General features: G+C 40.0%; 1 protein-coding gene across 1 annotated transcript; it reads right to left on the bottom strand.

The window, feature by feature from the left end:
- Positions 1-22,306: 22,306 nt before the first annotated feature.
- Positions 22,307-30,873, bottom strand: DYNLRB2 (dynein light chain roadblock-type 2). Its single transcript, XM_039503612.1, has 4 exons — positions 30,722-30,873; positions 30,119-30,194; positions 24,432-24,599; positions 22,307-22,644 (listed from the first exon to the last, which is right to left on the bottom strand). The coding sequence occupies exons 1-4, from the start codon at positions 30,722-30,724 to the stop codon at positions 22,601-22,603; spliced, it is 291 nt and encodes a 96-aa protein (XP_039359546.1). The 5' UTR covers positions 30,725-30,873; the 3' UTR covers positions 22,307-22,600.
- Between the last annotated feature and the right edge of the window lie 41,216 nt (positions 30,874-72,089).

The following is a 72,089-nucleotide window of genomic DNA, read 5'->3' as shown; positions in this document are numbered from 1 at the left end:
GAAACTTATAGATCACTTAGTTTTGCACTGCCATCCTGGTGGAGCTCTGTTGAACTAATTGGGCAGCACGCTAAAGGATCAGTTTGTGTTTGTACATGCGAAAGTACCACAAAGGCGTCTCATCATCTGGTATTTCTGGCCAGAACCAAAGCACCAAACTTTTCACAAGGGAGGCTGTTCTCCCAAAATATCCACTCTTTCTTCTCTTTGCTAATTTACATGAACTAAATCCAAACCCGGATCTTTAGAGGTTCACTCATTAGTAATTTCTGTATAACAAGAATCAAATCTATCAGACACACACTCAATTAGAAATATTTACAAAAACGTGTTACACAAGCTTCACATAACTAAGTGGTTTTCCAGGAACAAATGAGCAATTACAATAAAAAGACTGTTGTAGTCCACCACAAATCATGACAAAATAGCTCAAAATACTATAAATAAAAAGGAAGTCGTATGCGATTAGATTAATAGCAAAGAAGGAATGCTGGCTATATAGAAGACAGAGCTAACATCTCAATACAAAGGTTTCTTCCTTTGAGCCTCATTCATACAACAGCTAGAAGTCATGATCAATAACAGAGCTATCAACATAGATTCTGATGCTGCAGTTGGAAGCAGGCAACCAGACTTGGAAGAGGGTGTAAACCAGTCCGTCTGGTTTTCCAATTTGCCTTCACCGTGATATTTTATGGGAGATGACATCACTTGCTTTTTAAGGGATGTACTTTCTAATAAGCACATTGCAAAGTGTGGCCAATAGCATTGCCTGTGTAAATTCCTTTTGAATTTCTTGCAAGCTGTCTCATCATTTAGCTACTATACTCCATCATTTATAGTATTAAATATGGAGATAGTCTTGTTTCCCAAGCTGTAACACACTTAAATGTAAGTGTAATTTTGTGTTTGTGCCTGACATATGAGAGCTCACTTATATGGCTGGCAAATTTCTACCTTCATTCTATTTAATACCCGCTTATTACATGATGCCAAACATCTGAAAGGTAGTGCTTTGCAGAGGATGCATCCATTTGGGTCCATGGAATGTTTCATATGTGAAAGGAAACCAAAAATATGCAACCTTTTATTAAAGTTCTTGAATGACAACATGATTGTAATAACTGGTATTAAAAATAAAATTTTGGCAACTGTTCCTCATTTTAAAAAACTCGATGGACTTCTGATATTATTCAGATTGGGGTCACTGACAGAGCTGGACATTTTTTCTGCATATTTAAATTATTTAAGACCTGGCTATTTAAAATCATTTAGAAAGCAACTCTATATTTTTATTTAACCATTTTTTGTTATATTCATGGCATACAAACAGAGAAAATAGCTCAAAACATAAAATACTCTTGCTGGAAGGTTGCAACATAACACTACTCTAGTTCCTAAAATCTGGAAGCGTAACACACATGAACCAAAACAGAGAGAGAGAGAAAGCAGGCTGCTCCCTCAAGAAGAGAAGCACAACTCACCCCACCTTGCTATAGGCTGGTTCCTTGCAGACTGACTGTACAGGACCAGAAATCACATGCTTCCCACTACAGAGCTCCCTCCTCACCTGTAAGCAAGGCCAGGAAGCCCCTTATAATAACTTAATGGTAACTTGTAATTTTAACACTCAGTGAGAGCTGGACAAATACTATAAAATATGTAAATATTGATTCCGATTTTTAAATTCATTTGCATAGGCAATGTTTGTGTCTCCTCTGTGTTCACTTTCCATGACTATTCCTGCAATTGAATTGGACAGTCTATTAAGAGAGACATGGAAAGAGCTCACACACTCAAGTACTTGTGGAAAGGGAATGCTAAATTTGCATGCTTGGATGTTTATACAAATTTAGCATTCCCTTGCAAATTTGCTTGTGCAAATATTAAGCATGCACCCTTGAAAACTTGTGGGAAATTTTAAATTTGCTTTCTGTGAATATTTGCACCTGAAAATTAATTGTAAAGCTGAGCAAGATATTTTAGGTAGCCTTCCACAGCTGAGTGGTATAATATCACATTAGTTCTGCTGTTGTAAATGTACACAGTTAATAACGATGATGTGTGTATGTGTTTTAAGTGTTAAAGGAATTACAAAATGACTCATAGTGATCCACTTAGATTGATCCGTCTTTGGTTATTTGCAACTAATGAAAATAAATGAATTGCACTGAGTGAGAGAAATCCTGGTTATTTTGGGAATTATGAAGTGTCACAATTCAAGTCACATTAGATTCAATTTACACTGTCTGTCTTGAAACTGTTATGTAACTGAGTCAGAGGTAAGTCACTATGCTCTGTTCTGCATACAAAGAGCTCCTAGACTGCACAGGACAGTGAGCCTTGTTGCCTATAAATAAAGTTCCGGTAAAACTGGACAAGCAGCTTGAGTCTAATATTGGGAAGATCATCTCATGCTAGTTTCTTCCAGATAGTTACAGAGGAGTCAAAGCAAGAGAAGTGAACACTGTCATCCAGGGTGTATGCTCATTAAAATAATCAGAGACCTCTCTTTTTACATTAGTATAGGCATTAATAAATAATCATTCATACTCTTAATTAACTATAGTATAGTATGAGCATTGGGGAATTGATGATTTTTATTTACCTAGCCATGTACCTACAATATTTTTTGAGGTAACATAAGAGGACAAAATATCTTTGCATTGTTCATTTGCATGAACCTATTAACTTGCAACTAAGCCTCACATTCAGAGGCTAGGTCTACGGGGTGTGTGTGTGGGGAGACGACCTAAGATACGCAACTTCGCGTAGCTGAAGTTGGCATATGTTAGGTTGATTTACCTGGCCGTGAGGACGGCGGCGAGTCGACCACTGCTGCTCCCGCGTCGACTCCGCTTCCGCCTCTCGTGTGCAGTGGAGTTCCGGAGTTGATGGCAGAGTGATCGGGGATTAATTTTATCGCATCTACACTAGATGCGATAAATCGATTCCCCAATAGATCGATCACTACCCGCCAACCCGGCAGGTAGTGTAGACATACCCAGAGTTAAGGTTGAAATTGTGGACTCATTCATTCATTGCCCTGAACTCTAGTTGCAGTGTGTGGGGAGGTGAAGGCATAAAAGTACAGGATAAACCTGGTCTGTTAGTGCAATTTCAGTTTTAAGTTGGACTGTCCTTGCTTGGTGGAGTCAGGCCATTAATATTGCATAGATGTATGGTGGGCATTCATACCACCAGGGTGGCAGGGTTTGTCCTGAGAATGGCAGCAGTGCTGATGGAAGAGGTTTTTCTTTAGAGTCAGTTATTCAAAACAGAGAGAGGAAATTAAAGGAAAGGTAATGGTCCTTCTCTAGGCAGCTCATATGGGACTGAATCTGGAATAATATATTAATTATCTGGGGACTCCTTTATTAGGAACATGTGGGCAAACTAGAGGGATGTCAGAGAACATGAACAAAAGACAAGAATGGTTTGGAGGAATTGGTTTCACTTTGTTCAGTGTACTAGAACAAGATGTATAGCTTGGCCGAGGGATGACTAAGAGGAGATACTGTAACTATTTATGAACAGGTGAATGGGTCAGTACTGAGGAGGGAGATGAACTGGTGGATAGCACTGTTGACTGGGACTTGAGACATAGGTGCAGTTCTCTGCTGTGCTACGGACTTCCTGTGTGACCTTGGGCAAGTCACTTAATCTTTCAGTGCCTCAGTTCCCCAACTGTAACATGGGGAAAACACTTCCTTACCTCAGAGGGGCATTGCAAGGATAAAATCCATTCGCAATCCCCAGGTGCTCAGATATGATGGTGATGAGGGCCAGATAAGTACATAGTGAGAGAGACAGAATTTTTCATAACCAGGGATAATGGGATTAAATTAAAGCCACTAATACAGTTAGCTTTTACCCTACTTTTCCATATGCTGGTTTTAAGTGTGGTAGCTGATTTATTTGCAGGGGACTGTTTGCAGATTGGTATGAGTGGGGGTTGTGAAAGGAGGTGAGCAAACTGGCCAGCCTGCTTGCGTTCCAGATTTACTTTTTGTCAATGCCCCTCCTGAGCAAATTTTCTGAGTTCACACATCAAGATAAGCTTTTCCCAAGTGCCACTCCTGCAAGTGTAACCTGGAATCTGATCATTAAATCATGTTCTGCTTAATTTCTAATTTTAATTTAGGATTTTGCTCTCCCATTTTCTTGTTTTTGTTCCCTTTCTCTCACAGCCAAGAGGCGCCTTCTGCCCTCTGTAACAGATCTATGATTTACAGTGGTTTAGGCATACAAATACATGCTATTTGCATGCCTAATTTGCTGTTATCAGATTTTCACACACAATTACAGTAATTAGACATGCAAATGACCAGTTATGCATTTAACTGGGTATTTACATGTGCATTCACAGCAATTGTGCACATAAGAACTCATTTTTGAATGTGTATTTTAAAAATCAGGATTCTAAAAGACTTCTGCAAATTACTCTTTTATTCTCTTGTCTTACATCCTATATCCCCGTTCTTCTTGTCTGTTTCTACAGACTTTGTTGTAAGTAATGATAATCTCACCACAAGGGTTTCCCCTCCTTTAAACAAGCATTTTCAATCAACACAAGTGAATCAAATATAGCCTTGAGTTCCACACTTCTTACACCACCCAGTAATCTGTCCATTCTAATTTAAATCAATATAATGGCTCAAAAGAGGTCACCAAAGAAACATGATGGGCCAAATTTATCCCTGATATAACTTAATAGAAGTCAGTAGTTCTGATCCTCAGACCAGACTCTAAATCACCTTTACCACTTACGACCCATGGGGACAGCCCTTGACATAAATATAGCAGCTAGAGGAATGCACTAACCAATGCACGTAGGTGCCTAGCAGTCTTTCTGCTGGTCCAAGATTGCCAACATGCAATATGCTCCAGCCTCATATCCTCATTCTTCATCACACCACCTCCCTGCCCTAGAGCGTGGTGTGTGTGTGTGTGTGTGTGTGTGTGTGTGTGTGTGTGTGAGGAGACGGGTGGTGGTGGTAAAGAGAGTAAAGATAAAGCTATGCTTGCTTTATGTCACATGGGGATTCCTCTCTATCGCTATTGCTAGAGTGGCACAAAGAGGACTTAGCTTGGGCTGAGGATCTGGCCAGTGTATTTACACATAAGAGAATTCGGCCCCATATGACCTTCTTTTTTATGCGTCACAAGTTGATATCTAAATTGTTCAGCATCTGACTTCTGTATCATCAAGGGTAGAAAGGTGTTGCAGCCCACCCTCCAATCTTCCAGTTATGTTCTCCTCCACCATGTTTGACTGTCCACATCACTGCCCTGCAGTCACACTGTGAAGATTGGACTAAACCAAATTTTTGCATTGTGGCAGTCCCTCTGGCCATTTCAGTGAGCAGCCTGTTCAACCTAGTTAAGGATCAGCATCCCAGGTTGAGAACAGGTGAATGTAAATTAGGGCTTCTGAAATTCATTAGCATGCCTGCTTCTCTTCCCCAGAATTGCTGCCACTTTGACGAACAAGGCATATTAGGGCCAATAGTTGTTCATCTGAGATTGGCATTGGGCCGGCAGTACTGGACATGAATGGTTGCTGCAAAAGGATGTCATGAATCAGTTAGGCCCAGTATGATTAATTTAACATACTGCTAAACAAATTCTGCAGGCAATTACCATCCAGAGAATTTATAACTCTTGGAGATGGTGCCTAAGCAAATCCCAGATGAGAACACTCTTAAACTCTGGGCAATTTAAACTTTGAAAGTTGAATCCCCAAACACACATCATCTTTGCAACTCAGGCTCATCAGTGCCACACCTCTATTAAATACAGTGTAAAAATGCATGTCAAATGACAATGACCATAAATATATGGTCATTAATATGAATATGAACAGAACCATCTCAAATGTAATAAGTTATATAGGGTTTTCATTTAATGAATACTGAAGAATTAAAATATTTGCTATTTTATTTACTAAAGGGAAACACAATTGTTGACGAATTTGTTATTTTCTTCCCTTAGGGCTGGTCTTTACTACAGGGAGATAGATGCTGCTGCAATTGATGCAGCTGCAATTGATGCAGCAGGGATCGATTTAGCAGGTTTAGTGAAGACCTGCTAAATGGATGGTGGAGAGCTCTCTGGTTCACCCTGGTACTCCAGTTCTCCAAGAAGAGTAAGGTAAATCAACAGGAGACCGTTTCCCGTTGATGCAGCGCAGTGAAGACACCGGGGTAAGTTGACCTAAGCTACATTGACTCCAGCTTCGTTATTCACTTAGTAGTGTAAGTTAGGTCGCCTTCCCCCCATAACGAAGACAAGCCCTAAGAAGCGTTAAATGGAGGAAGAGATAATATGCTGTTCAAGACAAGAGAATGTTGGTGCAGTGTTGTTGTAGCTGTGTTAGTCCCAGGATATGAGAGAAACAAGGCGGGTGAGGTAGCATCTTTTATTAGACCAACTTCTGTTGGTGGAAGGCATGAGCTTTGAGCTTCACAGATCTCTTCTTCGGGTTTGAGGAATCAGAGTGCCTAAGCTAAATACAAGTTGGGACAGATTAAGCATAAGGGATTCACACATAAGATATATGTACAAGAGAATGTAACAGAGCTCAGAGTTGTCTTAAAGTGGGGCAAATGCAACAACAGACCTACCACGTCTTGGAGACTACTTTAAGGTCTGGCTGCTGCCTGGCACCAAGGCCAGACAAGGTGGGTGAGGTAATGTTTGTTCAGGACTTGAAGAGCTATGTGTAAGCTGAAAAGCTTGTCTCTTTTGCCAAAAGTTTGTCCAATAAAAATTATTACTTCACCCACCTTATCTCTCTAATATCCTGGGACCAGCATGGCTACAACAACACTACAGACAACCAAAGACAGAGCAATTTATCTGTGCCACGGGTTTTGCCCTGTGCTTTATTTTGATTGCGCACAGTTTCTTCAACAGAAAATAAATGTGAGTAACATGCCGGCCTCTGCAAAGAAAATCTAAGGTTAATTTGCTTCTTCCATACTAGCTGGTCACGCTCTGTCAATGAAAAATATCTTCCCTATACTGTGTTTAAACAGCACGTCCTGAACAGGTGGAACACCACCCACGTTAAGCTTGAATGAATGTCTGAACAATATGAAGCCACTTACTGCTTTGCAGTGCTGCTGAAGGTCAATGAGGAAGGACAGTCTGTAGCTATCATCTGTCTTGCAGAAAGTTTTCAGCATTCCAGGACCTTTGGTAGAGGCCACAGTATTGCCGAGCTGCAAGGAGGAATCACAGTTTTGTACCACCGCTACTACTGTGGTGAAACAAACATCATTATGACAAATGATGTCAAAAGAAGTTAGCTTCAGGACAGCACATGCTATTGCTAGCAAAATGAAAGAAATGTACACATCAAAGACAGATGTTTTCTGTACTGGGATTCATGCTAAGTTCCAGTTAGGGTCTCATGGACCTAAGTGCAAATGCTGCTCAGGACTTATTTTACTCAAGGTTCCTAACTCTTGAACTACAGCTGTAGCAGTATTAGGGCTTTTGGCACACATTTCTGCAAGTCTTACATGACTTCCAGTAGAGAGCAGTGATAAGAAATAAACTACAATGGGTGAACTCCTAGCCCCATTGAAGTCAATGCACCATACGATAGCCTATAATATAGAAATGTTCATTTCTCTGTCTCTGGCAGTTATAGCAATATGATTTTTCCTAAGATGCTGGTCTGGACTGAGAGCAGGCTTTTTACAGTCAGAGCAGTAAAAGGGTGATTTAGGAATCTGTTTGATTTCTAACATATGTGATAAGGTGGTTATAGCTTTAAGTATAATAATTCTGGAACATATGTCCCCCCCAGGCTACAAGCCCTGCTCCCCTGAAATCTCACTGAGGAGTAAAAGTCACTGGGTCAGGAACACTCTAAATACAGAGTTACTCCATTGACTTCAGTGGAATTGCTCTGAAATTACAAGTGAGATTAGAATCAGGCACTCTGAATACTCATAGCTCTCGGGATATTGGGAGCATGTCTGGGTAAACAAAGAGTTTCTGACAGGACCACCTCTGGAGTGAACCTGTTTTTTGTCAGCCTGGCTGTATATCTTCCTAAGGACTTCATGACTGGCATCTCAGTATTTAAAATGCCAGCTGTCAATTTGTCTTTTTATTTTGATCACCTGGTTTACTGTTTCACATGAGACTGGAATTCAGCAATTTCTCTTCCATCCTCATTTTCTTTTCATATTCTAAAAACTTGTTTTGGTTTCCAAAACTACTGTCATTGGATGCGAAAAGTCATTATATTATTTCTGTATCCTCTCAGCCATCATCTGTCGTTCTCTTCCTAGGGGACTTTCTTTACTCTTTCAAATGTACATAGGCCGGAAAGTCTTGATTCATAGGAGGAAAAAGCAGAGAATGTTTAATGATACATCTAGCAGCCATTGCTGAATGTTTATAGCAGCGGCTCATGAGTGGTCCAGTTTAGTCTCATAAATTGCAGATGCTCTAGGATCCTGTATTTTTGATTTTCCCTTTGCTTTGTATAAATTTCTCTTCTTAGTAGCACTCTACTGAATGATGCCAGATGTGAGTTTTCACATTCCCTCATCCAGTTTCCAGCTCTCTCACTATCAAAAAATGAAACCAGATCCTGGTCATTACAATCAAACTATTATAATTTTTTTTTAATTCAGCATTTTTAAAAAAACATTTGTGATTTTTAACATCTGGATTCAGGTTTAAACTTCCTTTCTCTTTTCCTTTTATTTGCATGCAGACACATGCATGATAATTGCATACGCAAATAACTGGTTAGATATCATTTGACCAAGTGTCCAGTCAAAATAACTCACATTTTGAATGTCAAATACTTGTAACAAACTGCTCACAAACCAACTACAGAGCAAGCACCATAAGAAGGAATTATTTGGTGAACAATATGAATAATGAACAAATATAAAAAAGATTATAATCTGTTTGCAGAAAGGTCACAAATAGATGAAAATGCAATATTAATAGAATACAATAATTGCTATAATTTATTCAGATAACTCTAGTCTGAATTATCATTTTATTTTTCTAGAACTACCATTCTGATCACAATATAAAATATGAAACTCAGCTAATAAACATCCAGTTTAGTGCTGGTGCATGAGGTGATAACTTGCCTTGGTTTATGACATGCTGGATCTTTGAAAGCTGTGGACTTTGTTTTAGAGTAGTTGCTTGCTATGTTTACAGATAGCTATTTTATGCTTCCTGTTTACTGAATTTACTTAATTATAGCATAAGCTACACATGATTATCTTAATAGGATGCTAAGCTGACAATGGTCAAGTTTAAAAGTCTGCGTAGCTGCTATTAGTCAGTAAAATGATCAAGAGGCGCATTCATTGGCATAGTGGCAAATCAGTGCTTTAAACAAAAAAAGCTTGTGAAAATGTTTAAACAGATTTTTGGATAACTCCATCTAAATCAGTAATGAGATGGTTTTAATCGTTAAAGGCTAATGTGTGGAGTGGGAGAGTGGAAGGCCCAGGGGAAACGTACAATTGGTGGTTATGATATTTATCAGAGTACTGTCAGCTAAACAAGGAAAAAATCTGATGTTTGTAACCTTGTTTGTTCACTGCAGCAGTGCCACCAGAGTTTAAAGCATCGGCCATTTGCATTAGAAACTTCATTTCCCCAGGGTTTATGACGTTGCCATTTTAAACTGTATCAAACTGAAATTGCCTTATATGTCCTTGGCTCTGACCCAAATTTAATATTCCTTTAAGTTGAGCTTTCCATTTTTTATGCAGAACTGCTCTAAATACAAATCCTTGCGTGTTTCAGATGTTTGTCTTTCTAGTGTGGTGCTGGAGAAACAAATAGCTGGAACTTGAAAACTGCTTTTCAAGCCTCTGTGGCCTGAGGCTGCTGAAGTCAATGGCCAAACCTTCTTTGACTTCACTGAGAACACAGTCGAGCCTTCACCCTTGAGTTTAATAGCTTTGCTTGCGAACAGAAACAATAGAATGGCAATGGTACTTAATTTTGAAGAGTGGTTGCTCTCCGTGGCCTTTGGACGTCTGCTCAGCCACCCACATGATGCACAATTCTCATGGTGCACAAGCTATACAAAATACTGTTACCTTTGAATTGCATAGTAGGATTACTTTAAAGCTGCACCAAAGGTGCCCCCATTTATCTGGGATTTTGTGGATTGAAAACATTCTGCACTGATTAGCTATTTAGATTTTTAAAAGGGAACAGATGAGTCTGGATAGAAAGTGCTCTCCTTTCTTTCACTTTCACTTTTTAAAATTGATTTGACAGTGACAAAGACCTCAGAAATAACTAGTTTGTGAAAAATTATATGCAAAATAAAATTTACTTGTTGCCATGACTCCTGGAGTAAAGTACTACACAGGAATGGATAAGGGTGACAGAATCAGACATTTAATGCTGATTCTACTACCTTTCATCATAATGGGTAGCACTTGACTCTACAATAGTCCCATTGACTTCCATAAGGGACTACAGTCAACATCAGCAAGGGGATCAGAATCTGGTCCTTGGATTTTCAACTCTTTTGGTCAGGGACTGTGTCACTTTACTACTGGAATGCACCAGGCCCAGATATGATGCTATACAAAGATAGAATAATAACAATGTTGTTGTTCAGATCTTGGTTTCTAAGTGGAGATTGTTGAAAGGGATTGTTTGTGGCCTGAGAATTACCTGTCCTCTTTTATTTTATATCTTGTCTTCCTGCTTTTTTGTTTGCTGCTCTGCTGTCTGAACAAGATTGTAAACAGATAATAGCAAAACACTCCAATAAAGACAGAAAGGAAAGTCTGAAACAAACCTGATGAAATGAACAAGTGACACAGGAAGTGAGCATGTTAATGAAAACAGAACCACACTTGTGAGCAACCAACTGCTGTAGTTTCAGAGGTAGAAATGACCACAAGCCCAGGGGCTATAAGAAGGAAAGTTGTGAACTTAGCATTCACCACAGAATGTTAATAATTAATGTAACAATCCAAAATGGGGGGAAATGAACACTTAAACCCTGCTACTATGGCCTGCGTTTGTTTGTGTATGAGATAGAGATGTGGGTCCTCAGCACGTCATGAGCCATTCAGGTATACTCTGGGAATAATGATTGCATATTGATTTTCACATATTGTATTCGTGGATTGGAAAAATCAGCAAAAAATTAATTTATAGCGATTATTTCTAATAACAGGCCAGGGCAAATGTTCCTCAGCAGAGACTGTCTGGGAGTGTGAAAATAATTGAATATAAATACGCAGTTGGGCTCTTTGGAGCTAACATAAACAGATACTAAAACAAACAGTTCTATAATATATAGGTCACACAATTCATATGAGTACTTAGCCATCTCATTGGCCTAAACAGTGCATGCAAACTAGTATCCACAAATATTTTTGCTTACCAATTGCAGTTTCAAATTCTAAGTTCAGGCTTTCAAAATCTGGGCTAAAATTTTCAAAATTACATAAATGACTTAGTCTCCTTAATAGAGATATAGGAGTCAATGTGACTTAGGCTACTAAGTGATTTAGGCACCTTTGAAAATTTCCTTCTGTCCCATAATGTCAGTGTCCACAGGGTCTTGCTGGGCTGATCTTTATAGTTTACATTGCAGTAATGCTCAGTGGTTCTGACCAAACCTCATTGTCCTGAGCAAACACACATTAAACGGCAATCCCTGTCCTGAAAAGTTTACAATCCAAATAGATGAGGGGAAACAGGCACAGAGAAGGGAAGTGACTGGTACAAGGGGCCACAGCAGGTCCTTGGCAGAGTTAGGAATAGGACCCAGGTCTCCTGAGTCTGTCTGTGGAGTCCACTGGACCATGCTGCTTTTAGCCATCCTCCCAGGCTCTGACTGCTTTGGAAGCAAGTGATGCCTACACAGCTACATCTCAAGCTGTTAGTGGAACTCCATTCTTGATACATATTACACTTGTTTGTATTGGTTTTGGTTTGGAAAGATACTTGACATAGGGATGATCACATTTACCCAGACCTTTTGACCCATGTTTAGTCATTTTTTTAATGAACAATACCAATACCCTGCACTGTTATCTTGTTATGAGGTGACTTAAAAGGGCAGATATGCTGGAGCGTATTCTTGGACTCCTAGCATTAGTTGGCTTTATCCTGTAGACATGGGAACTCTGATTCATTGTTCAAGGTCTGTAATGAATAATGCATTATAAGCCTATTCACTAAGATTTCCTGTGTGCTATAGTATTAAAAATGTCCTATGCACAGGATTCATAATTGTCCTTTACTATATTTAACAACATAAGTAGATAATGTCTATTGCTCAGCCAGCACACACACATTCTGATGTTGGATCTGTTTGTTTAACATTTTCAGAGCATGCTGAGCAGAGAGAACTTCATAATCTATTAAAAATTATTAATGAAATTAAACACAATACCATGCATTTCCCAAGAGAGAGATTCCAAAATAAGCTCTGTATTTAAATGCAGATACATAACTGCAATACATAAACCTATGTATTCTGAGGCTGATGGGAATGCTGCTCAGAAATGGCCAGGCTGTATTGTGGGTTGGTGGAGAATATGGTGTTAAGACTTTAAGCTGTAGATAGGTCTGGTAATATTATGCAACACATTAATACATAGTCAGCTTTATGCTGTGTTTTTGTTGGGCAAAAATTAAATCTTGGCATGTCACAGTATCAACTTCTGATCAAGATAATGTAGTATGTAGCTCTTGAGTTTAATATGCAGAAGTAATTGTTTTTACAGTAGATGAATGAATCACCAGATAATTGATTTAGTGGATATGTAAGTGGGCAAGGTTTATGCTTTACATGGTTCAAAGTGTTGAATCAGTTACTGAATCTTGGATGGCTAATTGCAAATCCATACTCAAACAGCATTGGATCGTGGATAGTGTCTGTTCATTGCATATCTACTGGTGCACTTACAAAGTAAGACAGAAATACAGTTGAAGTTAAACCTTGAAAGATTTTTATATCAGAAGGAACCTGATTCTGATCTCACTTACACCAGTATAAAGCAGAGGTAACTCCAATGAAGACAAGATCAAAATCAGGCCCAGAGTCTCTACAAAAGGTGCCCAGGTTTGCAGTGATGTTAGAGCTTTGTGTTTCGTGATGTAATCTTTTACAATACTTGGCACTTGTTGGCACCTTTTGTTTAGGGTTTCAGTGGAGGCACCAGAGATTGAACTGGCAAGGAAACCAAACTGTGTACGTACACACACACACACACACTCCCTGCATGTTTGTGGGTCAATGTAGGGCACGGTGGCTGCCCTTACTGAACCTATTGTATGGACTAAGGAGGATTCTTCAGACTCCAGTGTTATCAGTGTGGCACCTTTCAGTAGCAATGGAGTAATTTAAAATAATTGTAAAGAAATTGGATAATGAACTTGGAGAAATAGCTTTTTTGTTACTCCAAAAGAGAACAGGGTTTTGGGTTTTAGCTCTGATAATAAAGAGACTCAGTGTGAAATCATGAACACTATGCTAGGGTTTCTGTATTTGTGTGTGGGTGTGGATGTGTGTATAGCCCCACCACAAACACCCCTTGTGGACCGGACCAAGAGTCTGATCCAAAGCCCACTGAAGACAATGGAAGGACTCCCATTAAATGGAAAGAGTCCTATGATCTTTAATCAGGCCCTCAATCCTGTAGTCCTTATTCAGGCAAAACTCCTCTTGAAGTAAATTGGTCTTGACCATCTGTATTATACCACTGTTATCACTGCAGTCTCTGAGCACCTTCCAGTAGTGCATCAAGCAGAGTGACTACACATCTGTCACTTGCTTGTTCACTCATCCTCTCTCCAGGGGGAGAAGCATTGCAGTGGAATGTCTTTATTTGGTGGGTTGATTTGCTTGTTTAATACAAATTTACCTGTTGCTATGTGTTTGTTAGAGAAGGCAAGGTCAAAGAAATTCACCTTGCACTTGGAGTGGAAGGAGGTGAGATTTGCGGTGGTCCTTGGTTCATGGGGGAAATCTTTCCACTGTCTCAGGCTGCCCCCAGAGAAAGTTCTTTCTCTCTTCCCCCCCGCCCCAAGCTTTACTTTTAATGTTGAATTTCACATGTAGTGTAGACATGATAAATCGATCCCCGATTGCTCTCCCATCAACTGCTGAACTCCAGTACCATTTTCCTGCTTATCTGGTAAACTAAGGGTTAACTATTTGTTCTTTCTGTTATCTGCCATCTAGTGGCCAGACTCTAAAGTGCAGTAACTAAACACGTGCTTATTAACATGTTTTCTTCTTAAATTGTGTATTTTAATGCAAAAATCGATCTTCATGTAAATGAAATTTGAGATTTCCCCTTAAAACCAAGATTATTTCTTGAGTTAAAAAGCAAACAAAACAAAAACAGAAATCCCTCTCCTTCCCCCAGAAAAAAAACTAACAAAATTCAACAACATCCTTTCTTCATTCTCTCATGCTGGATTATAAAGTGCAGTAATACAGATTCCTCACTGACAGTAGCATGTCAGCTCTCATCTCTGGGTCTTCCTCTTGGGCAGCCCACAGTGCCATCTGCAATAACTGACACTCACTCCACAGGGCTGAGAAAGTGCTTGAGGTAGATTTCTGCTAGAAATTACAAGAGAAGGATGTGGAGACATTCCGGTTTAATATCCGCTCTTTCTTATCTATATTAGAAATGGCTATCACTGAGCATGCCTCAGCAGAGCTGGAATTATGAAGAACAGCACTCTTTCAGGTGCTTAAATTTTCTGAAGCCACAGTAATACTCATGAGCGATAAAGGACCATAGCTGGGCTATTGTAGTGCATTTCGTGGTTTACACATAATAAGTGAAAGGAGGAGAATCAGGCCCTTAGGTAGTCAGGTCTTCAGGTCAGGGACTGTGTCTTCTTGTGTGTATAGAGAATGCTCATTTCAGAATATTCTCCAAGGCAGATTGTACAATCTGATTTTGCTATTATTCCAGTAGCACCTACAATGTACTAGGCAATCTGGCATTGGAAAGAGGCTAGACTAAATTCTCCTCTGCCTCTGAATTATGCTTTAGTGCTAAACATCCTTTTAACAACATGCACAGCAAATGAAATCCTTGCTTAACCAGGGATGGCAATGGTGCCGGAACAGTCTTCTAGTGGGGGGTGCTGAGAGCCATTGAGACAACCTTTAAGCCTTGTATATAATGGAAACCACTTCAAACCAGGGGGTGCAACAGCACCCCTAGTTCCAGCACCTATTAGGGATAGTCTGCATTTTTTCAGTCCGTTCCCTTAAAGGAGCTGATACCATTTACAATTTCCTCTTCCTTGTGCAATCACATGTGCTTGAAACATTGTTGCTTTCAAAGGTCCGCTTAGCTTGCCAGTTTAGTTCCACAGTTTTACGCTGAAATCCATGCTGCTTGGCAGACAAGCAGCTAATTCAGGTGGTGGACACGAACCCATAAATTGTTGCAGATAATTAGTAGATTGGAACGAAACTGGCAGCTTTTCACAGTTGGCAATAATAATTCCTTACTAAGACACCAGCTCCATGGCTATCAGTCCATTACTAATTGAAATTTATTTTCCTATGCAGGATGCATGTTGAATAGGTTTGAATAAACATTTTTCATTATGTATTATCTTTATTTGAATCTTGTGTTCAGGGTTCTGGCCAGTACTGGAAACACTGAAATACCATGAGCCACTCATACCCCAGAAATCTCATGGAGGTCTCTCATGAGATTTCCAGTAGAATTTTGCAAACCTTTACAATATAGGATGAACCCTTTTATTCCTGTATCAGAGGGGTAGCTGTGTTAGTCTGGATCTGTAAAAGGCGACAGAGTCCTGTGGCACCTTATAGACTAACAGAAGTATTGGAGCATAAGCTTTTGTGGGTGAATACCCACTTCATCAGACTTTGTTTTACCTAACTAAGGTCCTCATTGGCAATGTACTTAAGTACATGCCTGCCTTTAAGCACAGGGTTAGTTCTGTTAATTTTACTACTTACATGCTTAAAACTAAACATGTACTGTAGTGCTTTCCTGAACTGGGGTCTAAGTGCAGAGATTGGAAGCAATTTTGTATGACAGAGATTCTGACTTAGTGGCTAAGATGTTGGACTACCACCTGAGACATCGGTTTTAGTACTAGCACTGCTAATATTGTCCAACATAGCCTTTGGCAAGACCATTTCGTGGTTGCCCATCTGACACATGTACATTGCCCTTCTGGTAAGAGGAATGTAGTACACCTTTACCCTAATATAACGCGACCTGATATAAAACAAATTCGGATATAACGCAGTAAAGCAGCTCTCCAGGAGGGCGGGGCTGCACACTCCGGATCAAAGCAAGTTAAATATAACGTGGTTTCACCTATAACACGGTAAGATTTTTTGGCTCCCGAGGACAGTTATATTGGGATAGAGGTGTAGTAGGAATAATTTCACCAGATCCTGGAGTTTCACGTCCACTTTTTTGAAAAGTTGCTCCAGTTGGTTTGAATGTAGATTGCCATGTTTTGTATCCATCTTCTTCTTTGACTTAACTATGGACTTCATAGACACCAAAATAAGTGGAGCATCTGCTGCTCCTATTAACTTAATCCTGAGTAAGGACTGTAGGATTCAGCCCACCCGTTCTACAATGCTTTTAAATGTAAAGCACTATAATAGTGCTATTTTACTATTAAATATACACCATATTGTAAAATTTGTAACCCACAACTGCCTATTTCATAATTTTTGCTGGTTTTCTCTACAAAGATTTCTGCCTCAACTCCCCCGATCACAATGTCTAAACATATCTTGAGTTTAGTCCGTAAACTGCTGCTTTATGCGATCTTGAGTGATGAATGGTATGGCCTAATATAGTCTACCTCTAGAATACAGAGCAATGAGGATGTACCTAGGAGAGTTCTCTTTTCTGACACAAGAGATATAGACTCTGGACTATGGGTATGATTTTTTTCCCTCCCCCCCCCTTTACATCAGGGTGTGGAGAGGCAGAGTGGCCTCCCTGCAGGCTGGAGAGGGAAGGATCGCTACACTCCCTCTGGTGAGCAGAGCTGAACCCGCCTCACCGGAAATACCGGGGCAGGATAGGAAGTAAAGGGTATAAAAGGAGGGCTCTGCAGCTCAGTTGAGTGGGAGCCAGGGAAGGAGATGGATGCCTCTGCTCTGCCACCTGGGGGCTGAATTGGTGCTCTGCAGCACCCTGCCCCCGGAGGAGACGGACCCAGAATAGTTGCTGGGACTATCATTCACTGTGTACCCAGAGGACCTGTGGATTCCAGAGATACCAAACCCCAGGGAAGTAGGAAGTAGCCTGGGACAGCCCATGACTGTCTGGCGATGTGGCTGACTGCTTCTAGGTCAGTGTGTTGCAGCTGGATCCCTGCTGACCCACTGGCAGACCACTCTGCCCTGGGCTGGGAAGTGGTGGAGTCGGGTGGGCCTGTATCCCCCTACCCCTGCCACTCTACCACCGGAGTAGCTGACTCCCCACCATATGCCAGGAGGTCTGTGTCAGTCTACCGTCCGGCAAGCTAGGATGCTAGAGTGTGTGGGTGCTCCTGCCTTCTGGAGCCCCTAGACTGGGTGCTCATCCTAACCTAACTGAGTGTTTGCTGGCTGCCTTGGCCCACAAGCTGAGGCTAAAGCCTGTTCCCGGCTCTGCCCCACCCAAAGGGCTGGAGCCCCAGACTATCTGTGTGTTTGCTGGCTGTCTTGGCCAGGAGGCTTAGGCTACAGCCTGCTCTCTGCTCGGCTCTGCCCAAAGGGCCAGAGCTCCAAACTCTTAAGTGCTGACTGCAGCTGAGGGGCTGCGAGCTAAAGACTCCTGCGTGGTGTGCTCTGCTCTGCCCAAGGGTGGGAACATGAGCACCCGACTATTATTTATTGTTTGCCTCTGTTGGATGGGCCCAGACCTATAGACCACTTACAACTCAGCCCCGCCACTGCGACCCGAGGGTTACTGCCCAATACAAGAGGCAGAGTGACCTCCCTCCCCACAAGTAAATTGAGAATAATTCCATTGAAATCAATGGTGCAGAACCATTGCAAGTGAAAAGTGAATCAAGCCAAATGCTGATTTTCTTTGAAAAATATCCATGGTATGATTCAAGAAAGGCTCCAAATCATCAAGTGAGGTGTGAAACACCCAATGCAATCTCGCAAGAGTGTTTGTCACCCTTGCTCCCAAGGCCACGGCAAAGTCATACAACTGAGCCTTGTTGTTGTGACCTAAATCTCTCTAGTAACCAATACAACTGTATGTTTTAATTTGTCCAGGAAAAGAGAACAAAAATTATTGTACTGCTGTTGACTCCTCTAATTTGACTGCCTGAGATTCAAAAAAATATTTTGCAGCCCGGGTAATCCTAATCTCTAGACAATAACATAACATAATAAAAGGGCATCCACCAGTATATTTATACTGTGTCCCCATAGAAAAAAAAACCAGTCCAGCAGCTATATCTGCTGTTAGGGACTACTTATACACATCATAGAGGCAGGACTTGTCCCTGAGTTAGGGAAAGCCCACATTGACTGAAATGCTGCTGTTGCCATGTAACATTGAAACCAGGTGCATAACTCTTGGCAGTAATAGTAATGGTGTCTAATTGCATTTTCAGGTATTTTATTAAGCTGGCCCTTTCAAGTTCATTATTATTAATATTTATGATCAGACAATGTTCCTTCAGGGAATCTGGTGTTGTCCAAAAAGCTCACCTTGTCAGGTGAAATTTACAGCAGAATGTGAAATAAGAGAAGACTATGCAGAACGGATGTTAAAAGCAAGCTTTCTGAAGAGTTCTAATTTGTGTGCTTAAAAAGATGTCTTCAGCACATGTAAAAAATTTTTCACTGGGATTTAGACTGGTGAGTATTTAGACTGGTGACAAAAAACAAAGATATGAAACCTTAGTCATTAGCACTGAAATATTGAGTTAGGGGAATTCCAATTTGTTTTTGGTGCTTTCTATATGATCTATGAACACACTAAATTCTGTTAGCAAATATGGGATCTTTTAGCGTGCTGTGACTGAATATTTAATACCCTCTTTTACGTTACTAAATATCTTTTTAAAAAACTTCTGTAGCATAAAGATGCACTGTTTTTGTTTTGGCAAGAGGGGTGACTTGTAAATTCCTACAGCTCTGCAGAGGTGACAAATCAGATGACGATCAATTAGATCATGTGCTTTTTGTCACTTGTAGGGAGTTTGTGAATCATTCTTTCATTTCGATTCCTAAAGAAGAATTCTAACAATTCTTTACTCATGTTAAACCACATCTACCTAAAATTCAGAAAGGTTGAGCTGAAAGTACATTTGAAAAAGTGACCTGAATATTTCTACATGCAGAATGTAATGTACACTAACTCATTAAGTGCATGTCTCATCCAGCTGAATTACACATGCCCATAGCCCACTTTGTAATAAACTACAACATGCAAATGTATTGATCAAAGATGTTCATGCTAAGTGGCAGATAAGTAAAACCTAAGCGGATAAACAACTGGCTTGCACTATTATTGTAAATCAGACAGATGACTGGCACTAGGTGGTGTCTCAGGAGAGCTTCAACATTTGTCAAAAATAAATGTTGAGGCAAAGCCAAGATGTTTGTTGTATTTTTAAAGTGAGAGAATGATCCAGTGAGATTTCTATTGCAATTACAATAGTTTATTTTTATCATCCCAAATGTGTGATGTGATATTTTGTCAGATGGATGTTGGAACACTTGAGTGATTGTTGCTGAGAGAAAAGCAGCATTCTGATTAACTCAGAACATGCTAGTTTAGTCGATCAGCCAACGATTATCCATAAAATTAGTCTTTTAAAGAATACTATGGATGTCACTGAAATTATCTTTTTCTCCTGGTTAAATGTTATCAGGATTCTAAATACAATTGGCTGGTAGAGATTACACTAGTGGTTCTATCACATAAACACCAACTTCACCATAGCCTGAGCAGTCTTAAGTAATAGTTTTATACTGTAATTTTTAAAATTAGTTTCTCATCCTTTGATTCTGCTTTTCCTTCTATTACTGCCCACCTTTGTTCAGATGAATCTGCTGACAGCAGATTCCACTGAGATTATGGATACTCTCAATTTTTACTTTTTTCTGTTGAAAAACCTCAGCTCTATCCAGTAGCTTTTCTAATAGAAAATGGAAATAAAAATGGCAGGATATTTCATTATATATTTATAGTCTGGAATGAGGATGTTGCTAATACTGCATATACTTGCACAGCTTGTAAGGCGCCTTGGTAAAGACTCTACAGTACACTCAGGAACAGAACTCACCTTGCAATTTCACTGCAACTGTCACTGGTTACACCGCCAACAGTGGACCAGACTTTGCCCTCAGATCTGCATCCATGACTCCCAGGGCTTCTAACATGAGTTGTGATGGGAATGAATTTGTGAGCATTATTTGGACATTTGAAGATTGCATATAATGACTTATAAACCATTTCTACACATTAAAGCCCCTTTTCAGCAATTAAGTCTGTGCTTACTTTTGAACATGGGCTTAAGTCTCATTTCAACTGGCTTTAAATCCATGCTTAAATTTAACTTTGAACTTAAGTTCATCCCTATTCAATAGTGTACTTAACCCCTTCAAGTACTTTGATAAATTGGGACCTAAACCAAAGTGATAATCAGTTGCTTCAAGAATATCAGATTAAAGTTTGAAAGAAGTTTACACACACAAAAGAAAGATAACAGAAGTGAAGAACAAATATTGCTATGTACAAAGCTTTTCTCTATGTATGAGAGTACTGCCATGTCTGACTGAAGGACATTTTTCATGGCGCTGGGCGGTATTAAGAGGTGATGCCATCTGATATTTTTGACAAGTTAGAAAATATTACACAGTAAGGACTAACTTCAGCAGTTTGCTGGAGTAATATAATGCAAAAACAATATATTGGATATTAATTTAGTTATTTGTTAACAAAAAAGAAAATAATCTAAAACAGACAAATAATAAGAATGGGGCTACATCTCCTCCTTTCAACACTGCTGTGACTGTTGATTTGCAGTAGAATTAGTCCAGAAGCTAACTAGAGGAAGTGAAAGGAAAGCCAGACAAACTGACTTTGACTTGTTACACAGGATATCCCCCAAAATGCCAAAGTATTTCTTTTATGAATAAAAGTTAGACATTTGACAATGACTGGCTTGCTGTTAAGAAGCATTACTACCACAGAACTAGGGAAGGTGATAAACTGAAAACTTAGTTTTGGTACATATTTGCCAACATTCACTAATGAACTGTTGTCACTTTACATTTAGAACTAATAATTTAGATGAAAGACCATAGGAAGTAGGGAGTGTTTTCTTGTACAGCACAGAGTACATTAGCAATGTTCAAACATATGCTCTGCTTTATTTTACTTCAGTATGTAAAGATATTGATTTGCTATATTTATTTCCATGTAATGGTCCTTTTCATGACAGCCATTCATATTTTCAACTGTCACCCAGAAAGTGGATATTATACTGTGTCTGTACCATCAATAACCATCCCTTTGGCTTTTATTATTCCCAAGCAACTGGATTCATTTTCTCCCTGGGTCTCTTTAGCCAGGCTTCCTACCACTTCTAATTTCCAGATTGTTCCTACCCCCTGCCCCATGATGAAATATCAGCATAAAACTGTTCTTGACCTAGTGATGCTGAAAAAAAGTTTCACCTTTAATTTTAAAGAATCATTAGTAACGTGAAAATCTACATACACTTTAACTGTCTGATTTAAAACAATGGTCTGAACAGGTTTCCAATTTTGGAGAGAACTGCAAGATCTGTGGCAGTGTTGCAAAATATGCTGGAAGAAATGGCTCACTGTATTCAGTGCATGCTGGATCTGAAGGTGTTCACATTTGAGTGTTTTATCAAGAGTTCTGATGAGTTTACTTAGAGGCACTATCTAGAATTGCCAGTAACCACAAATTAATAACAATTTTGCATTAATTCAAGGTGGAAGGGCCATTCTCTTCATCTGGACCTTTCTTCAGCATTAGCTTTAAATATTTAACTGAAGCTGTTGTGATTCAATTGTTCATTAGAAACTGAAGGGTACTTAAGGTGGAAGTAAAATTATTTCTTTAGAATGACCAAAATGCAGAAGTTACAGAGACAGAACACAGTCCTCTTTACCCCAATGGAACTGAGATGAGTAGCCTATTTAATCCTGTATTCTTGAGTTTATATGGGTACAGTTACAAGTACATACACAAGTTACTAATTTCCATGAAATGTGATTCCTGCTTTAAAAAAAAACAAATAAAACCCCCTAAACTTGTGATGTAAAGAGAATTCTTTAGTTACAAGAATTAGCCAGAAAATCCATTAACAAAAGGTTTTCAACATGTTGCTCTTCTGAGTATTTATCTACACATACAATGTTTGTTTTGCTCAAGCATAAGTTAAAGTACAGCTACAACTGAGAATATTAGCTTGGAAAAGTTCCAGCAATGACAAGTTACATATATTATGTAAGAACTCAGTGGGGTATGTTTGAAAATAATCAAAGGATTATTACTTTAAAAAGTACAGCTGCATTGGTGTCTCTAAAAATATTGTTGCGGCAAGTCTATTCACATGGGTTCTGAATAACAATTAGAAGATACTCCTTATCTGTGAAGAGATACAAGAATATTGTAATCAAAATCAAGGAAAAAACATTTAAATTAATATTTCAGAAATATTAACATCTGGCTACTGGTTTACTAGTAGTTTGCCCTGATTGATTTATTCCTATCTTAACAGAAATAAAGGTTTGAATTTATACCCTAAAACATGCTTGACAAAAATGATTTCAGTCTTTTACTATTAATTGTCGACTAATTGGTATCCCAAAGTAATAGGGCGCAATTCAGCTTATATTGGTTTTACACCGATGTAACTGCATTGTCTTCACTGGAGTTACTTATGATTTCTAGTAGGAACAGTGAGATCAGTGCAGCCACTTTGCACTGTGCTGCCGGTGGAATCTGATGACAGAATCAGTATATCTGGTACTGTGAGGATTACCTCAATGTAAGGGGTATTATGGTGGTACAAGTATAGAGACTCCAATGTCATCTCCCTCCCTACTGACAGCATTAGGGGCAAGGTTGGGTCGTCTTTATACTCTACACATTCTCAGCTGATATTTTTACCCATTGGGGTAGTTGGCAGCCAGCATAATATATGCTGGGGTACCAGTCTAGCACACACACAGAATCACAGCACCTTTGCACTTCACGTCCCGGCTGCCTCAATTTGTGGTGTATGCTCCTTGGCCGTAGCTAAGGATCTGGCCCCTTATCCATACTAATTAGGGGAAACAACCCAAAGCAAATCAAAAACATTTGTACTTAAGATGAACAAGACAAATAAGTAATTCAATCATAATTGTTATATTAATGGTGCTAATACCACCTGTGTGATCAGTGACCTATATATTGTAAAAGAAACCATCTTATGAACAATGAGAAGCTTGGTACATACTGCACAGTATCAAGTTAAAAATCTGTTCTTAGAAACAACAATAGATGGATGATCATTAGTGGTTCGTTTGGTTTTTGTTGTGAAAAAAGTGAACACATTTGCTATGTTTACTAAAAGCTAATTAGCTCCAACAGGAGTGTTGTAAATAAAATACATGAGGTGACTGTCCTATTCTACTCAGCATTGGTGAAGCTTCCACTGTAGTACTGTGTCCAATTCTGGGCACCACAGCTTAGGAAAGATGTGAACAAATTGAAGAAAGTCCAGGGGAGAGAGAGAGAAAAAAAAAAGATAAATTGTTTAGAAAATCTGATCTATGAGGAAAGGTTTAAAAAAAAAATTGGTCATGTTTAGTCTTGAGAAAAGAAGACTGAGGGGAGAACTGATAAGTCTTCAAAATGTGTTAAAGGCTGTTAACAAGGGAAGAGTGAGCAATATTTATCCATGTCCACTGAAAACAGGACAAGTAGTAATGGGCTTAATTTGCAGCCAGGGAGATTTAGGTTAGCTATTAGGAAAAACTACATAAATTTTTAAGCTCTGGAATAGGCTTCCAAGGGAGGCTTTTAAGAACAGGTTGGACAAACAGTTGTCAGGGATACTTGGTCCAGCCTAAGTGCAGGAGGCTGGATTTGATGACTTCTTGAGGTCCCTTAGACCTACATTTCTGTGAGATCTGGTTGTCTTGCTCAAGTCTTGTATACCATAATCCTTATGCATCAAGATGCTAGTGTAGCTGTCTATGTAGACAAAAGAAGTGAACAATGCTGTGTGCACCCTATCCAAATGTAAAGGACTTATAGCAAAAGCAAGAAGTTACCTCTTATACTTCTGTTTTCATATATCATACATGTTCTACAGTAGCTTTGTGCTTTGAGAAACTTACAGCACAAAATTTTAACAATATTTTAGGAATAGAAATCTTAAATTACCTGGGGCTACCATGATTTCGTGTTTCTTTGATCTGATCCGAAGAAAGGTTAGATCATTCTGAGGATCTATATCTCTCACTGTGCTCCTCGCTTTCATTGTGAGCTGATGAAGAAGACCTGCATATTGTACTGTTGTAGAGTTATCTAGGGTTGTTCTGATTGGAATTCCTGCAAACAAACAGGCATATTAAAGCAATTTTATTATTAAAATCTTTTAATGTCTGTCACATTAACAAAGTGGCAAACAGAACAAGATAGACATTTTTCATTATATTTTGGGTTTTATATTGTATAGGAAAAACAATTACATTGCTTAATACTAATACATAAGGCTACGATTTTTTCTTGGAGGTCCCAGAAGTTATAGAATCAGTGACTTCCAGTGACCTCCATGAATTCAGCCCCAGCAGCTTGCAGCGGTAGGGAGCTGTGGGGTGCCCCGGCTGCCTGGGGAGGGGGCGGGGGGTACCTCAGAGCTCTGAGGCATGTGGGTGTCAGGGGGACCCTGGGAGCTCCTGGTTGCTGTGCACAGTGGGGGCCTGCTTGGAGCAGGGCCCTGCAGCTGCCCAGCCTCTGTAGGCATAGGGCAGACCCCACATTTGAGCTCCCCATTTTGCCATGGCTATTTTTAGTAAAAGTCACGGACAAGTCACTGGCTTCCATGATTTTTTTTATTGCCCGTGACCTGTCCCTGACTTTTACTAAAAATATCTGACAAAATATTAGCCTTACTAATACATACAGCCAAATTTCAAAAGGATCTCTGAACCTGAAGTCAATGGCAGTTAAATGCTTAGAAGCTTTTGAAAAATCTCACTAGGTGTCTGTCTACATCTTTAAACACCTAAGTACCTTTAAAAATCTAGCCCATAGTACTTACAAGTTTCATTGGCTCATCTGTTTAAGATTACATTAAATATTGCTGCTTTTTACATATTTTTACTATGTAAAAATATGTAAAATATGTATATTTTAAATATAAACCATCTAACAATCATTTTAGCCAACTGTATGTAATAAGCATTTTACATGTTTAATGATGGAATAGGATTGGAAATTTATAATTTGTAAAATTTGGTGAGCATATTGCACCTTCTAGAACTGCTCTTTTAAAATTGCAATACAACATGCTGACAGTAGATGGATCCATAAAATGTGGACTAAGATATTACGAATGTTTGACAATATATGGATCCAACCTACTACTACAAGTCTGACAATGTAACATCAACATCCATTTTGATGAATTAATTGTAATATTCTGTCAAATAATTATTTCCATATCTATAGACTATGCAGTCAGAACAAAAGATGTCTTTACAATTATGGTATAACGGCAAAACTCAAAACTATTAGGGCTTGATATTTTTGCTTCACTTATAAAAAGCTACCTTTCTTTTGGACTGCTTCCAGAGGCATCCTGTTACAAGCCCGTGAGACAATACTCCCCATTTACATACTGATGATGGTACAGCTCCTAAATAATGGATAGAATTTTGCATATCCCAATGCCACAAAACATTTTGACATTGTAAATAATCCAGAAAGGAGCAATCAAAACTTAAGAGGAAGGAGTGATTGATTTTATGAGGAAAGATTAAAAATACAAATATTGTAAATCTTGGCTAAAAAAGTATTGAAGGAATATAACAACTTTCAAATATATTTGAAGGACGATATATGAAGAAAAGTGAAAATACAAAAGGATGAAAAGTGGATGAAAGTGATAAAGGGAACATTGATGACAAATATTTGGAAAAAGTTCCAAAGAGTTAGATCTCTCAAACTATTTCCTAATCTCTTTAGAAAAGCATTCCTTGAGCAATTTAAATCCAAAATGATCTCATTTTTTTATTATCCTGTTCAAGGAAAATCTTTCACTGCAAGGGGATACAACAGGATGACCTAATAAATATATTCTCTCTCTCATATCTATGAAACCTTAGTATGTTGAAACTGAACTCAGGGAAATTTGGAAGTAGGGATTTAAATAAGGACAAAGACAGGTGCTCTCAGGCACTACATTAGTGAGAGAACATCTACATAATCACATTGTGTAGATAGGGCAACAGTCACTTAAAAAGCAGCAATGAATAAAAATATCAAGTTTAGATGACCTTGAAACCAAATGACCATTCCAACAAACTCAGTATCTTTAATAAAATCTGTCAGCCTCTAAAGATGTAAATAAAGTGAAATGTATGGCCAAAAATAATCTGAAAATGAATGGCTGACATTAGTAACTTCCCTAGATTTAAAAGGAACTGATGCTCAGTTTGTGGAACAAACTGGATATTGACAGAGAAACCACCAGGGCAGATAATTTTTAAACTAGTGATCTTATGTGTGTGAAAGACAGAATCAGTCTGGAAACATTTTCAATTCAAACAATTGAATACAGTTCTATCAGGTGTAACAAACTGTACTCTTTTCTTAAATTAACTCTACTACATATTATTTTAACAGGATGTTCAATATTATGTGCTTGCTTCAGGAATTTTATCACCATTTTATTTACATTGTTAACCACTTTAAAAGAAAGATGAAAACAAGTTTGTTCTGTTTAAAAAATAGGCACTTTAATCTCTTTTTAGAAAAATGTAGACACCTGGCAAAAAAAATAAATAAAAATAAAGTGGCTATTGGACCACCAATTCAAATTGGTCTTCTGACTTCAAATACTGACTTCTTTAAAATAAATATGCAGTTATTTTTCATGCTCCTGGATGGAAAGGAACGGATTTTCAAAAAAGTTAGTCACACAAATGTACATTTAATTTGTATGACTAACTTGTTTGAAAAATATGTTCCTTTCCATTAAAATAAATAAATAGTCATTTTTCAAGAAGTACATTTAATTTGTGTGGGCAAAGTCGCAGGTAACTGTACATGCAAATGGTGATTCTGGATAGTTGGGGAACTAGCTTTCTTGTATCTTGGATATGCCCACAGTCTAAGAGCAAGTTTGTTACATTTGCCCCCAATATAATTGGATGCAACATCTCTGAAGTAAATGCACATGTCCTGGAGATCCTTGACTGACTCTTGCCAGAAAAGATTCTAGAGCAGGGGTAGACAACCTATGGCACACGTGCCGAAAGTGGCACACGAGCTGATTTTCAGTGGCACTCACACTGCCTGGGTCCTGGCCACCAGTGCGGGGGGCTCTGCATTTTATTTTAATTTTAAATAAAGCTTCTTAAACATTTTAAAAACCTTATTTACTTTACATACAACAATAGTTTAGTTCTATATTATAGACTTATAGAAAGAGACCTTCTAAAAACGTTAATGTATTACTGGCATGTGAAAGCTTAAATTAGAGTGAATAAATGAATAAATGAAGTGCACACCACTTCTGAAAGGTTGCCGACCCCTGTTCTAGAGGGAGGTGAGGAGATGGCAGTTGGAACAGAACACAGGGAGGGCCTCATGCTCATCTATCAGTGCCCCAATGGGTCAAACCAGAGAGATGCTGTTCTGACCTGCCTGTGCAAGGAAACTGAGACCCAAGAACAGGAATCTGATTATGATTGTACTCTGTTAGTCTTTAAAGATACTACAACCATGATAACCTCTAAACAATGACATAAGAGCCTGCCTAAAAGTGTAGGTGAAGATGAGGTGCATTAGCAGATCTATGAGAGAAAGAATACTGTACTTGTATTATGTCGATGAAGCTGTGCTGAGAAGAGTGCTTTCTTTCATGCAAACAAGATTCACAATATTTAAAAAGACAAAGCAGAAACTCAAACTTCCATAATCTGAATAAAGAAAACATTTGTCCTTTAAAAATTTAAGACAACAAAAATGAGAAAAATATTGTTTGCATAAAGTAGGCAACATTTTAAGCACTACTGCTCTTGAAATTAACAAAGTTTTAAAAATATTGGGGTTATTTCCCTAGTCAGATATTATGGATGAACAAATTAAACAGCCATCCACAAGAACAAAAAACTAAAACAATCAATCTGCAAATTCCAAACATTGATCAGTCATTCTTCCAACACCATTTAAATGGTTGTTTTTGTCCATAGTTTAAGTGTGCAAGTTAATCAAGGCATAATTGCTCACTGGACCAAGTCACATAGTATTATTTCTAAACAGTTGTCCTAAAACCAAATTGTACCATCAAGTTAGTAAACAGTTAATAGACACAAATATGCACAGGCACAATACAATTGTTCAATTACTGTTAATGTCAGTTCATGCATTTCTCTTTTGACCTGCAACAGCTATTCTGTGACCCAGTGAACCATCTTTGACCTGTCCAGGCATGTAAATTAATTATCTAGATTTACCAACCTCTGAAAGAACACTTCTAATTCCCTGTTGGTTTTTCTCCCTTCTGTTGTCGAACTGCTACTAGGGCAACAGATACATACTGGGTTTATTTGGATTGTAAAAGTGACAGGGGATTGTCAGAACTTTACCACAGTATATTCAGTTATTTAATGCAGTGTTTTTTTCTTGGGGTGGAGGGAGAGACTAGAATAAAAATACTCTGGATCAGAACCTTGGCCCCACAAACAGGCTTAAGTGAACAAGTGGGGATTCCTCCAGGAGCACAGGACTGGGAGATCTGACTACATGCCATGCCCCGCTCATCCCCACTTGCAGCCCTCTACTAGAGAGTTATGGCCAAGGACCAGGTGGCATAATACAGGAGCCACTATTTCCACCAAATCCCTGATGACCCAAGGAGACATTTGAAGACCTCTGAAATAGTTGAAGTTAGAGCAGCCCTGAGGCTGTTGCCCAGCAGCCTAAGCCTAATTTCTGGCTGTGGGATATTTTTCTCTCAATATTTTTGTCTTTTTTGGGGGGTGGAAAATGGGGAGAAAGTGAGTTTCTAATGTATTTTCTTTTAAAATATTATAATGTGAAACAGGTTGGTATGAAACAGAGGAATGATAAGAGGGGCTGTTTACTGCTCCCTTTTCACCTTCTGAGCTATGCCAAGGGCCAACCATTCCGTACTGTAAGTCTGGCCTTTCAGCTCTACATCATATGGTTGAATTTTGCTAACCCACATTTGGCTAAACAGCACACTTTTTTAAAAAGCCCTACAAAAATGGTGGTCTCTGACCAACTCTCAGCAAGACTTAATGGCAGATGCTGTAGCAAGAGCTCAGACTATAAATATTAAGTTTCTCAGACCTGAAGAAAAGATCTGTGTAAGCTCAAAAGCTTCTCCAATAAAAGCAACTATCTTATCCACCTCATCTCTCTAATATCCTGGGACCAACACAGCAACAACAAAGCATATATTAATAGTTACTAGCAGACTATAAAGTATTATAAAAATAGAACTACAGTTGACCAAAAAAACAAAATGTGATGGATTTTTAACAAGTGCTTCTCCACTTAATTCCTAATTCATAAACTTCTGGAATCTGCCATGTTTCTGGCTTTCAGTATCTTGAATTAAAAAAGCTGCAGCATATTAAAAATATAAGGTCAGATTTACAGAAGTGTGTGCATTTTTGCTGCACAAATCAGGGTTTGCATGCATCAGTTCTGAGTGTGCATTTTTGAAAGTCTAACCTGTAACAATTACATTTTTGCAAAATATTGTAAAGTGGTTACATTGTTTAATAACACAGGATATATTGCAATGATTTAAGTGGTTACATCCAGTGCCTCTTTGAAATTTATTTTGGATTTATAAGCGGCAGTATATTTACCTTCTGCATTTACAACAATAGTTCCAATAACCCCTTTGTGTGCCTGAATCCTCTTTAGTGTTTCCTCTACTTCTGCCTGTAAAACAAAATGAAATCATACAAGTCAAGTCAATTAACAGTCCCTAATACTGCTGTGTCCCAGCTCTCTCATCCAAGTGTGTGTGTGTGTCTCCCCCTCCTCTCCCCACATTTACACTCATGGAGCCCTACTGAGGGCTGACTAGCTTCTTGGTTTTCATCCCTGCAGAAAAGTGCTGCGAGCCAAAACACGAGGCTCTGTCCAGCAGCATTTACCCAGGCAGTGACTAGAGAGGAACAGGTAAGCAGCACCCCACTGCAGGTGCCCTTCAGGGGCAATGGCGTCTGTAAGGTGCTCTAGTTTGGCAGAGGGGTCAGGTCCCAAAGACTCTCAGTGGGGAACGTTAGAAAAAAAGACTGTCCAGCACTGTGTGTTATGGGGACCGCTGTACCCCCGCAGAGCTGCCTAGTGACTGCCCCAGCCCCGCCTGCTGCTGCCCAGTGCTCCCCCCAGAGTGCAGCTCGGTGCCTGCCAGGAAACGGGGGCTGCCCAGCGCCCCTCATGCCCCGCTCCCACCCCGTTACCATGGCCAGGGAGACGCAGGAGGAGTCACCCGCGTGAGACCGAGACTTCCTCCTCGCAACGGTTGCTATGGGGCAGGGCCGGAAGCGCTGCCGGGAGCGGAAGTGCGGGGGGGGGGGGCAGACGAACACCCCCACCCCCTGCGAACCTCCTCCCCTCCCAGGTAACCGCCAGACGTCGGCCCCTGCCGCCGCCCCAGTCTCCGTTCCGCGTATCCCGACCCCGCAGCGCGTGGGACCCCAACAGTGACTCGCCCCAGCAGCACGTTGCTCTTTGCTGTGGCCCCGCAGCCGGGGCGGTGGGGCCCCCGAACAGCTCCCTGCGGGCGGAGCGGCCGTCACCCCCCCCCCCCGGAAACCCAGGTCCTCAAAGGAAAAAACCCAACCCAGACACACACCCCCGCCCAATGAAACTAACCCACCCAACCAACCCTGACAAACCTCCCCCCGTCCTCCACCAAACCCAACCAACCCTGACAAACCCCCCACCACCCAATGAAATTAATACACCCAACCAACCCCCCCATCCCCCACCAAACCCAACCAACCCTGACAACCCCCCCACCGTCCTCCACCAAACCCAACCAACCCTGACAAACCCCCCCACCCAATGAAACTAACACACCCAACGAACCCTGACACTGTCCCCCACGAAACCCAACCAACCCTGACAAAAACCACCACCACCACCAAACCCCACCACCCAATGAAACTAACCCACCCAACCAACCCTGACAAACCCCCCATCCCCCACCACTGAATGAAACAAACAAACCCAGCCACCTAACAAAACAAATGCATCCAACCAACTCAGACAAAAGTCACCACCACCATCCCCTCCCTGAAAACCCCAACCAATCAACCCAAACGAAAACCACCACCAGCATCTTCCAAAACAAACCCAACAAATACTACCACCAAAAACCAAATACAGAACAATAAAACCATCCCTTCCCAAAAACCAACCAAGCAAAACCAGAACAACCAAACCAAATAAAAAAACCAAGCCACCAAAAAACCAGTTTGTTGCTATTCTGCAATTAGTGGGTCCTTTATTTAAGTCTACTTCATTTTGAAACTTATTAATGAGTGAATTAAAATAATGCCTGGGGGGGGGTTGTCAGGGTTGGTTGGGTGTGTTAGTTTCACACAAATATGGCCCATGTCTGAGGAAATTAAAAGTATAACTTCAACATGTGGGGCTGTCCTATCTAATACAACTGCATTAATAATAATAATTGGAGATATACCAATCTCCTAGAACTGGAAGGGACCTTGAAAGGTCATCAAGTCCAGCCCCCTGTCTTCACTAGCAGGACCAAGTACTGATTTTTGCCCCAGATCCCTAAGTGGCTCCTTAAAGGACTGAACTCACAACCTTTGTCATAATAATTAACATCACAGTTAATAACATGGGGGGAGGGATAGCTCAGTGGTTTGAGCATTGGCCTGCTAAACCCAGCGTTGTGAGTTCAGTCCTTTTAATGTCCCCAAACATGGGCCATATTTTGGTCTCTTACACCAGTGTAAATCAGGATAATCAAATTGATGGAGTTGCTGTGGATTTACACTGGTGTAACTGATTTCTGAATATGCACAGGAATGGGTTCATATGAGCGACTGGAGTTATGTCCAACAGTATTTGCATTTGATGAGTAAACAGAAAGGAATTAATTTCTCTGAAAAATGTTTAATTCAGACCTGCCAGCTATGAAATCTGAAAAGATGCACCAAAACAGTTTTCACATAATAGAAAGTACAATGTTCTGATTCCTTGGAATTGAAATATCCCTTCAAAGATTTCCCCATTTTTAAACAATTGGAAGCACTGGTGCATGATTATTGAATCTAACTGGAACATCTGGCTGGCAACTTTTTATTAGCACAGTTCTGTAGATGTTTTTAATTAAAAAGTATGTATTTCATGGGTCTAATACTGCAAAACCTTATTTTCAGGAGTGATTCTTACTCACACAGTCCCATTGCAGTCAATGGGGGTTGAAGGATCACATCCTGTAAGTGTAAGATACTAATGGGCTTTCATGGGAAATTCTTTGCCCAGTGCTCATCCCAAATAACTGGGATTCAGTTACAGAGATCTATGGAGGTAAGAATAAGGAACTCTCCAGTTTAGCTGCTACTCCATCTTAAATGGCCTTTGAATCCCTCCCTGCATGGGTATGGACTCTTTTTAAACTCTTTTTAAAATTATCAAATATATCTTTGTAGGGAATCCTACAAATGGAATTAATGTGATAGTAAGTGAGAAGCAGATTTAATTGCAGAAGCATAATTTATGCCCAGCATTACAGTTCAAAATAATACCCTTTTAGAGGTATCATTTTCTGTGTCACTACGTAGTTCAAGCCCCAAATTTTAGATTTTTAATCTAGACAAAAACAAAAGAACTAGCTTCTTGATTACTTTTTAAATCATATTGAAATCAGCTTTTAAAAATGTGTATACTCCCCTGCTACTCAGTGATATATGTGCCATTCCACAGCACTGTAGTTACACCTGAAAAATCAGGAACTGTCCACAGACTAGGACCCCAACCCTGCAAATGCTTGCCCATGTGCCATGGGGCATACAAACCCCACACCAGGCAGAAAGGGGTTAAAGAGCAAGTAAGAGTTTAGGCAGCCCTGCACTTGCACAGCATGTCAGGCTTGGAGGAGGAGCCTTAAAAGGGAACACCCCCCGGGAAGGAGTATACATCTCTCATTCTTAGTTCCTACAGGAAGAGTGTGGCTAAGGACAAAGAGTGGTTGTAGCTAGCAGGAGTTTCTTGAGCAGAAGGTGAGTTAGACCTGAATGGCTACCGTAGGACTCCTGTCAAACCTGAGCAGTAGTCTAGATGGTAGGAGGCTGATTGAGAGACAGAAGGTCCGTTACTAATCTTTTACTTTTGTTAGTTTGGTTTCCTTTTTCAGACATTTTGCAGACTCCCTCCTTCCCTCCATGAAATGTTTGGGACTGTAGGTTTTTTTGTTTTGTTTGCTTCTGAGACTGGGAATGGCCCAGAAACGGGCTGAGGGAGGAAGCAAGGGGTTGAGGTGGTAGCTCTTAACTACTTGCTACAGGTTCCTTGGACTAAACCGCAGGGCATATGGAGTTCCTCCACAGGCTCACAGACAAATGGGTGGAAGGACTATTAAGCCTTTAGCAAGTCTGAAGACCTGGTGTGAGGTTGCAGGACTGTTGTTGCATTGCACCCTTTTTTACCCTAGAAGGGGTGGGATTGAATGTGATCAGTTGGAGGGCTGAGTGTGGGACGGGCAGGAGAGAGGAAGACCCTTCAATTCTGTGCCTAGCCACGAGGGGCATGCTGCTGAGTCACTCTGGCATACCATGTGTGTAACTTTCAGTATTGCCCACCCTAAACAATCATTAAACTGGAATAATGCACAAGTGAATCAGGCGTTAAAAATCTAGCTATTGCTTTATTTTTATTTAAATCACTGGCGAGGGGAATTGTTAGCATGGCTGAGAGCACAAAGAGGGTAGAATGTGACTGGAGGTTTTTATATGTGTTGAATACAGAAGTGCTCAAGTTTCATATTGTTTGGTATTGTGCATTCTAGAACAGTGTTCATTTTTACCAAGTGAAAGCAAGGTCATGACACTTGAACTCTGCTGGTCCAGAATAGCAACAGAGAATCCACACCCCCCACCCCCCCAGGACAAACAATCCTATGAAGAACCATCAAGCTGTGTGTTCATGAAAGATAGGAAGAATGGTTTTATATTTCTGACCACCATTGTCCTTGAACATCTGAGAAGGATGTGCACTTATGATGGAGTGGGTTAGCTAGGTATGACATACCCAGATGGGTTGTGTAAAATGATATTGAAAGCATGAAGTAGGGGTGAATTGCTTGAAGTGGAGAGAGCATAAATGCAAATTAATAATTGTGTGTCATGGGATATGCAGAATGCCTGGGAATATAGTGTAGAAACCAGGCATGTGCCCTGTGCCTACTTTAGGATCAAAGGTGTGGGGGGGAAATCTCTCCCTAAGTTGGGTGAAATTCTCTTCATTTTAATGATGGTCTCATGAACAGTTTTCTTTTTGGGAATACTATGTGAAGACTGTGCATATGTGGCATAGTAAAATGAATTACATGGTAGCAAACATCAGCTTAGGTAAGAGTATGCACAATAGTAAAGACTCAAGTGCTACAAGATTAATATTAAGCTAGTGACTTTCATTTTTTATATTCCTCCTTCAGTGCTAGGAGAAAGATGTGGGGAATACTGATTAAATAGTTAATTAACAGATGAATAATTCTCAGTCCTGCTGGACCCAAAACTCCCTACGGAAATTGAACAAAGCCCCATAAGCCACAAGGGCCCTTGTTAGATGATGGGCTGGCACATGTGAATAAAGGAGGAAAGTTTTGCCTCCTTTTGATTCCTTCAGCTAGCTCTGCAGCATTGCAGAGGTGACCTTCCACCCTGTAGTATTTCTGGCCTTGTTCATGGACTTTCTGACAGGCTTGCAGGCTACAGCCCAGTGTAATTATTTCCTCCTGAGTCCCCGTTCAAAGGGATGCTGAGCTGGGATTTCCATGCAGCTCAGCATAGTACCTTGTTGTAGTATTACAGATCCCACTTACTGGACGTGCACCATATCACAGAACCAAAGATCAAAAGTCTGGAACATGAACACACAGTTCATCAAAGGGAAGAGAAAATAAGAACTAACAGGGGAAAATACACTTTAATTACTGGGCATGCAAATGACTGTGAGCTTTGGGGCATATTTAATATTGGTTTATGGAGTTAAACCGTAGAACCTGCACTCCTGGAGCAAAGGAAACCTTCATGTGGTCAGAGCAGTCAAACCCTTAGAGGCCAAAGGATGGATGGAAAAGACATGGAACACACACAACAAAGCAACCTGCTGGACCAGGTCATTTCTTGTTGGCTTGCAACCACGGATAACCAGCAACTTCTGTTGGTGAAATAACAATGACAAAACATAGTTCTTTATTAATCAGCTAAAGTTAGTACCTTTCCACTGAAATTTTGGTAATGTTCTCTGTATTGGAAATTACTCTTAAAGGGTTGAATTCAGGAAGCCTGAGTAAAGCCAGTAATCCTGCAGGGTATGAACAACACTATTTGTCAGGGCACAGATGCAGACTGTTTCCCCAAACCCACTTGCTGACAATAAATATTCTTCCACCATCCATCTGCTGTAATCTTATTTTGGTAATTCCAAAAGTTGTAAGCTATAGGGAGATTTTTTTTTAATAAAAAAAATCATGTGAACATGATCCATAACTTAATACAATTCTATAGACAGTAGAATGAAAGGCCTTTCGAAATTTTGGGTGGCACAAAGATAACTTATCACAACTTCTAAAGTTGATGCCACTGGCTATTTGGATTTAACTTTTTACCCTCAAGAAATTAACTTCAGGTAAATTTGAGTTTCTCTCTCAAATCCTCTAGATGGTGCTACAGCTATATCCTATGGAAATGATACTATGCTTAAGAAGCTGCTAGCTATCAAAACAAATGTTTAACTTGGTAAATGCCAAATAATTTTGTTCAGGCATTGTACTACAATATTAACAGATTCTGCTATGATACTGTTTACAGATCTAGTCAGGGAAAAATCAGGGTACAGGAATCACGTACCCATTGCTAAGTAAAAAGGGTGGAACACTTTTTTATCTAATTAATTTACCTGTAGGAAGCAGTTGTGTGGCCAGATCATCCTTTGAAATTTTCATAAAAATAACTCCTTAATTCTTCCATACCTAGAGTTATGTTGAGGGCAGAAGTGACCAACTAGTGTAACCTGTGCTGCTGATTAAGTGAAGGCAATCAGCTACTTAAGACTCTCAGCAGATGTTGCTGCTTTTGTATGCTAATGAGAACTTTATGAACCATTTCCCTTCCTTCTGAGAGCAGATATAAGTACATGAAAATCACTTCTTATAGCAAGAGCAAATTGATAATAACCTTGGCTCAGCTGTGAGGCAGAAACTGTATAGACACTTCATTTGATAATTGCTATATGCTTATGCAGAGCTTTATCAAAATTAATATTTGTTATTCTGCTCACTTTTCTCCTATTAGAGCAAACCCTGAATAGTAAGCCCATTCCTACCTGTCACTTTAAATACAATCTCTGTCAGCCTGGCACTTTTCCAGCAGACTGATATATGGATCCACGCTGACAGGTTTTTTTGCCACAATCCCAGGTGTAAGGAAACACCTAACCCTCTGCCCCACATAGTCTTTCGGAAGGGTGAAAAGTTAGTCAGAAATAAGCAAATCAAACTTAAGAGTAGACTTGTCTCAGGGAGACTCCATTATAAAAACGAGTTGCTTTGTGTGGTCTGCAGAGAATATAAGAGTAGGATGGCTTATGGTTAAGATTTAGTCACAAGCATTTTTTAGTAAAAGTCAGGGACAGGTCATGGGCAATAAAGAAAAATTCACAGAAGCCTGTGACCTGTCTGTGTCTTTTACTAAAAATATGCATTACAAAATAGAGAGCTCAGCTGAGGGGTCCTCACATTGCCTGCAGTGGCTGGGCAGCTGCAGAGCCCCGCTTGGAGCTCTGGGGGCCCCCACTGCCTGCAGCAGCTCAGAGTTCCTGGGGGTCCCCCTGCTGCCCATGGTGGCTGGGAGTTTCCAGGGGCCCTAGGCAACTGGGAGCTGCGGGTTGCGGAGGAACCCTACAGCTCTCAGCCACTATGGGCTGAAGTCACAGGGATCTCTGGAAGTCACAGATTCCATGACTTCCGCAACCTCCGTGATAAAATTGTAGCCTTACTTATGGTTCAGGAGGAGGGTACCGAATGAGGTATTCTGCAACACAACTTGTTGATGTTTCCCAATCCTGCCTTGCACAGATAGGGCCCCTCATAATCAGCAGGAGTTTTGAGCAAGGATCAGTGGCTGGGATTAAGATTAGCATTTGTTATTGGCCATAACATGAAAGGTTTATTTTTTTGCACAGAGCTATTCAGAAAATAAGTGCTGAAAGAACATCATGAGCATGGAGTTACAGTTTAAAACTTCTGTTCACATGGATAATTGTATCCTTTTCTGAGGTAGGCTGGCATCTTGCACTTCAGAGGCTTTCTGAGGCTAAAAATGCTTTGGTAAATGTTTTCTAAATCAATAATTTAAAATGACTTTGTATTTCTCTTGTATAAGACAAAGGAAAAGTCCTGTCCACTCAAGCTAATTAAAAAAGCCTACAGCACTCCTCATAACAGTAGGGGCTTTAGTTCCTGGCCAAACTCCAACTTGGATAGTGACAACCTGTCCACAATTCCTCTGTAGCATCTGTTATATAAGACGGGAGTGATTCTCAGCTGAAGCCAATTGAGAGATGCCAATTTACGCCAGATGAGGATCTGGTCTAATATTATTTCTTTAAACTATGATGCAGTGTTAAACCACTGTGTTCTACTCAAAGTGGCTTCAGTTCAGTGAACATCTGAAAAAATTGCATATTTGTGTGGTGCTTTTGAGATCTTCAGGATGACAGCTGTTTAGTGTAGGATCTCTCAGTTGTGTTTATATGTAGTGTATTGCCACACAGGTACAAAAGTGGCCAAAAAATTAGATGGCTCACTGCCTTCTCTCTCTGCTCCTACCCCTAAACCCTGGCTAAATTTTAAAAATCTGATTAAACAAATGCCTCACACAACCTCGTTAAAGTGACTAACCTTGAGATTTGGTAGGTCATGGGTGATAGTGAGAGATGGAGACTGGGGCTAGAGTCCTTCACGCCCTAGAGAATTCAAATCTGAGAATAGAGTGTTCCAGCTGGCTGTAATTGTAACCAGGGGAGATAAAGGATTGGAGGAAGCTGGGATGATCATCTGGGAATACAACTAGATGTGAATAGGAGGCCTCTGCAGAGTTTGGAACAGAGGTGTATTTGCACATGCTGACTTTTCTGAACAAGTGAATAGCTTGTTTCCATGGTCTGAAGTTTCTGGGTCTTCAAGGGCATTCTCAATTAAAATGCAGTGTAGTAGTCCAATATTGCTTCCTAGTTTCAGGTAGGACAAGAAGTAGGGCTATAAAATTTAAAACAGTTAAACAGTAAACATTAGTCTTACCAGTTAACCCACATCCGCTGGCCCCAGGCTGGCCAGAGCAACCCCAGCTCCATGCCGGCCGGAGCAGCCCTAGCTCCTCTCCCTTTAATCGGTTAATTTAGTGGTTCTCAAACTGTGGGTTGGGACCCCAAAGTGAGTTGTGATCCATTATAATCAGGTCACCAGGGCTGGCTTAGACTTGCTGGGGCCCAGGGCTGAAGCTCAAGCTGCACTGCCCGGGGTTGAAACCACAGGGCTTCAGCCCTGGATGGCAGGGTTCAGGTTACAGGCCCGCTGCCTGGGGCTGAAGCCCTTTGGCTTCAGCTTTGGTCCCCTCCGCTTGGAGCGGTGGGGCTTGGGCTTTGGCCTTACACCTGGGGCAGCAGGGTTTGGTCCCACGTCCTGGGCTCGTGTAGTAACTTTTTGTTGTCAGAAGGAGATCGAGGTGCAATTAAGTTGGAGAAACCCTGGGTTAACCTATTAAATGATATTATTTTAATCGTTTAAACGGTTAACTTTTTAAACAATATTTACATCCCTAACAAGAAGTAGAAATACCAAAGTAACATAAGAAAAACAATATTTGTGAATTGGAAATCCTGAAAGAATCAAAACAAACATCTGAACTTTCAAATACTCACTGAACTGAATTTCATGAGGTTTTCTCAGCACTAATGATTAACCTTAAAGATGCTCATACATAAAGTACTTAAGGACCCAATTTGCCATCAGTTTTCCTAAACTTAGTTGCTATTAAAGAGACTGTTAAGGGCCATGTATGAGAGTTCCTGAATATATCACTGGAAGAGTGGTGAATGAGCTGTCCTGTAATCATTTCTCTAAGTTAAAAAAAAAATCCACCTATATCGTCATAATCTTGTGACTTGTTCTATGTGGCAAAGTCAAATTTCCTGGAAGACCAAATGCAACTGTGTAACTTCTTCCTCGCATCACTGATGTGTTTTGAAAACCAAACTTGGCTACCAAAGACACTACCTGTCTCCCTCAGTGCTGCTACTTGAGGGTAGCTGAGGTGTTCTTTTGCTAACAACCCTTACACTGGAATAGTTGGGAGATAGAGTGAGGGCAGTTCTCGGTAGAAGGCCCTTTGTTCTTGCATTCATGTTCCTTAGTTATTTCAATGGTGATATGTGGTCAGTGTAAAACTTCTCAGAAGCAATGGGGATTTGCACTAGATTTAGTTATTGAGTTGTTTTGTAACTGGGCAATGCAATCTCCCTAGTCAAATTCCTTCCTGCCATTGTAACTTAGTGAACCCTTAAATGCATTGGTCACCTTCTCTGGCTTCCTGATGGTTTACTAGCAAAATACATGATTCAGTTCAATCCCTCTGCAGCTAGTAAGTTGAAACCCAGCCCCCAGTAGAGAGACGGGTAAATCTGTTTCTATTTCCCTGGAAGTGGTGTGAGAATAGCTTTCCTTTGACAGACCTGCATTTACTTGGTGCTCTCAAAACTGAGTGCTGTACTGCTAAGCAAGTTACTAAATAACGTAGAACTCTGACATCTTTGGAGAGGAACCAAATGCTACAATGGGGTACTATAGTTTAAGCAAAATTATTTGTCATCTTTCATGTGATGGAAATGTTCCATGGGCTTTTCTATCTAAAACAAACAAATAATAGCCATTGGCACATGAAATGTAAATGAGGATGTATGTTTTCCAAACACCACTCATGTTGCATTGTTGATCATAACTCATGGGATTCCTTGTCCGACTTCAAATGGATTTTTTGATGCATTGTCAATATCACACAATCCACGATGTGGAGTACAGCAGCTTCAAGTGCCAAACATTGAGCAGTGTTGCTGAAGATACTGATCCAATTATCAATCCATCCCAGCTTTCCTTTCCACTTTGAATATGTTACTAATGTTCTCTCAAACCAGGTCACTGTTGTCTACTCCCACAGCTGCATTCTGGCTTCTTTTGATCTGATGTCATCTCTTTTGAGTTACACTGTAATTTATCTATTTAATAGGCACCTTTGAAAAGCCTCTCTCTCATTCACTATTAAATTTATCCTTGCAACAGCCCATGAGGTGGGGGGTGTATTATGAGATGGGGAACTGAAACACAGATGGAAAATTTTTCAAAACTGCTTATGTGTCTTAAGAAACTGGAGTCTCATTTTCAAAAGTGACTCTGGCACTTAAGAACCTAGTATCACTGAAAGTCAGTGGGAATTAGGCATCTAATTTGCTTAGGCGCTCTTGAAAACATCACCTGTAGGTGCTTATTTCATTTTGAAAATGGGACTGGTGGTCCTTAATGCCTTTAGGCTTTTTTTTTAAATTTCCCAATAGAAAGTAAGCCATTTGCTCAAGATCGCACAGGAAAAATGCAACAGAATCTAGATCTCCCACCTCCAGCCTAGTGTCTTACCTGCAAGACCATTCTTCCTTCCATTTCACAGAGGAAAGTGTGGACAAGGTGGGATCAACCTACACGAGCAACAGTGGCCCCTAACATTTTATCCAGTCACCTGCCCTAACAATATTTTGGTGCTGATCTTCCACTATTGCGATGCACTGGGAATAGCTCAGCGTTTAGAGGGATACAGTCCCCCTCCTTCATGGCACCACCTCTTCTCTTCTGACTCTGCATCTCCTCCTCCCAGATTTTCTAGCCTGCTACTCTCTCTTGCTGCCCTCTGCTAGTCCACTAGCTGCTCTTAAAGGTTTCTCTGCCCAAATGGTTCCTGTAACTGATGCTGCTCCCTGTGACAGATAAAACAATGTCCTGCAATATCTTTGTAGATCTTATTCTATTAAACTTATGTCTCATTGTGGCCAGGGATTGTATGTAATTCCATGCAGGAAGGTGACCACAGCCCTCGAGGAATTAAGAACAGTGTGTGGTGAGTAGGCCTATTTGCTCAGGTTGTAACACCTCCAGAGAGGTATCCCCACCTCGAAAGACTCACATATGTTAATTCACACTGGATTATCCAAAGACCCACAAATGAAGAAAGGATTTTTGGATGAATAATCTGTGTTTAAACTGACTCAGGGCCTTGTTTCTGATTCAGCAAATGGATCTGTCTGGGGGTGGGGAGGGGAGAGCACAATCCTTTCTGGAAAGGGTTGGAAGGACTTTGGCCTACTGATGCCCCATAAGACTGATGGGTAACCTCTCATAAGCTTCAAGCATGCATATAGGAACTCCTGTTGTTTTAGTGTGTTTTCTATGTAATACTTTCACCTTAAGAATAAATGTGCTTGCTTATATAGAGGTCTGTGATAATTTACAACTGCTGGCTATGACATTGTTCATATCCTTCTAAAAGTAAGCAACATGCCTGGTTAGCCAGTTTGACTTGCTGGGAATACCAGTGTAGATAGGGAATTGTGCAGGCTGGAAAAACCCAGGTCAGGGGGAAAGAGACATGGGTTTCTGCCCAAGAGAGGGGCTGGAGCCTAGAGTATAACCCTAGTGGATTATGGAGGGGGAATACAGGTGCAACTGTCTTGAAATGTGACTCTCCCCTTCCCTACAGTCCTACTTGTATGCATAGCTCTCTTCAAAATGGCACCTTTATGAACAGTTGCTAGCTCTGACCTCATAGGCCTGTACATTAATGTATCCATGTGGGTGGATTTTTCTGCTTCTTGGAATCTGTTTCAAGTTTCAATAAAGCACCCTAGAAATCTTCCCATAGTCCAAAATTTATTATGAAAGGTAATGTAAGAAAAACAGCTGGGTTTTATGTTTTTGCTTCCATTGGTGTTATCTCTTTGCCGCCAGCTGTGCTACAGTGTTTATTATGCAAAGAATAATTATTTTGATTATTGGCAATAGGCTCCCTTCTTACAATTTAAAATTCTTCATTTTGGAATTGTCTCCTCACCTCATCCACTGTAGTTACATATGAATACAAATTTAAAACACTTTCCAGTATCCTTACTCATAGCAGCTGTTATGGGAAAATAACAGTATAAAGTTCAATAGCAAGTTGATAAACTATTATCACCATTTGTAAGAAGAGAAGATAAATATGATCAAACAATAGATTCAGATACCTACAGCAGAAATCATTTTAATTATTAAGAGAATGATTGCCTGAAATCCCATAAATACGAGCAAGACTGCTACTCAACTCCATTCAAATTTTGCGTAAAAGAGGATTTCAGGATGGGGGTCTTTGATTCTCCAATAAGTATCTCATTTTGTTATGTAAAATGCTATGTAGCAGCACACTGTTACATAGAACATATGCAAAATTTGTATGATGTGTATATATAACCCCTACTGTTCACTTAATAAAAGGAAAGTACAAATACATCTCATTGCAGCAAGATTAGCTTAACAAATTCATATTGCAGAAATAAAATGATAGAATGCCATCTAAGGTCCATCCTGTGAGGAGATGAGTTCCCTCAGTGCCTGTCGAATTCAATGTTTAGTTAGGACACTCAGCACTTCCCAATATCAGACATTTGCTGGGATAACTTCTTGTGATATCCCCCCTGCTCCACCCCCACCCTTCTTTAAAAAATACAGACTACGAAGTATGTGCAGGGAGGCTTGGGTTTTGTTTCCCCTTTTCTCCACATAAAGCTCTTTCTTCCTCTTCACCCCCTACCCATAGCTTTTTCACGTTGGTGAATGAAATAGAGAGAGAAGATTAGATCTGATCAGCAAAGGCACAATGCGGATAGCAGAGAGTAGAAGGCACTGCTTTAAAGCTTAAGTTTGTTTTTTGGCTGAGGTTGCTTGAAATAATGAATTTTAGCTCAGTCTTGCTGGGCTGAATGGGAGACTTTAAAAAAAATACCTTTTATTGAAATGAGTGCACAAGGAGTATCCTAGAGATTCCTGTTACAGCTGCAAGGACTTCAGTTTTACAAACATAGGGAACATGATCCATTTTGGAAGTCCAAGTTCATTACATTAAAAAACGGAGCTGATTTTAATACAGCAGTGCACTGTGCAGGGGTCCTCCCATATATATCACTGTACAGGGCCATATAGAATTCCCAGAAAGGAATAGCATATTTTATACTATTGTATCTAGTCAAGGATTCCCGTTACTTGAGGGCTATTATAAAGTGGATCTTCATTCATGACTCCCTGTGAGACTTCTGAAGTCCGTGCAGATGCCTTTGGGACCCCCCTCTGACACTTAGCGTGGTGTAACATGTAAAACTGCATAAGAGAGAAGAAGATAGATGTTTGTGCGGAGTAATCCTTAGGAGTGTGGTGTAGAGTTGATGTATGTGCAAAGGTTGTCTTATGGCAGGGCAATTCCAGCTGCCTTGTTACAGTAGCTTTAAATTGCCTTTGCACCACTTAACATGGGCTAAGGTTCTGACTTTGGGTGAGAGTAAAGGTTTGCAGGTCTGAACCCTTCATTGCCGTGCTGTATAACTGAAAAATTATGAATATTTAAGATCAGCTCTGCATTTGAAACTTTTGTCAACTTAGAACAAACTTTTAGACCGTAGATCTTCCTGTGGGAGGGGGAAACTCTAACAGATGTGCTTGAAGCAGGTTGCTTTGCTGTGACAAAAGTTGCATGTTTGAGTGAAAAAATCATCTTGGTGTAAGATGAAGGTTGTCCAATTAAAATAAAATAGGCAATGAAACCATTAAGATGCGTACAGCAGCATTGTGAATTACATTGCATGCCTTGGGAATTATGTGGTATTTATTTAAAAATATAGGATCCTGCTATGTATTGTACAAAGTGAAGGGGAAATCTGCAGTTTCACTGCTTGCTCCATCTCACCGGGGCCATGCAAATGCTCTTTCATGTGGACAGAAGGTAAAGCTTCTCTATTGGAGAGGCGTGTACCATGTGCACTCTGAGGTGCCCTTACTGGCCTTGTTAGTAATGGTATTTATGGGTTCAGGATGGTGTCTCAGTAAGCCATCGTTGGCAAAAGAAGGCAATCGTTACATAGAGTCAAAAAGGAAGAAGATGGGCTCTATTGAGGACAAAAAGCAATGTTGGAAGAAAACAAGTAGGCAGGTTGCAAAGTCAACTCAGAATTTGGACCCTAGCACATTGGGTGTGAGCCAAAGGGATCACTCCAATCAGTTCCTTTTTATGATCTTTTTATGTGCATGTAAATGCACCCCACCCACCTAATCAAGATTTTTCTTTTAAATATCCTGAGTAGCAGTATTTGTACCTTGCCCTCTTTTGCCTCTGAGTACATTTAGTGATCATATAATACTTTCTGTCACAGCCACTGCAACACCTCTGTTGCACTCAGTGTTCTCAACTTCTTAAATGGTAGAAGGATGACAGTGGAGTGTACATGTGAAAATAAAAACTGCCAGGGGTGCTAAGAAAAATCAATACCGTAGTTACTGAAAAATGTCCTTAAGAAATGCAGATCTGCTTATTGGAATTTTGTGCAGTTACCTGCTACTAACTAAATCATGCTGTGGTTCTTCTTGCAACTGGAGAAAATTGTGTCCATTCCAGAAAATTAGTGTTTATCAATAGTAATACCTGGAGAAAATTGAATATAATAAAGAATAAGAGATTCTGCTTTCTTGCTAATGCATAATGAATTTACATGGTAAAAGCCTGACCCTGAAATCAATCTTCATTCCAAATGTCACATTAGAACAGACCAGCGGTCCATCTAGTCCAGTACCTTGTTTATGATAGTATCCAATACCAGATGCTTCAGAGAAAGGTGCAAAAACCCCGGAAGTGATAAGTTAAGGAAAATACTGTCCATAAAGAAAGTGTCTTCCTAGACCCTCTATCAGAGGTTGGCTTATATCCTGAAGAATTAGGTTTTTTAATCCCTTAACTCCAGTTGAATTCACCGGGAACCAGATCTGAGTTCTAATCATGGGTCTGCTCCTGACTTGTGATCTTGGGCAAGTAATTTCATTTATCTGTGCTTTCCCTCCCAATTTTGTCTGTTTTGTCTACTTAACCTGCCAGCTTTTTAGGGCAGAGAGTCTCTCTCACTCTGTATGTACGGTACCTAATACAGTGTGGCCCTCACCTCTGTTGGGGCCTCTAACTCCTACCATAATACAAATACATAGGAGTGAGATTTCTCACATACAAGGCTGCAGGCTCAGTCTCTGGGCTTAGGTGCCCAGTTTCCATGCGACCTTTGATAGTCACAACCTGACTAGTCATAAGCTTAATACAAATCCACTGCACATCAGTTGACCCAATCCTGCTACAATTGCAGTGATGCAGGACTGGCCTCTTGGAGAATAGCATAGGGAACATAATCCTAGAATCACTACAAGAGATCCCAGAAATCTTCCTTTGGAACTTATCCAAATTTTAAACAAAAGGAGAGAGATTTTTCAGTGCAACACATTGGGCTTTGGGGACAAGCAAATTCAGTAGTTACCAGTAGGACTTGCATGCCTAATTCTCTGAGCACTGAATGGAAATATGCACACTCATCTCTTTGTTCTTTACTTAATTAAGACTATGTATAAGCATGGGCTGGCAACAAGGTAAATAAACTAACCGGATTAGCTAGTGTGGAATGAAATGGGTGTGGAAGGGTTTTCCTCCCTATCTAATAGGGACACTTGGAATGGAGTGAGTGGGTTATTAGTTTCTTTTTATTGTAAATATAAAGTAAATTAAAGCAATAGTTTTAATTAAGTTTGAATTGGCTATGGTTTTAAACCATTTTAAAGGCCACTTGAGACACTCAAGTTGCACTTAAAATCTAATATTGTAATTAGCGACATCTACATGCATTATAGTGGTAACTGCACTTTAATGAATTTATTCAGTCCTAAAGAAAACTACAATATCTAAACACATCTGAACATAGAACTTTGGCTTCAGCTGTATTTTTATTCCCTCTATCCCTGTGTAGTTTATCTGGCTTCTTAAAGTAGAACTTGGGTGACTAAACTTATGGTTGAGGATGTTGGGGCTGCTAGAAATTAGAAGCATGGAAAAACTATAAATGTACAACTCACTTATTTTTCCACAGAATTAAAGCTTCTCTTTAAAACTGCAGCTTCTAGTCTCTTCTTCCATCTATTCTTTCCAAGGTTCTTAATGGTCCCTGTCACTGTTATATCAGAATGCCTCAGTCTCTACCATATTTCCCTCTGAACACCCCTGTGAAGCAGGGAAGGACCATTATCGTCATTTAACCAGGTTTCTAGACTCCTACAATAGTACCCTGACCATGGACCATCCTCCTTCTCCTGCTGAGGTAGCTTTACTTGCAGAGTAAGAATATGGTCAGACCAGCCCTGGAGAAAACTAGATACAGAGAAAAAAATAACTTCTAAACCTGGCAAAGATTTTTCTACTCCAAATGCTAAATTTCACTGAGCAGACTGAGAAATCCTCAACTAGGATAAAAAGGTACCACTAATATTATCTATCCATGTCAACTCAAATGTACCCAACAAAAGTTCTTTGGCCCTTCAGTGAGGACCATGCAAACAGAACCCCTGCACCTGTATGGAGCCCCATTGAATTTATTAGGGTTCCACACAGGGCCGGTGCAACCATTTAGGCCACCTAGGCGATCGCCTAGGGCACTAGGATTTGGGGGGTGCCATTTTCTTCGGCAGCGACCGCAGCGGCCAGATCTTCTGTAATGGGTTTTTTTGGTCTGTTAGGAGAAGAATTTTAAATGTTGACACCTGTCACAATAGCATTACAGGCTGTGATAAATCATACACCCATCAAGTACAAATTTAAGCAATACTGGAATGTAGCCCAAGATAATGGTATAATCTTTTACAGCAAAAATAAATACAGATTATACCCTGAAACACTGACCTCGAGAAAACCATCTGACAATAGATCACATTAATTAATGGCATACTTTACATGTGTTAGACTTTAATTGGCACATACAGGCGTTTATTTTCCAAGAAGAATTCATACCATTTAGCCTTAGAGTGTTAGTTTCTTGAAAATGTCCTGTGAGTACAGGTTGGTTAGAGGAATGCCTATAACTTTAGGAAATAACTAATGATGCTGCATAGTTAGTTCTGTCATTGATTTGTCCTGATTGCTTCCCTGTGCAAGAGAGTGGTAAGGAGCTAGTTTAAAAGAGGAATGGGTAGCTTTTAGGAGTTCCTTTTGACTTGTGTTGATTCTAGTTGAAAAGAACGTTGGAGAAATTCCATCAATGTTAATTTGCTACATTATTAATTAGTTATCTGAAAATCTCAGTTCTTTGTTACTGCCATTGTTCCTATGCTGAGTATCTCAGATGTCACATCTCAGAACTACTGTGGAGGGTAATTCTGGATAAATGACAGGTCCCACATTTTCAAAAGTGTCCATGCCAAAGCTGATATGGCATATATCTGACTTGTATGTACAATACCCAATGACATATGTCAATTGAGGTTATGCATGTGCATAAAGGTGTGCATTCCTGGCTGTAGGCACATATCAGAAAATATGAGCCTGACTCTAGGTAATTTGGTAATCCTCACTTTCTTATTGATCATTGAGACATTTTAATAAAAGAAAATGGCTTTCTTTACTCTTTCTTTGAAAAGGCAGCTTTCAAAAAATGTTAAATAGGTCATGTGATCAATACTATACAAAATAATGTATTGTAGATGTGTAATCCAGATGCGTAGGGGTTAATGCATGGTGCCTGAGGAAAGCTTCTTAAAGGGCACTACACATATACTTGGACAAAATCCACAGCTAAGATTTTACTTTAAACATTGTGTTTTAGATTAAAAGATGATGGCCACATGGTCAAAATAAGGAGTGATAGGCTATCAAGGTCATATACCTTATCCCTCAGGCTCACGGGTTTTAAAGTGAGTTCCCTTCATCTGACTCCTCTTTGGGACTGACTTGTCACAGAACCTAGTGAGGGTCCCCTTCCTGGCCACCCACTGGAATTGCTGTGAGGAAAATCCAAGCCTCTCCTGCTCGGGATCCCTAGGGTGTGTTGAGCTTATGAAGCCTCCGCAGGCTGCAGCACTGGTTTCTCCGTTGACCTCTCTGGCACATTACCTGGGCACTGACTCTGTCTGTTATCACTTTTCGGCAATGGAGCTCCTCAGCCCACTTGGCCTAGGCTCCAGGACCAGCGATGACCCCTCCAAGATACCCCAGTTGTTTAAACTCACCCTCTCCCAGAACTCCACCCCAAAATGCAAAGCTTCTGGTCACAGTTTAACTCTCAGGGACATGCAGTAGTTGTAAAGCAGTCTCACACATACATACGCTCTCATTCACTCTGCACAGTCTTACACTTTTATGCTCCTTTATACTTAATTATATAAAGCACAGAAGAGTACAGTTCATACAAAATATATACTAAACGCATGTCCCTGCCTCAATTTCTTCACTACTCCAGGGCTGGGATTTGAGTCCCTTGGGTTGTCCAGAGTCCTTGGGTCATCTGGGCTCAGGAAAGCAGGCAGGGTCCCTTGTTCCATGCAGTTGCTACATGCTCGGTGACCTCTTCTTCCTGGACCCCTTTACCCAACTTCTGTGACCATGGTCTCTCTGGCCCCCCTGCCCTTTCCTCCTCCTGTCTGGCTTCCACTAGTCCCGTATTTATTTATTCCCCTCTTGGTCACTTGATCTTTTTTTGTTCTACACTTAGCAAGTTTTCACTACTCCTACCTTCCTCCGTCCCATCAGGGAGTTAAGCTAAATCTGGATTTCTAAGGCTTGAGTTGCTTTTTAGCATAACCTTTCTGATGGCCAGGTACCACATTCACCTGCAATATTTCCCTGTGTTCCTGCCTTGTGATCTGTCAGCAGTGGTGGATCCCCATATACATGCAGGTATTCATGACACAGCAGTTTTTCAAAATATAAATTGACAATATCAACCAGAATTTGTAAGTTGTGCAGCCATAGCCCTAATTCATCACATGACAGAATAAGGATATCTTTCATTTGCTTATTTGATGGGATCATTTAACAAGGCTGAGTTGTTTTGTAGGCTGTGTAATGGTACGTTTACTATATTAATTATAAATGCAGACTTACGCTTGGCGTAGAGCCAAGTCTTGGTTAAATGTCTGGAAATAAACCAGTTACAGAAACCTGGATGTTGCTGTAGGGGAGACATTTTACCAGTTGTTTATAATGGTGCATTTTGAACCACATCTCCTAACAAAGAATATGTTTTAGAAGTGTCCACACTCTGATGAAAACTGTTTTCAATATCCTGGAAAAAGGACATGGTGCACTGTATGATCTTAATGCCAGACACTTTCAGTGTGCATGGTTCTGTGGCAACTTGATAGTTACTTTAAAAAAAAAAAAAGCTGGTCTTATTAATTCACTAGTCAAAAGATGCTTGATATATGCTTAGCAAAGAATTAGTAGACCAATATACAGAACTGATTCAGAAAATGTTCATATATACAAAGCATCATGCTAAGTGTTATTTGTTCACTCTAGTGCAATATCTTAAATAAAGGAAAACACAACAAAATGCATACATGTTCCATTGTATTAGCCATCAGGTTTCTAGTTACAAGAATAAGAACACTTTCTATGTCCTTATATGGGCTATAGCATCTTTGTATGATCATTTGAGCAATTTTTTGTCAAATTACTGGGCTTTTTTTTTTTTTAAGTGTTGTCTCAAAGAGAATCTTTCAATCCAGCCTATGAAGCATGTACATTTTATGACAATGAGAAGCTCTTCCTAATAAACTAGCATAGAGCATCTGGAAACATAAAACACCCATTAAAATGGCTGAACAAACACCCTGTCCCCAATCTGAGACCATTAAAATTTATCAGTTCCAAAGCATCATGTGAATACTTCAAAAAGCATATTTGGAGCAAAAATGCCAATGAGGTTGCATCAAACTGTAAAATCTCTTCCGACCTCTGCCCCATGCTTTCTACATACAGAAACATGCAAACTCTATTGCTTTAGAATACATTATGCATAGCATGTTTTATTACAGGACTAAATTTCCAAGGAAACTGTTGCATGTGTAAAGCACAGCTGTGATTCTGCCCCCACCTCCCCCATATGCCAGTTTTCAAAAGCCAATAGGTACCTGCAGACAGATTGAAAGAAAGGCCTGATAAGACCCTGCCCAATGCCTGGATGTGCATAGATTGTTATAGGCCTGATCCAAAGTTAAGTTTGATCAACTTCCGTGCGTTTTTGGATCAGGTTGTACCTGGATGTGCAGAGAAAATGTACCAAAGTGCTTACAGTCTAAAGAGAGAACTGATGAAGGGGTGTGGGGACATAGGATAAAGCATAAAGGTAAAGTGGAGTGATCTGCTCCTTTCCCCGCTGCCCCTCCCAATGGGGAAAGGAGAAGAACGTCTGGCTGTACCCCCTGCCCTTCCCCGGAGCTGCTTCTCCTCCGGCTCCATCCGTCCAGCAGCATCCCTCCAGAGGACAGGGCTGGGATGGTACAGCCGCTGGAGGAACTGCTGGCGTTCTGCTCCTTTCCCTGCTGAGATTCCCGGGAGAGCCCTGAACTGCGGGGCTCAGTGAGGAAGGGAGCAGAACATGGGGCCACCAGGCGGCCCCATGCTGGTAGCTCCTCTGGCACGGCTGTACCACCCCCATCCCCGCTTCCAGCCCTGTCCTCCGGCGGGACTGGCTGTTGTAGAGATGGAGGAGACCCTGTGTGGAAGGGCTGGGGCAGTAGCCCTCATGTTCTGCTCCTTTTGCTGCTGCGGTTCCGAAGGCTGCAGCGCAGCGGGAGGAGGACAGAGCACCCCCCTCCCCAGGTAATGGGGTGGGACATGGGGAGGGGACGGGGACAGCGTGGGGGCCCCGGGCTAGGGGCGGGGAGGGGAAGGGTCATGTGAAGGGTCACGTGAGGAGGTCACATGCCCCATGTGCCCTCCCTTCCATATCGGTAAGAAATGGATTTCACTTGCAGCACTGCTTGTACCGTCTGAGCACCTGGCACCTTATCCTTTGCCAGGATATCTAATCTTATTAATTATGTTCTTGCATCTTTTTTCTTCAATAACAACAGTAAAAACCTCACAGGCCTGATTTCTACTCTCCCTTGTACTTGTCTTACACTCTTGTAACTCGATTGATTTCACTGCGGTCTTTCCAGATTCCCACTGGACAGGAGACTCAGGTCCCATGTTTCCATTTGCTGCTTGATTTTATGCTGCTTACATCTATCACTGACTTTGACGTCTTGTTCTATATTTCCACCACACTTCATGAAATGTAACTGAATTGTTTGTTGTTTATCATTCTCCCAGGGTTCAGTTGATGCTCCCTTGGTTTTGAAATGGCAACTCTGACACAGCTCATTTGCATCAGTCTATCACTTGCCTTCCACGTCTCTGAGAAATTGAATCCCCCTTTTTTTCTGTCATATCTGTATTTCCTGAGCTATACAGGACAACTTCAGCTAATCTTTAATCATAATTCATACCTCCCTCAAACGTCTGAATTATTTTGGTTGCCCTCTGCACCTTTTCAGTTTCACAAACGTTCTTTGCTAAGTGTGAATGGAATGATAAATAATATTGTAAACTTGTGCCTTATAATAATGCCCGAACAACTTGAGAGGTATAAATAGGGGTAGGAAGAATAAATTTCCTCAAGATCTTGTTTGCCTATTTATGTGTGCAGTAACACAAAATAAAATGAAAAACAACCAATGAAATGAAAAACTCACTTTGCAGTAGCGGCTCCTGCCCTGTGGGGTTGAGCTGGGCTCCCTGTTCTGGGCGCCATTCAGGTTTGGCCTAGCCGCACCTACAAATTTGAGTGAGTGGTGCTGTGACCTAGAACGAAAGGATCCAGTGCCACTCACTCAAATCTGGCCTGGCTACCCCACACTGGTCATGATGGAGGGGGATGACCAGGCTGAACCTGAGCCGCACTGCAACCCTGTGTGCTGGGTCACAATGCCTGGGGCAGGGAACTGGGCCTAGCCCCGGAGGACAGGGTTTGCCACTGTGGGGTGAGTGCAGGACTGGCTTTCTCTGCAACTCCCTCCTCTGGGGGCATGAGACACCTAAGCTAAATTTCTGGAGGTGCTATTCCATAGTGAATCTCTTTTTTCAGAATTGTTTAATTTTAAACAACTTATAGACCATATATTCAGGAATTGCTTTATTTAGCAATGAAATATAATTGCATCTGAAAACTTGATCACAGAAAGGTTTGATGAAAATGACCACAGAAGGGGTGCAGCCCATGGTCCAAGCAAATTAATTTTAAAATTGGAGCAAATATTCACAAGAAATGATTTGCAGTATTTGCTCAGCTTTACTATTTTTTTATTTTTTAAATTATTGCAGTAGTGTCTAGAGGCCAGATCTCTGTTATTTTAAGCACTGCACAAACATAACATAAAGAAAGTTCCTACCTAAAAGAGCATACTATCTAGGTTACTTTTTATTTCTAGTTCTCATTGTTCTTTAGCCCCTGGAACATATATCTCCAAAAATCAATAAGATCCTTGTGAATATGAGCTCTTTCAGACTCGGGGAGCTTTATTCAGGGTAACTAAATGAGGTTTATACTAGTTTCTTGTCCTTCGAAAATAGCATTCTGTCACCTTTGAAAAAATATTCCTAGCGAAATGAATATATGTCATTCCTTTAAACAACTTCTTCTGGCATCACGGTGAATCTGATTGGTATTTTCCTTTTTTATAAATCTCTTAGGAGAGAGTCAAGTCATGTCAAAGCCTTGTTGTTTATCAGATGATTACATCTTTCATTATAAAGTTTGTATAAAAGAACAAATTTGAGTTCATCTTTGATCTGAGGAAGCTGAGTTCATTCATTGAGACCAATCAACTCAAAATGTTTTCACTGGAAGCACTAGCTCATACCAGGCAAGAGAACTACTGCTTAGTGTCAGTCAATATGAAAGATGCTTCATTTTACATGCCTCAGCCTCCCAGGAAATACCCTGACCTTCTCAAGAAGAGTCAAGATTTTCCCTGGAATATTGACAGGTCCTGAGATATGTACAAAATGCATTAACACAGTAGCAATATTTACCTAACATGGGGAGTGCTGGTACATAATCTGTGCTCAGGTAACTGAGAAGCTGGGGACCTCGCTTAGGCTTGGTGGCTTTTTTTTTTTAAATATTTTTTTTATAAGTACCCCCCCCATCCCTTTTTAGGAAAGAAAATGCATACAGTGATTCTCTTATGCAATTTCCTGTTCTATACAGTTCCTTTCATAGCTTTTTAAAAATGTGCTCTCCTATCATGTTTGGAAAAAAGTACGGTCCACAGAGGATCAAACTGAGCCCAAATCTCCTACGTTAGAGCATGATGCAAGACTAGCATTTCCCCAAACAGCATGTGTCAGGGCTGCCCAGAGGGGGTGGGGGGGCAAGTGGGGCAATTTGCCCCAGGTCCCGGGCCCCATGGGGCCCCCATGAGAATGTTGGAGGCTCCCCCCCGGCCCTGCTCCTGCCTCCGCCTTCTCTCATCTCCCGGTGCCTCAGCGCGCCGCATCCAGGAGCGGCCCTGGACAGAGCTAAAGCCGCATGGCTCGGGCAGGGTGGTCAGGGGACAAGGAGCAGGATGGGTCACGGATTCTGAGGGGGACAGTCGGGGGGGCAGGAAGTGGGTGAGGGTCGGATGGGGGCAGGGCCAGGCTGTTTGGGGAGGCACAGCCTTCCCTACCCTAAAGCTCATTCAGCAGTTTGAGGCTTGCAGACAGCTGTTTAACACAGAACCATGCTGTTATCTTCTCCCTTAGGGCTACCATCCCTTTCACTTCTCAAATGCCAAATTATAGTCTACATTTAATTTCAGTGCCATAGGGAGATTCATGTCAGGGGAGGGTAGCTTCATTTAAAATTAGCCACTTTTGATTAACAGTAATAGAGCCATGGGAGAGAGATCACATGAGACGAGCAATATCCTATACCACCTACCTCCTTCCCAACCCTACCAAGGGAGATCCCCCACCCTGCATTCCCCGAGGCTCCAGAGGGGTTAATTCAATGGTTCTCAAACTTTTGTACTGGTTACCCCTTTCACATAGCAAATCTCTGAGTGCGACCCCCCCCTTATAAATTAAAAACACTTTTAAATATATTTAACACTATTATAAATGCTGGAGGCAAAGCAGGGTTTGAGGTGGAGGCTGACAGCTTGTGACCCCCAGTAATAGCCTCATGACTCCCTTAGGGATCCCGATCCCCAGTTTGAGACCCCCTGGGTTAATTTAATTTTAGCACCCTGTGTCCATTCACATGCATGTGCTATTGTGAGCATTCCAGTTTTCACACCATAGGCTCATCTCAGATTCTGGAACAAGGCTCAAATGCTCAGTTCGTAGAGTATGTACATAAGCTATACTAAAGACAAACCCACAGTAACCGTCTCCAGTTTGTGAGGGACCCCATGGAGCCAGTCTCTAGGAAACAGATAAATTCATGGAGGTTGAGTCCATTAATGGCTATTAGCCAGGATGGGCAAGGAATGGTGTCCCTAGCCTCTGTTTGTCAGAGGGTGGAGATGGATGGCAGGAGAGAGATCACTTGATCATTGCCTGTTAGGTTCACTACCTCTGGGGCACCTGGCATTGGCCACTGTTGGTAGACAGGATACTGGGCTGGGATGGACCTTTTGTCTGACCTAGTGTGGCCATTCTTATGTTCTAACCTAAATGAACCCAAAGTTATGGAGACAGATATGAGTCAAGGAAGCCAGCAGAGTATCAGAAACCTGGAAAAATCTCTGACTGCATGGGCTCAGGCGTTTGGTCACAAGCTGAGGAGGTTCAAACGTTTTGGATTTTTTTTAAGCAGATTTTTTTATTGTTTCTTTAAACAATCAAACGCAGCAAGTATTTAGCCACACACTTCTGAAACCCCAAACCATGTTCAGGTTTTGGCAGACTAATTTCAGCTTTTCAATTAAAAAAACCACAACAAATTTTGAAGGAAAGCAGACATTGTCCGTGATTTTTTTCTGCTTTCTAAAAACCCCTAGTTTTCGATCCAAAAAAAGTTTTGATGGAAAATATTTGTCCAACCCTTTTAATGAGCTTTAGTGCCTTTTAGCACTAGCTGATGCTGAGAACCAGTGATACCTTGTATAGGTGACTTGAAAAGGAAGTTTTTTCTCAAAACTGGGTTTGTGCCAAGATGCGGAAGGTTTTTAAATGTTTATTTTTCCCAGGGCTGCCCAGCGGGACAGGGCAACTGGGGCAATTTGTCCCGGGCGCCACAGGGCCCCCCACAAAAATATAGTATTCTATAGTACTGCAACTTTTCTTTATGGAAGGGGCCCCTGAAATTGCTTTGTCCCAGGCCCCCTGAATCCTCTGGCCATGTGCAGAAAGAATTAGTTATAAGAAACCACCTTCAGAGAAGAAAGGAGGAGAGTAGTATTCTGTAGAGATAAATTGCATATTATAAACAGTATTTTGTGAGCTCTATAGAAATATCTATAAATAATAGTATGAGAAGCCCTGAACTTATGAAAATAAATAAACCCCACAGAAATATGGGCTGACAAGATGCAGGCTTCTCTCCAACTCTAGGTCACTCTTCCTTTTGTCACTTTTGTCTGTACCTGGAAAGATAAGGGAGCAAATAATTAAGCAATCAATTTCCAAACTTCTAGAAGATAACGAGGTGATAAGTAACAGTCAGCATGGATTTGTCAAGAACAAATCATGTCAAACCAACCTGATAACTTTCCTCAACAGGGTAACAAGCCTTGTGAATAGGGGGGAAGCAGTAGACATGGTATATCTTGACTTTAGTAAAGCTTTTGATACTGTCTCGCATGACCTTCTCATAAACAAACTAGGGAAATGCAGCCTAGATGGAGCTACTATAAGGTGCATGCAAAACCGGTTGGAAAACAGTTCCCAGAGAGTAGTTATCAGTGGTTCACAGTCAGGCTGGAAGGACATAACAAATGGGGTCCCGCAGGGATCGGTTCTGGTTCTGGTTCTGTTCTTCATCAATGATTTTGATAATGGCATACAGAGTACACTTTTAAAGTTTGTGGATGATACCAAGCTGGGAGGGGTTGCAGGTGCTTTGGAGGATAGGATTAAAATTCAAAATGATCTGGAGAAAGGGTCTGAAGTAAATAGGATGAAATTCAATAAGGACAAATGCAAAGTACTTCACTTAGGAAGGAACAATCAGTTGCACACATACAAAATGGGAAATGACTGCCTAGGAAGGAGTACTGCTGAAAGGGATCTAGGGGCCATAGTGGACCACAAGCTAAATATGAGTCAACAGTGTAATGCTGTTGCAAAAAAAGTGAACATCATTCTGGGATGTATTAGCAGGAGTGTTGTAAGGAAGACCCAGGAAGTAATTCTTCCATTCTGCTCTGCTCTGATTAGTCCTCAACTGGAATATTGTCAAGTTCTGGGCATCACATTTCAGGAAAGATGTGAACAAATTGGAGAGAGTCCAGAGAAGAGCAACAAACGTGATTTAAAGGTCTAGAAAACATGACCTATGAGGGAAGATTTGAAAAAGTTGGGTTTGTTTAGTCTGGAAAAGAGAAGACTGAGAGGAGACAACAGTTTTCTAGTATGTAAAAGGTTGTTACAAGGAGGAGGAAGAAAAAATGTTTTCCTTAACCTCTGAGGATAGGACAAGAAGCAATGGGCTTAAATTGCAGCAAGGAAGGTTTAGGTTGGACATTAGGAAAAAACTTCCTAACCATCAGGGTGGTTAAGCACTGGAATAAATTGCCTAGGGAGGTTGTGGAATCTCCATGATTGAGATTTTTAAGAGCAGGTTAGACAAACACCTGTCAGGAATGGTCTAGATAATTAGTCCTACCATAAGTGCAGGGGACTGGACTAGATGACCTCTTGAGGTCCCTTCCAGTTCTATGATTCTATTGAGTACAGATCATCTATTTTAGGTTGTATACTAGGTAGAGCAGGGACCTTGTCTTATCAATCTATACAGCATCTAGTACACCATGGCTTCTGTACAAACAACACTAATGTAGTAATGAGTATCGCTGAAGTATCAAGACTGAAAGAAAAGTACCAAAGTAAACTAAATAAATAAAGTGTATATCTTTTTAAAATTTAGAGTAGAAACTGTTAGAAATCCAAAAATATGTTCAGATTTGAAGTTTGAGAAAGTTCATCCCTGGATTCAGAACCGTATGCAAATTTCACAGTGGGTCACCATCTATATAATGGACCAAACAAAATGTTGGAAGTATGAATCCAAAGCTTTCAACTGAGGCCAAACCCTTCAGACGTTATAGGGAGTTGAGAGGATGCAAGAGTTTGAGTTGTTGGTGGTTGAGATGGAACTGGGGTGGTTGATGGGATTGCAGTTTTTGCAGTTTGGGCACATTGGAGAGATTGGCCCAAACAGTGAAGTTCTTATTGAATCCAGCCTTTCTCAAAATTCAGGACAGGGGTTCAGGGCCCATCTCCATATGAAATGGTTGCAGAATGGCCCAAGGATATCTGCATATAACTTTAAGTTCTAGATGTGAGAAGAAAAGAGAACCTATTGGAATGCTGATTGCTTTCTTGATCACTTGTATTTAACTTTAGTAAATCACTGTACTCTTGAATCATGGTTTTTGTACTTTCGATGATGATCTATATTGATATGTAATTCACTACTACAATAGAGCCACAGCTAACAACTACCCTCCTCCAGTGTTGAATTAAGAGCACAGGTGAAGTTCCTTCTTTTATTCAAGAACGTTCAAAAAATTCCAAAACCGAATAAAGAAGGAATCCTCTCTCTAAGTCTGTTGGCTTGGATCTTCGATTTCCGTAGTGTAAATCTTGAGTGACTGTGTTGAACTCAGGTCAGATTATGATCGCCCAAACACCACTACCTTCAGTGGCATCATACTGGTGTGAGAGTGGAATCAAGCCCATTGTTGCAGTGGCCGGTGTGAAATTCCTGGTCTCATTGTCAACATCCTGTCATTACAGAAACGTTGGGAATGCATCTCACTCCCTCCTCAAACACCATTAATGTGGATTAGTGAGGTTCTTCTGCAATGGCTTATAATATTTTTGTATTCAGTAAATAATTGCAAGAGTGTAGAATTGGAAATGTGCACAATCTGCTTTGCTGTGCTTTTTGTTACCTTTTCAGAAGGGAGCTAGATTTGCTTTGTTATTGATGAGTAGTCTTTGAATGGCACTATGCTATTGAACAGAGCTCATTGGCTATTGATTTACATTATTTAACAAAATGTAAAGACTTTGTGACCTTGTCACACTCTTCATAAACTAATTTCCGTGCAGTGCACATAAGTATTGTGAAATTCTCATGCAGCTGGTTAAGGTATGTGAGTCTCTCTCCTCCCCACTTCCCCCACCCAGAAAAAATACTTATTGAATGATTCTGTGCATGGATATTTACAAGTTCAATCCTTTTATGAGATGTTTGCAAATATTTGGATCTGGATAAGGATTTGAATTTTGAATGCCCCCAAATTTATGGTTTTTGTAGTTTGAGGCCACTTCTATAAAAGACTCCCAGAAAATCCACTCTGTTTCTTTGTGTATAAGGTGCCACAGGACTCTTTGTCGCTTTTTACAGATCCAGACTAACATGGCTCCCCTCTGGTACTTTGTTTCTTTGGTCCACAAACATTAATTTGGAACACTGGAAAAGAGGAAAAATACATAATCTCTTTTAACTGTTAAGTATTCTATTCTCAAACTATATGCAATAAATGAGGGAGATTTTCAGAACTACAGTTTGTATTGATTATACAAACGAATTGATTTATACTTGTTTAATAATATGTATAAATGTCAAGCAATTTGATTAGCTGACAGAGTGGCATTTATTCTGATGATATACCTACTTGGAATGTTTTGTAGTTTCAGAACAATAATATTTTATTTAATGGGTATTGTCAGAGCTTTTGCCCACACGCATGGGTAGCAGGAACTTCCTTCTGGCTAGATACAGCCTTGATGTCAATATAAGTTAATCTTGTTTGTTTGTTCTTGCCTTAGTCCCATCTATATGGGGTCAGCTTTTCAAGTCCTCTCCATTCCAGTCTGTCTTGAAGCAGTTTCTTGGAGATGCCACAGCTGATCAAATCCTTTAGTATGGTATCCACCTATCTCGTGTTGGGGCTTTCAACCCTTTTCTTACCCTCCACTTCTAAGTATAACACCCTGTTTCCTATATATTCTTCTGATCTTTTCACATGCTCAAGCCAACTAAGCCTGGATTCCTTCAGGTTTTCTATAATTGGTACTACCTTCACACTTCCTGTAATTTATTTGTTCCAAACATGGTTCATCCTTGTAATTTCAAGCATCCATCTTAACGTGTTCATTTCAACTGTATTCAAGATCTGCTCCTGTCTCTTCATCAGTTCTCAGCATTCAGAGCCATACAAAAGTGCAGGTCTAATTACTATCTTGTGGATCTTACTTTTTTCAATTTTATAGGCATTCTCCTATTGCAGATCAGTTTGCTCCATTCTCTCCATTTAGTCCATGCCTTTCTGTTCTGCTTATAAAACACTTTGTTTCCAATTGTATTAATTATGATGTGCTAATGTTTCATAATGGTAAATACTTTGTTTCCAACTTGTATCTTCACTTAGCCAACCTTTTTAGAGGTGCATATTTGCAACTCTGTGCAAAAGCTAACTTGTGTCACCGTTTACATCAAAAACAACGAGGAGTACTTGTGGCACCTTAGGGTAGGTCTATACTTACCGCGCGGGTCGACGCGGAGAGTTTGACTTCTCGGAGTTCGAACTATCGCGTCTAATCAAGATGCGATAGTTCGAACTCCCCACGCGCTCCGGTCGACTCCAGAACTCCACCACCGCGAACGGCGGTGGCGGAGTCGACCTTGGAGCCACGGACTTCGATCCCGCGGCTTCTGGACGGGTGAGTAGCCCGAACTAAGGTACTTCGACATCAGCTACGCTATTCGCGTAGCTGAAGTTGCGTACCTTAGTTCGACCCCCCCCCTTAGTGTAGACCAGGCCTTAGAGACTAACACAAGTATGGGTATTATGTAGTGCCACAAGTACTCCTCCTTGTTTTTGCTGATACAGACTAACACGGCTACCACTCTGAAACCATATACATCAAAGTCTGTGCTCAGGAAGGTGTTGAAATGATTATCTGCATGTGTAGTTCCCATGTATGCATCCACAACTACCATATGGATCTAGAACTACTGCTTGTATACTTAAAGTTAATGGTGGTGCAATCCGAGACTAAGAATTAAATTTAAAAAAAAAATTAGGCCTCTTGTTATGATTTGTCGTTCTCTACACATGCATATAATTTCTTCTTGATTTGTGCTACTTTGAAATAACTGCAGAATGAAGACATGAGACTGAGTCAATTCAATGATACGGAAAGAGACTTCTCTTGTATCACTCATGTTAAAATTTCTTACTATATTTGGACACTGAGGTTTTGAGGAATTAGTCATCAAATATGTACAATTCTTATAACCCACATTTTGCTTTCATTTTGAAGGAATGAAAGCAACGGTATTAGGAGTTATCCCCCCAGTGTGAGGATTTTCAAAGCATATACTGGTAAGTATTTTAAGGATACACACTTGTGGGAGGAGTGGGGGTATTGGGGAAATGACTAAACTTTGATCTAACCTGTTCCTCTACATGTGCCAGACTATCAAATTGCTCAATAGAACCAGATCCAGAATGGAACAATGCTGCAACACCATTAGAAAAACAAGAAAGGTTAAAAGATTTTTCCAGGGTCTCTCCATTTTGCACAGTCATCAGTTCTATTACCAGAATGGCTGCTGGAACATATTTGAAGATGCCAGTGAGAACATGGTCTCTCCTCTAATTAAATTCTCATCTTTGTCCAAATGGTTGAAAGGGCAACTGTCTTAAACCTTTGAACTTTATTTGTAATACAAAGCTTCAATTAGATAAAAGACAATAATTAGCAAATCTTTTATCTTTGGGCATAATTAAATCTTTAAGAAGGACATCTTAATCAATGACTTGTAATGACAAGCTCATAAATTAATTAACCCTATCAATGAGTGTCTGGCAGGAATCGATGAGTGTTAAGAGAGATTCAGGATGAGGGGACACCACTACAGTAACACTGTAGCTCAATTCAATTTGGTTTAAAGAGCCTCATCTATAAAATATGAGCTTGTTCAAAAGATGATGTATTATTTAAGGGAGGATCACTAAAATATTAACCTCTAAATTGGTAGAGACTTTTTTTTTGTACCTTACAGCCTTTCTAATGTTTAACCACACACCCCAATTGGTTTGTGTGGGTTCTATGCCAAGAGGAATATTTACATTTTTACATTTACATCATTAGACCATGTTACTTTTTTTTTTTTTTGAATTTCTGGTGATATACAAAAAATTGGCAAAACCAACACATAAACTATGTAAATCTTTTAAAGAAGTTGAGCTCAATCCTGTAAACCCTTACTCAGTTGAGCATTCCTATCAAGATGAATGGAGATACATACATGAGTAACACTGCTTATCTGAATGAGGGTTTGCAGGATTAGGATAGGTGTACTTAAGTACTTTTTTATTGGGCCAACTTTTTCAATCTTTCTTTTATTTTCGTTTATTTAATTTTATTTCTTCCCTCCCCTTTTTTCCTCCCTTTCCCCCTTCTCTGCTATCACAAACAAAACTTCTACTGGTTCCAGTGTACAAGGACTGGAAGGAGGAAAAAAATGAGTGAGGACTTCAGGATTTGGTTCTTTTGTGTTTTTGATGATGATGATATGTATGAGAATATGAGCTCTGAAATACGACATCACTTCTGTTACAAACAATATACTAAGAGATTATGCCCTTCCATGTTTTATGACTAATAGAAATGACTAATTAATAAGAAGGTGATTTGAGATTGACAATGATTCAGCCCCTCAATATGGCAAGAGTTTACAGATATAAAACTCTAGATGCAGATGTTTCCTTGGTCCTAAAATGATGTAGATCAAAATGTAAGCTTTTTTTTTTTTTTTGCTTGAGGTTCTCCTTTGCTGGGCATAATCCAGCATGTGTACATGATGCCCGCCAGGGATATGTCACTAGAGAGGTCATCTATAGTTCAGGGTTTCTGGCACCATATGGAAGGGTCCAATGGTGGTCAGGCTCCTCTGAGAGGCCAATTGGATGGGCAAAGGCTTCTTCAGTGACAGCAAAGGGGGCCCTAAAGGCTTATAAATAACGACAGGTTGGAAGCACACTACCTTACCCTAGCAACATCAATAAAATAGACCTTCCTACTCCCCCATTCCCCTTTTTATTTTGATCTTCTGGCTTTGACTGGCTTAGGCGGGTAGGCTGGTTGTACTATCCTCTGTGGCTGGTACAGGGCCTGGGCCTAGGTTAATACTTACAAGCTTAATGCAATATATATTTAAATCACATATCTTGCATGGTGACTAACCTATAACCATCCAATCCCCTCCCAAATATTTTACAGGTGATTAAAATATATATGAAGGGGATGTCTATTGCCATTTGAAGTCCTTTCCAGTGGTATTCTAAAAGTGTGTTTGCCTTGCATTTTATCTGGCATTTCAGGTTGGTTAGGATTATCTCGGTGAAAACTGATTTTACAGTATGACTTTTTGACTATTTTAAAAATAATCCTATGTGTTTAAGGTTAGGACTCCCTTGCTCAGCCAGTCCTAAAGCTTCCATACAGAAATGGAAGACTAGGATTATCCTTTGATAGTAAGAGGTCCATTCATGCCAGCTATGGACAAAACAGTTGCAATTTGATAGTCTATCTGATTAATGGCTATTGCTATATTTTGGAATTAAACTCAACATATGTTTTGCTTAACCTGTAGTATTAACTAAATACTTAATATTCCTTACCATGTTGATACCCGGCACTGCAATCTTGTTTCATTTTTTGAGTGGTGAATATCTTCTAGAAAGATCTGCTTTTTATCTCGGTGAGGGGAGCAGTGGGTATCAGATAAAGCTTAAATGCAAATTTATTTTGAAGTGAGTAAGTTGGGGGGGTGATTTGCAACTAGTTTAAAGAGCTGAACGGAGGGTTACAGATGGAAACTATCTCTCGGATTCACAGTGCTCAGGCCTTTCATTCAATAAAAGAAGTGTAGTATCATATATATTAGTAGCTAGTTTACTACTTAAAAGAGAGACTTATCAAGACAAGTCCCCCATTCTGTCAATCCTGTGGTGCTTCCTCTGACAGGGAGCATCTGAATCTCCTCTCACATTGTAAAGGTCAGTTCTGATCCATGTAAAACTACAGTATAGCTTTGAGCATCTTTAGACAGAATTGTTCACAGCCTGGATATTTTCTGTTCTTCAGGCTGCTGATAGGAATCTTCAGATACATTCACCTTTCAAAGCTGTCATCCACATTGTCAAAACTAACACTTAACAGGTTTCAGCTCTAAAAGTCCTCTTATCAACACTTCTGTCCATCACATTAGGACTTCTGAATGACTGCCTTTCACTGCTTAGTTTGAAGAGGGAATCCTTTACTAGCTCTCCTTTAAAAAGCCTATAGGGTCATTAAAATTATTTGAATTACTCTTACTGTTTCACCAGCTGCCTGGTTCAATGCATGATAAATTGTAACCCTTTCTATAGTAATCTCAGCATTTGTTTGGGAGTTAAATAATAAATCTTTTCTTTGCTCTCAGACAGGAGCTCTAACACCTGCTTAGTTCACTGAGGGGTTTGTTTTAAGGAAAAAATGTGCATTCTCCCAATGCTCTGATGTAGATGGGGAGTTTATTTTCTCTGTGTTCTTTACATGGCATCAGATTTCTCAGGAGTCTGCAATATTTGAACCTTTGTGCATCTTGAAAATGCCCTCTTACTCAATGTATCATTTTAGAAGTATTGAGTGAAGAAGGAGCTCCTTACCTACCTGTGTCATTTCTGTGGCTCTCAGCTGAGCGTTTATTACAAACACGATGGGGTTTAATGATGCTCCTTAATGTGTCTTTACTGTATATTACAGTATCTTCATCCTTTTTTTCAGCAGATTCAGATTGTCTAGATTTTTTTAGTCTGATTAAATCATCTGATTCTCATGCCAGTACACCGCTACCTCAATATAATGCCACCCGCTATAATGTGGTAAAGCAGTGCTCCAGGGGGGCGGGGGGCAGGGCTGCACACTCCGGTGGATCAAAGCAAGTTCAATATAACATGGTTTCACCTATAACGCAGTAAGATTTTTTGGCTCCCAAGGACAGCATTCTGTTGAGGTAGAGATGTATACATAAAAATGAAAAGACTGAGACAGAAGGAAAAAGGGAAGGTACAAAGAACAGTATAAATACAGGAACCAAAGTTATACATATGGAAGGAAGGGAGATAAGAGATACTAGAGGTGAATAGATCACATTTAGTGGAAAATGAGGTCAGGTTTATGTTATGTGCCTTTTTATTTTTAAAGCAAGAAAAGACTGGTACCTCTACCCTTAATTTAAAATAAATCTTCAAGTATTTTTAGAGTTTACAGTGAATACTATTATAAAAATGAGATGCCTTGGTAGTTTATGTTCTATAATATTTATTGTATTTCCTCTGTAAAGTGTTTGGGAAATGCCCCAGTAAAGGAAAATACAGTGTGTCTGTGGTGCCCGAATGTTAATTTTTTTTCATGGCACAGACTGTTTAAACAAAAGTATCAAAAGTCCCGAATAGAGCTTTTTTGACCACTCAGTCTAATCTCAGGACAAAATGCACAATGTAGAACAGAGCAGACCAATTTAAGCAGAGGTTTAAATTGCCCTCAGTGTGTAATTTCAGTAATTATTCATTAAAATATTTTGAATAACATCAGAAATATTTTTAAATAAATTACTTGACAGGTGCTTTTGAGACTTACTGGCCCAATTTTATAAACTGTACCAACAGGGTGACCAGACATCCCGATATTATCAGGACTGTCCCAATATTAGGGGCTTTGTCTTTTATGTAGGCAGCTACTATCCTTTGTGGGCCCCCACTGATTTTTCACACTTGCTATCTGGTCACCCTGTGTACCAATAATAGAAACAAAATCATATGGAATAATTTTTTAAAAAATCACAATTCATCAAATATATATTATTTAAAGAATATTATCTAAACCAGCTGTGGATCTAAAGTACTTTACCAGACCCTGCAAGTAGTTAACCAAAATATGGGTCTGTAAATCAACCACCCAAAAAAGTCAGGGTCAGCAAGGTTTGTTCTCAAAGTTCCTTTCATATAACAAGGACATGAAAGAAGCTAACATTGATTGAAGGAAAAGGAAAACTTCCCTGCTTGGGGTTTAGCCCAGTCCTGTGATTATTATTAATGAATCCCCATGTTCTGGACAGTTATTTGCCAACTTTCTCACTTCATATCATTGGACGAATGTAGCAGCTTGTTCCCTACGTACTGTATTGTACTACCTCTCTCTGCATCACAGCCTCTCTCTCACTGTCACCTTCTCACTCTGTGTTATCGTTTGACTTTTCAGCCTCCAATTTGTCATGTACTGTTCTGTTCCTCCTCCTCCACACTGTCTTACTCTCTCTGCAGTGCTGTATTATCATCACATCTTCATTCCTTTCTCTGTTCTGTACTCTCTGGCTTGTTATAGTCTCCTACTTGCTCATGTTGTTACATTCCAGTTCTTGCCCATGTACTGTGTTATCCTGCTTCTCTGCTCACATAATTCATTGAATGGCTTACCTTTTGTTCCAAAGGTCTCAATTCAGCAAGGTACTTATGCATAAGCCTCACTTTACACAAGTGGTTATTACTGTACACTTCCATGGACTCTTGCATGCAGAGACGTGATTAAGGACCCACCTGAAGCAGGGCCATAGATGCACAGTAACTCATGACATTCTGCTTGTCTCACCCTGTATAATTACTACAGAGGTGTCCAAAGACAAAATCTGGTGAGTGTCAGTGTCAAAATCCGAACTTTGCCAAACTTTATACGTAGAACGGTTACAGTTCACTACCAAATGTAGTGATTAGAGTTGGTAGAAATATCCTGAATTTCAAGCTTGTGACTAATTTTTTTGGTCTAAAAAACTTTCTAGCTTTTTGAGTAACACTAGTGCTGGTCATATTTTTTTTTAATTAAAAAAAAAATCTTAAAAATCTCGTGAAACTTTTTTTACTTTACCATCTCTACTAATATTGTAGTGCTTTCCTATTTTATGGTAGTTTTAATTTTTAAAGTTTTAATTTAAGGCTCAATTTTCAGTTGTGAGCATTGAGCTCTGGGGCTTCTCAGGGGAAGTTACGGTATATGCTTACATTTTTACTTCAGGAACTTTACTTCCTGAAGAAGGCTGTGTTATTTAACATCCCACCCCAAATACACTGGTGCCACTGTAAGAGAGTTAGCTTAAAATAAATACCTCCTCACTCCACTGATGGACTGGAGCAGTGTTTCAGTTGTTTTCTGTCTTGACAGCGTCTCTTTAATCCTGTGCCTGTTCCCACCCCTCCCCCAAATCTTACAATTGTATTCATAATTTGCTGCCTCACTTATCTGACTGTGTGTAAAAATCAGGTATTGCACACGGAATTGTCTAATGGGCCCATTGTACATAATATGAACAATTTGTTCATATTTGTACATAATATGAAAATTGCCTGTACAAGCTATTCATGTACATTTAAAACACGTATAATCAAAAACGAATTCCTTACCAGCGTTACTAATTATGCTTCAAGTTAATACAAGACAAAAGACACTTCAAAACTGAACTTGCTTTTCACTGTTTATGCTTCTTGTTTACTTTTTGTATTATAATCAGTTTGGACAGTGAAACTACTTGGGTCACTTCTGGTTTCTGTTTGTAGTCTGTTCCCCATCCCTGCTTCTGGCTTTTGTGCCCTTGCCCAGTACTGTTGTGTTTGGGTTCTACAAGGCTTAAGTAAAGCAGGACTGTTTTAATCTACATTAACACAGAATCATTTATAGTGGAGCAGAGTTAATTTGTTGGCTGGGTGAGAGTCTGTTTTTTGGCACATCCCTGGACAGCCCATACAGAGTGTGACTTCTTCTGGATAGCATGGAACCTGCCTACCTAAGTATGAAAAATAGTGCCTTTAAATCAGAACATCTAGACAAGAGACTGACAAACTGGTAGTAAACTGGCTAGTCATATGGGGACCTGATTCAAAGCCCATTAAACTCAATGGGAGATTTTTCAGTGGCTTCAATAGGTGTTGGATCAGTCCCATGGTGCTGGCTACTTTCTTAACTTCTAGTAGAACCCTCCTCCCCCTCCAACACCACCGAACATATGGGAGGAGAAGATTGTCTGAAAGCAGACTTCGTGACTAAGTCATTGTTGTCCCCTCTCTGCCCCACCTTCCATTCTGGCAAGGCCAAACCCCTTGTCACACTAAAGGCAGCTAACAATACATAGATATTTCCCAGTGTTCCAATGTTTGCTTATATGGAAGAGTATCTGCCACAGGGAAGTATCTGATTCTGAAGTGAGGTGAGGTAAGGATTGGGTGATGGTGAATGGGAGGGGAGATTGTATAATGGACTATATCTATTAAAATGTGCTACAGACAATGAAGAAGTTTGAGTTCCTGCACTAGTTTGCTCAGGTCGTGAGCTGGGCTTTGTGGAAAGGTTATCACTGAGGCTATTATTAAAGCAACAAACTCTATATAAAGCGTGTTTTAAATGTGGACTAACTTCTCAGCTGGGTGTCAACTGATCTATCTCCAGTGAAGTCAAGGGAGCTACATTTTAAGTGCACCAGCTGAGACTGACCCATAAACAATTTGGATGGATGGTGGTTGGAAATTTATCATTCCACTTCACAGTGGAAAGAGAACCAATTTCAGGCATTTGTAAGTGGCAAGCACAGTATCGTGTGTAATGTTTCTAATGTGTTTACTTTGTTAGACAAACAGGAGACGGAATCAAATTCCAGCATTGACCAGAACAAGTTCTAAGCTATGTTATTTTATTTCTGGGTGTATTTAACTCAGCCTTCCTGATGCTGCAGGTGGCATGGTATATATTTTGATTTAATTCTTTTTTTAGTGGAGTTTGGGACTTTTTTGGGGTGGTTTTTTTCCATAATGTCATTTACTTATGTATCCAGCACACCTGTTAAAATATATGGGACATCCCCAACTTCCATAAAAGTATCTCAAATTGTCTTTATGCCCAGTAAAATAAACAGGAAATGATGATATTCAGTAGAACTGTTTGGAAAACAGATTTTTCAATTCCGTGAAAAATTTTGAGATGTCAAAATTTATTTTTTGTTCCAAACTGAGGGGGGAAAAGGCAAACTTTAGAATTTTTTCACAAAATAAAATTCCAAAAGATTTTTTTAGTCTCAGGTCAATTGCAAAACTAATTTGGAATAATCTGAATAAATTTGCTTTTATTTCAGCCCTTTAAAAAGAGTATCTTAAATGCATTTTCTAAAAAAAAAGTAATTTTGAAATGAAAAATTGAAACTCTTCATTCAAAAAATGTCTAAATGACATTTTGATATTTTTTCAAAACAAAATTTCTTTGAAATTATATGATTTTGTGACAGTTTAATCAAAATGACCTTTTCTGAAAGAAAACTTTCGACAAATTTTCTGACCAGTTTTAGTACTTGGTACCTTATATAATTATGGGGCCCAACATTTTATTGGTATAGTGGCATATATATATTTCTGCAAGTAGTAGAAGCTTTTTAATATCCATAGGAAGAAGTGGAAAATCTGAATAGTTATTAAAATACACTAATTTATGAGAGACCCACTTGGAATTTATGAAGAGCTCATCCGTGTTCCCACTAATGTCAGTGGCAGTTTTGCCATAATCTTCAATGGGAGGAGGTTACATCTTGAAACTCTTTGTTTGTAAAAGCCCAAGTTCAGCAATGTATTTAAGCATGTATAATCTCACTGACTTCAGTGGGACTACTTCATTTTTCAAGTTACCTGCATGCTTAAATACCTTCTTGAATCTGGGCCAAAATCCTTAAAGAACTGCATGAAGTACATTTCAGCCACAGTAAGAGATGCACAGATCAACTGAGCCACCCAGTGTTTGAAAATAAACATATTGTATTACTAATAGATTTCATAGGGAAACTCCAGTGACACCATGTGGCTCTGACCTAGCACTTGATGAAATGAGAATCTATGGCCACATTTTCCAAAGAGTTAGCTTTCCATATGCTCATCCAATTCGGCTGTGGGTGCAAACCCGAGTATTTGCACCTCTGCTTGACGCAGGCCCACAGTCAAGCAGGTAGAGATGCAAGTAATCAGGTTTGAATCTGGAGTTCATTATATGGGTGCAAAATGTGGGCACAAATTATATGGGAGCCTTAATATAAAGGCTGATGCCACTGGGAATGAGTAAAACTGAGCATGGATTTCAGCATTTGGTCCAAATCTACTGGAGCTCTAGGAATAATTCATAGGCTGTTTGGGTAGGAGTTAAGTGACATGGCTGTAGAATTCTAGGATGAAATCCTCCAAGACCTATTGAGGTCAATGGGAGTTTTTCCATTTACTGGCTTCAGTTGGGCCAGGATTTCACACCTGGAATGTAGCTTTAACCATGGTATCTTATCATTTGCAGAAGAAAACTTCTGTTCAATACAAGTCTTATTGGTGAAAACCGCAGTTGGCTGAAAGTGGGGTGTTTGTGTGTCTACATGGAGAGCAGCTGAGCTTCATTTTAATATTTACTGTCATTATAGAAACATGCAAAAATGACTTGTTCCAAAAAAGTAGTCATGGATTTTAAATAATTCAATGCTGGCAAATTAATAGTTGCCTGCATGACAACCAGAAAGCTTTGGCTCCTAGTGCAAAATATTAATGGCTGTTATTTGACCTTGTAGCTAATTACTTTTGACCAGTGTAAAATTCCATATACTAAATTTGTTTATGATACTTCACTATTCTAGGCATCTGATACTGTGCCAAGACCTTAGTATGTGTCTATGAATAGAGGTCATTTCTTGGCCTTAAAATGGGGACTTGAAATACAAGCTGCATGGGGGTGGGTAGAACTCATGTCCCTAAGGGGCATCTGAGTTCCTTTTCTATTGTTATACAATGTGAAACTCCAGTAACCATGTTCTGTATTACCTCCTTATATTTCTCAAATCAGAATAAATCTATTTTGCAGCTCGTGACCTTTTTCATAGTTTATCCAGACCTTTATATTTTTCACACATGGGCTTAATTAGGTATGCTAGTGGTTATCTATCATCTATATTGTACATCTGTTCATCTGTCTTTGTTTGTTTGGCTTCTTAAAACAAGCCTAAATTATATCCATCTTGTGTTTTTAGGATGGAGTAGTTGTACCCTGGTTATTCAGGCAGTACTACTCATGTCATTTAATGTTTCATAGTCTGTTTTGATTTGGGGCCTGGTTTTTAACTAGTGTACAAGTCAGTAGAGCCCAATGGAACTGCTGATTTACACCAGGTGAGAATTTGGTCCTTTGTGGTTTCCTTTCTTCTTGTCTTAATACAGCAATCAATACTGTTCCATCTGCAAACATATTAAGGATATCAACTTGTGCTAAATTTGAATGAATGATAGTGACACCTATGGAAATACTGATTTGATTAGGGATTTATTAAGTCATTATATTCAGTACATATTAGTACAAATGGATGCATCCTACCGTGAATTATAGAGGCAGACCTGCTTATGAAAAAGAATCCACATGAACACCATGCAGTCCCACATTAGCACGAAGTGTTGCATAACTATACACATAATTTTAAGAGGCCCAAACAAACACTTAAAATGCACCAAACCCTGTGAGTTTGGAAATCTAACTTTTAACCCAGATACAGTTTTTGGAGCTGGTTCAGATATGTTTTTCATATCTGAATGAAAGGAATAGTTTTCCTTTCTTTTATGAGACAGTCCATACTTCTCATAGATTTGTGTAATAAAATCCACTATTGGCATGTTCTGAAATGCTTTTTGTACAAGATTGAAATGCTGCATATCGTAAGTTAAAACTTTGCCAAGTAACCTGAAAATAATGACGGAATCAAGAGAGTACCCAAAAGAATCATGGGCTAAGGTGTATTTCAATAAGCACATGCTTCAGTCCTTGAAAAGCTCACATCCATACTTCCATAAAAGGAAAACAATGCTAAACTAAATTAGATAAAAAAAATTTCCTCTAAGATTTGAACTTTTAGATAATCAGAAATCATTTTCCTCCTTACTGATAGCTTGCTAGTCCAGTAAAGAGCCGTAATAGTACTATAAATTCTGAAAATAAATTGTGCTGCAATTGTAGTCACTCAGTGTAAAGTGCAGATTTAACTCAAGTGTAGAGATATGATGAGCATTGCAGATGATTGATGATTTACCCCCCCCCCCCCCCAAAAAAAAGAAAAGGTTAGAATGTC

The sequence above is a fragment of the Mauremys reevesii genome, linkage group 16, assembly GCF_016161935.1.
Source record: "Mauremys reevesii isolate NIE-2019 linkage group 16, ASM1616193v1, whole genome shotgun sequence".
NCBI lineage: Eukaryota > Metazoa > Chordata > Testudines > Geoemydidae > Mauremys > Mauremys reevesii.
The sequence above is the reverse complement of the archived record's forward strand: the minus strand, read 5'-3'. Positions and strand labels throughout refer to the sequence as shown.

Coding starts and splice junctions, on each gene's coding strand:
- DYNLRB2 (XM_039503612.1), bottom strand. Junction 24,600..30,118: donor TATTGTTGTAAATGCAGAAG/GTAAATATACTG, acceptor GTTTGTTTGCAG/GAATTCCAATCAGAACAACC. Junction 22,645..24,431: donor CGAAATCATGGTAGCCCCAG/GTAATTTAAGAT, acceptor ATCTCTTCACAG/ATAAGGAGTATCTTCTAATT.